Source organism: Heteronotia binoei, chromosome 2, assembly GCF_032191835.1.
Source record: "Heteronotia binoei isolate CCM8104 ecotype False Entrance Well chromosome 2, APGP_CSIRO_Hbin_v1, whole genome shotgun sequence".
NCBI lineage: Eukaryota > Metazoa > Chordata > Lepidosauria > Squamata > Gekkonidae > Heteronotia > Heteronotia binoei.
The window spans coordinates 1034962-1104387 of NC_083224.1; the positions used below are offsets into that span (position 1 = coordinate 1034962).

Here is a 69426-nt window from a genome sequence, read left to right on the forward strand (position 1 = left end):
GGGGAGGGGTCTTCTGCAGCCCAGCCAGCCCCGGCTCTTGGACTCCGGGGGCAAGAACGCCGTTCTCCCGGCCTGTTGGCAGCCCAAGCACCCAGCAGCAGAGCCCCTCCCGTCCGGGAAGGGAGCCGCCCACTTCCGCCCCCGGCACGTGACCCCATCGCAATCACGTGGTCCAACCGCGTTAAGACGCGGCTCTACGCGTTCTAAACCTTCCGCGGGCGCGCGACGAAGTAGTCCCACGGCCTCGTCGGCCTTTCCGCGGAGGCAGCCAGCATCCCGCCGCCCGGGATGGCACGCGACAACGTGAGCTCATTCGCGGGGGCGGAACAGAGCTGCCTCAGCAGCCTCCCGTCTCAAGCCGGGAGCCCCCTCTGGAGAAAGTAGTCCCGGCAGCAGCGGTGACGGCAGCGGCAGCGGGGTCCGCGCGGCAGAATCCCTCCGCCTCCTGAGGCAAGCGGAATGGCGGCTTCGCGGGTGCCGGACCGGAGGGAGCGCCGAGCGGGAGGGCGAGAGGCTGCCGCCGGGGAGGCGACTTGCGGTGAGGGGGACGCGGCGGGGCGGCGGAGGGCTCGCTCGCTTTCGTCCCTGCCCGCTGCGGCGCTCTGCCGGCTGGCGCTCGGCGCGTGGACTCTTGGCAAGATGGCGGCGCGGGCCGAGCGGGGGCTCAGGCAGTGCTGAGGGCAGCCCGCCTCGGCCAGGGCCCCGCGGGAGGGAGGGGGAGCCAGGGCTCGGCGCGCGCGAGCCTGGCTGGGCCAATGGGGGCAGGGGGCGCGCGGCGGGCTGCGCCAATAGGGAAGGGTCCTGCTTGGGGCCGGCGGCCAGGCTGCGGAGGCTCTGCCGCGGTGCATGGTGGGAGAATCCCTGCAGCCCGGCCGGCCACAGAGATGCTCTGGCAGGTCCTGCAGCAGAGATGGGCGGAGGGCTGCAGGGCACGCACCTGTCCGGCGAGGGGGGCTCACTCTGCCCGACACCCCCTCCCCCCAAAAAAGCAAAACATTTCCCCTCTGCTCTAGTCAAGCTGATTACAGCATGCACTGTTCCGTTTATGGGATGATATATTATGCATGGGGTAGAGAAGACGGTAAAGAGAGAAGTACTTTTCTCCCCTCCTTACAATTTGAGAACTTGTGGGCATTGCATGAAATTGCTGAGCAGTCGGGTTAGAACTGATAAAAGGAAGTACTTTTTCACCCAAAGGGTGATTAACATGTGGAATTCACTGCCACAGGAAGTGGTGGCAGCTACAAGCATAGGCAGCTTCAAGAGGGGATTGGATAAGCATGTGGCGCAGAGGTCCATCAGTGGCTATTAGCCACAGTGTATTGATGGAACTCTCTGGGGCAGTGATGCTCTGAATTCTTGGTGCTTGGCAGGGAGGCACAGTGGGAGGGCTTCTGGAGTCCTGGCCCCACTGATAGACCTCCTGATGGCATTTGTGTTTTTTGGCCACAGAGTGTTGGACTGGATGGGCCATTGGCCTGATACAACATGGCTTCTCCTACGTTCTTACGTCTGCATTCTTTGCAAGCATTCTTTACAACTCCCTACCCAACTTCTGACCTCCATAAAAGGTCTCCGAGATCTCTATTTCTGTTCCACTACTGTCTGATAATGTGAGCGTTGACTCTCCAGAGCTAATGCCCTGGCACTCACGTTGGTTTCTGAGGTGCTACTGGGCTTAAATAAAAGTGTTATCACTGTGGTTTATGCCTTCTTCTGCCTGCTGGATTCCAATCTAGTACCTTAGAGACCAACACAATTGGGGGGGGGGGGGAACCTTTTGAGAGTGAGCCCAGCCTTATTTATTTATTTTCGATAGGAATGAGAGGTTCCTTGAGAATGTTTTACAATTCAGTCTACACTTAATTTCCTGATTTAGGATGTGTTAGTACAGAAACTGGATGGTCTTGGAGTTCAGACATCACTGTTGTTAAAGTTTACATCAAAATGAATTGTAGGCAAGCCATCTGTCTTCACGCTGTAGAGCTGAGTTGAATTTTACCTGAGGCATGTAAAGAGACTTGTAATCAAATTATTGGTCCAGGGAAACCCCTAAAAATATAAGGTTGGAGGTACCTACAACGTTCAATGATTTTTAGTACTAAGCAGGGCTTTTTTTTTTGTAGAAAAGGCCCAGCAGGAACTAATTTGCATATAAGACCATACCCCTTGACACCAAGCCAGCCGGTACTGCATTCCTGCTCAAAAAAAGTCCTGGTACTAAATATCAGCCTTCAATGGGTGCATAAAGTAAAATGAATTACTTCAAAGTACTTAAAACATGAGCTTTCTTGTTCCATCAACCAGTGGGACAAATTGTTTGATTTTCCTGTCTGAATTAAAAGGCTGGAAATTGGGGTGTTCTTATTGGGAGGGACTTGATAGCACAATATTGTCTTTAGGAGTTTATTTTTTTCATTATCTTCTCATTTTTTATTAGTATGAAATTTCCTGGTCACATTCTGGCTTTCTTCAAGCACAAGAGCAAGAGTTGCAAGAATTGCAGCTGGCTGTTCCTGAAGTTTGGATAATATTGCTCAGGTTTGTTGAAAATGACAAAGTTTGTGGTACGGTGGGGAACTGGATGGCACTGATACACACCACACTGATACACAAAAGCATGTGGAATCCAGTACCTTATCCAGGCTCTTGTGAAGATGTGGCACAGACTGGTCTAATTTCTAGTCAATAAGTGTGTAACTTGGTTTAAAATTACATAGACATTCTTCTCAAGATTCTCTAGTAAAATGTGTTCTTCTTACCTCATCCCCCACACTTCTTGGCTTCCTCATTGTCTCCCTGCATGCAGTGCACAAAAGAGGCTGTTTCTCTTAGGAGGATACTTGCTGCAGGCTTTGTGGCTGGAAACCTGAGCTGTCTTCACTGTGGGTGAATTCCCAGGGCCAGGGGAAGGCGTGGGCATTGTCATCTGGTTTATGACTGATAGCCAAATGGATTCTCTTTGCATTAAAGTTGTAAAGTGGGCCTAATTGTTCTGGTGCATCATCTCCTCCTTGTTTCTCTTTGTTCTGATCTGGGCAGTGTCCAGATGCAGAGCTCAGGGTTGGGCTGAGGCCTCAATAACATTCTGGGCCTTTGGACAGGACAGTCCCCTCCCATGAGAATGGGCAGACGGTGGTCTCAAAATGCTGCTGGTGCTTAGGATGAGAACCAGACAGCTGCTCTCTGCTCTGTGTAGAGATGTAAAATTTCCAGAAATATTGAAGCTCAGAAAAAAAAACCCCGTTTTTTCCCGGGAAAAAATGGAAATTTTTGGAAAAATTGAAAAAAATGCTACGTTGGCCCTTCTTTTTTCTATTCCAGATTGAAAGTCATTCTGTTACTTTAGGAACATAAAATATGACTATGGACAATTTTGCTTGGCATGAAATTATCACAGCTGGCATATTAAAAAATATAGTGCATCCAAACAATTATTACAAACAGAATTTACTTTTTAAAATAGTATTTATTTGTAATTGTTACAAATGGAGCAACAATCTCCTGAATTGTTTACTAGTTCATGTGGAACAGACAAAAAAACCTCCACAAAACAATTTTTAAAAATCCAAAAGTAACAATTATTCACATTTCCTCTCCACAATATTAAATAAAAATTAAAAAAAACCTCTTTCCAATAAAAAGAATTGAAGAGGGGAAAACTGTATAGAAGGGAGTGTAGGACTAAGTTTCAATGACTGGGCATGGCCTAGGACTTGCTTGTCCTCAGTGCACAGAAATTAGAATAATCTGATACCATACATATTTTTTAGAAATGATTTGGAAAATATTTGAACACTTTGTCTTAAAATATTTTATTCATCATGTTAAAATAAAACATTCCATAATCAATTTTTTCCCTTTTTTCCAATTTTTTGGGAAAAAAAGATGATATTGGATTTATATCCCACCCTCCACTCCGAAGAGTCTCAGAGCAGCTCACAATCTCCTTTACCTTCCTCCCCACAACAGACACCCTGTGAGGTGGGTGGGGCTGGAGAGGGCTCTCACAGCAGCTGCCCTTTCAAGGACAACCTCTGCCAGAGCTATGGCTGACCCAAGGCCATGCTAGCAGGTGCAAGTGGAGGAGTGGAGAATCAAACTCGTTTCTCCCAGATAAGAGTCCGCACACTTAAACACTACGCCAAACTGGCTCTCCAGAAAAAAAGGCTTCAGGGAAAAAATGGGAAGAAACCCAGTTTTTTTCCGAATTTTTCTGGGGGGTTTTCAGGGCCTTCACATCTCTAGCTCTGTGTATCCCAAGTGGAGAAGGGACCCTTTTCCATGGGCAGCAGAACACTGCCTCTCCATTGTGGCTAGCTGCTGCTCCCTTGGTCGGGAGGGGGGTTGTGATATGTGCCATGCCTCAGCGGACGAGAACGCAGATTGTTTTTCTCCCTCCCCAGGTCTGGCCATGGAAGCTGAGAGCGAAGTGGAGAGCAGCAGCGATGCAGCCCCTCGGCCGGAGCGGCAGGAGGAGCCCTCTGAGAGCGGCCTTGGCATGGAGACCTCAGAGGCCGTGTCTGCAGACAGCAGCGATGCTGCCCTGCTGCCAATCACTCTCTCGGAAGCAGATGAGTCCGGAGTTGGCCAGAGCTCTGACAGCGGAGGCGTCTCTCTGGTATGGGCCCAGGGGCTTCCAGGCCAGTTTGAGGAGGAGAGCAGCTGCCCATTGCAGGTGGGCTGCGAGCAGAGATGGCAACCGGCTGGAAGGGCTAGAAGCCAGCACAAAGGAGTCTGCTGCTTTTTGCTCATTCAGAATTGTTGAGCAGGAATGTGACTGGTGCTCTCTGTCTCTGTCTGGCAGGCCGAGGTGTCTGAGAGCAGCAGCTCCAGCAGAGACGCCCTGCCTAGGGCCTACCTGCCCGACTCCTCCTCCCTCGCACAGTCCGCTCTGATCTCCAGCATCTCGGCTGCTGCAAGTCAGTCCCTCCTGATCTCGCAGTCCCCTCAAGGCCTCGTTCACTCCAGTGTGCTGGCGGAAGGCGCTGCCGTGGTGTCGGATTCCACGGCCTCCACCTCCTCTGACCTGGGCTCCACCATAGACAAGATCATAGAGTCCACCATTGGGCCAGACATCATCCAGAGTAAGCTGTGGAAGGGCAGGGCATGATGGGACATGAGAGCAGCAGCAGCTCTTCATCACAGTCCCTTCCCAAGGAGACTGTTTTCGGTTGCCTGGTGCTCTGAACCATTTGTTTCCTTCCCTGGGAAGAGAAGCTGATTCCTCTGTGTGTGTTCCTATCGCAGGGTGCATTGCTGTGACGAGTGAAGAGGATGGAGGGGCGCAAACAACTCAGTACCTCATCCTGCAGGGGCCAGATGATGGTATGCAAAGGGCGCTAGGCTTCCTGCTTCTCCTCCTCCTGGCCCCTTGCTCACATTCCTCCTCGCTTGGGTGAGAGCTCTAGGGCTCCTCAAAGAACATGAGAAGAGCCCTGCTGGGTCAGACCAGGGAGGGTCCATCTAGTCCAGCCTCCTGTCTCACACAGTGGCCAGCCAGTTCCTCTGGAGGGACAACAACAGGGCAGAGAGGCTGAGGGCTTCCCCTGAGAAGAACCACAAATGAGCCCTGCTGAATCAGACCAGGGAGGGTCCATCTAGTCCAGCCTCCTGTCTCACACAGTGGCCAACCAGTAACTCTGGAGGGCCAACAACAGGGCAGAGAGGCTGAGGGCTTCCCCTGAGAAGAACCACAAAGGAGCCCTGCTGAATCAGACCAGGGAGGGTCCATCTAGTCCAGCCTCCTGTCTCACACAGTGGCCAGCCAGTTCCTCTGGAGGGACAACAACAGGGCAGAGAGGCAGAGGCCTTTCCCTGAGAAGAACATCAGAAGAGCCATGCTGGATCAGACCAGGGAAGGTCCATCTAGTCCAGCCTTCTGCCTCACACAACAGCCAACCAGTTCCCCTGGAGGGCCAACAGCAGGGCAGAGAAGCTAAGGCCTTCAGAGGAACATCAGAAAAGCCCTGCTGGGTCAGACCAATGGTCCTTCCAGTCCAGCATCCTGTCTCACACAGAGGCCAGCCAGTTCCCCTGGAAGGCCAACAGCAGGGCATAGAGGCCAAGGCCTTCATAAGAACATCAGAAGAGCCCTTTTGGATCAGACCAGCGAGGGTCCATCACACAGGGGCCAACAACAGGGCAGAAAGGCTGAGGCCTTCATGAAAACATCAGAAGAGCCCTGCTGTGTCAGACCAGTGAGGATCCATCTAGTCCAGCCTCCTGTCTCACTCAGTGGCCAACCAGTTCCTCTGGAGGACCAACAACAGGGCAGAGAGGCCGAGGCCTTCCCTGATGTTGCTTCCTGGCTCTGGGATACAGGGGTTGACTGCCTCTGAATGTGGAGGTCCCTCACCCGGGAAGGGAGGGAGGGGGTGCTGCAGTATGGCTGTGTGGGGAGCTCTCGCCTGCTGCTCACCAGGATCCCCGCTTCTCTCTCCTTTCTTGCCAGGCGCACCTGTGATGTCTCACCTGGCCAGCTCGAGCTTGGCTCCTGGCTTGTCCGTGGAGTCTTTGGTGGACGGCCCCACCTCCACATGCGCAGAGCCCCCAGCCCCGTTGGAGCAGCCAGCCCCCTTGGTCCCATCCGGGGAGCCTGACTTGGAGGCCCTGGAGGAGCTGATGGAGGTGGTGGTGGTGCAGCAGTTCAAGTGCAAGATGTGCCGCTACAAGAGCAGCATCAAGCAGACCCTCCTCCACCACATGCGGGAGCGGCACTTCCAGCCGGGTGGGTAGGCGGTCTGGAGGGGGGATGGCAGGAGGACAGAGGCCTGTGCGAGAGGGACTGCTGGAGAGTGTCTGGGCCAAGCAAGCGCGTGTTCTGCACTCTGAGCATGCCAGGGGAAACATCTTTGTTGGCTCATGAGCATCTGTTAGCTAAGGGAGGGCAGGTGTCTGGCAGAACATGGATGCTCCTGCCTCTTCCTCTGGATGGCCAGTTCAGCTCTCCTCCATTCTGGTTTCTGAGATTTCACAGGGCAGTTCATAAGCCGCCTCCCCCAATTCACGGAGTGACAGGCTGGCTGAGCTGGCAAGGCAGCATCTGTCTAAGCAGCCAGCTGAAATTCTTGGGGCATGGCGTTGCTTGCTAGGTGGTGATTTCTGAGCTTGGGAGCTTACAAGAAGAAATGTGCAGCCTGCCAGTAACCCAGGGGGAGGCGTGGCACATTTTGTGCCCAGTATGTTGGCCAGTCCAAGTCAAGGGGCTGAAGGGTCAGTCATAGGTTGAAGAGTCGCCGATCCTTGGCAGAAGAAAGAGGGGTCTCCCTGCTGGACAACCGTCTGTAACCGTTGTATCCCCTCCTTCCTCCAGCTGCAGCCGCTGGCTTGAAAAGGGGGCGCCCGCGTAAGGGGGTTTCTGTTCAAAAGCCCCCTGCAATAGCGAAGCCAGAGGAGGAAGAAGAAGAGGACGATATTGTGGATGCTGGTGCTCTGGATGACCCAGAAGGTACTGTGCTTTCCTGAGTGTAGAGCCTGTTCCCTTCTCTTGGCACTGCCCTGGGGCTGCGCAGCTGACGTTGCTCCTCCTGTTGCAGATGACAGTGACTACAACCCAGCTGAGGACGAGCCCCGTGGGCGGTTGCCCAAGCTCAACCACCCTGTTCCCTCCTCCAGTGAAGAACGGCCACGCCGGCGTCCAGGAAGGCCCCGCAAGCTCCCCCGCCTGGAGTCTGTCCCTCAGCTAGAAGGTACACTGGGAAGGCGGGGGGGGGGGAGTCTCTAGACTAGGTTTGCCAATCCCCAGGTCCCAGCGGGGGCTCTTCAGCTTTCCCAGGCTCCTTCCCGCCCCCAGTCAGCTGGCCAGCAGGGGAAGCCCCACCCCCACAGCCCCCATGTGACTTTCCACCTCCGGAGGCTTCAGTCTCGGGTTGAAAGGCTTGCTCTTGGGATGGGGTGTCTGTGTTGCTTGGAAGAAGTTGGCAGCAACTCCTGAGCAGAGAGGCCAGTCCCTCCCTTCAGAGTCACCAGAAACGTCTGCTGAGCACTTTGTTATTCCCTATGTGGAGATCGATTCTCATAGGGTATAATGGGGAATTGATCTGGAGGTTTCGGGGGCTCTGGGGGAGCTGTTTTTGAGGTAGAGGCACCAAATTTTCAGTATAGTATCTAGTGCCTCTCCCCAAAGTACCCCCCAAGTTTCAAAACAATTGGACCAGGGGGTCCAATTCTATGAGCCCCAAAAGAAGGTGCCCCTATCCCTCATTAGTTCCTATGGAAAGAAGACATTTTAAAAGGTGTGCTGTCCCTTGGAGTTCAGTTCTGCTTGTCACACCCTTGTTCCTGGCTCCGCCCCCAGTGTCTCCTGGCTCCACCCCCAAAGGCCCCAGATATTTCTTGAACTGGACTTGGCAACCCTGCTCTCGACCCATTTGGTCTTTTAGTGGAAACTAAAAATATATATATTTGTTTATTCATTCAGAAGACTTCTTTTTTGCATTTCTATCTCAAAATAGTCAAGGCAGCTTACGAAATAAACAATGAAAATATTAATAGCGAAGGAGAACCGGCGGAAGAGAGAGAGCCTCGGTACAGGCACAAATAGCATGGTTTGTTTAATTAGTTCAGTTTTTAGATTGTCCACCTCTGTAAAATGGGGCTCAGGATTAGGTACATCAGGAGTCTTACATAATTAAAATTGTAACTTGAAATCATTAAGAAATATACAACAATAATTAACCAATAGATGGTGATAAACTGTTAAGAGTTTGTCACTGCCTCATGGGGGGGGGGCTGGCACGGGTAGCAAGAGCGCCAGCCCGGTGGAAAAAACAATGGCTGTCTTTAATCGAATGCTTGGAACATCTCTGCCTTATGACAGAGTAGAAGTCAAGTAGCCCCTTTAAGACCAGCAAAGTTTTATTCAGAATGTCAGCTTCCGTGTGCATGCAGACTTCTTCAGACGAGGGGATGGGGTACAGTGAACAGAAATACATACAGCTGGTAGGTTAAGAGTGTAAACTGATACAAAGTTAGGAACAAATGCCAAAATAGTGTAATAAATTGGAACACCATTTGGTCTAGATAGCATTTGCGGGGGAAACCAGTAAAAGGTAATAAAAGTTGCCTGTTAATTGCTCTTGCTGCTTCCAGATCTACTACTTCTCTAGCTCCTTGGGCATGACAGTTTCTGTGGACGGAGTGTGTTGATCATTCACTTTCCAAAAGCATGTCGTCGTGTGTTAAGGCTATTCGGATCTCCTTCAGTGTCTCGCAGCTCCTTCCCTCCACTGAGAAGTGTCTTTCTTTTGGGCAGGTGATGGGATGGATCCTGTGGTCTCCTCGCAGTGTGCCCCTCGGGGAGACCCGCAGGGTGCAGAGGCAGCCAGCTCCTCCGTTCCGGCCCCCGCTGCTGGAAGCCGTGTCGCAGAGCCAGCCGTCAGCCAGTCTGACTGCGAGAACAGAGACCCCACCTCTCACGAGGAAGTGGAGCAGGTTCCCCGCCGGCGAGGGCGGCCCTCCCACCGTTTCCTGGGCAAGAAGTTCTGCAAGTACCTCGGCCGCAGGTGAGACCACGGACGGGGTGGCCGGCTGGGCAGGGTCAGGCTGGCCAGCCTGTCCTGAGCCCCCTCCCCACCTGGGTTCTGCTGTTGCAGGTACTGCTACAAGTCTGCCAAGCCCCTGATGCGCCCCTTCCTCTGCCGGATCTGTGGCTCCCGCTTCCTCACGCACGAGGACCTCCACTTCCACGTCAACTCCCATGAGGCCGGCGATCCTCAGCTCTTCCGCTGCCTCCAGTGCAGCTACCGCTCCCGGCGCTGGTCGTCTCTGAAGGTGAGCTCCCACTCTCCCTCCTTCCCTCTTCTCCTTCTCAGCCTGCCAGAGTTTCTAGGCTTCAACTTGTGGGAGAAATTTTGCTATCTCTAGTTCATAAGCCCTTCTCATAGCCACGATTCCCAAACAAGATGGCGTTCCCATAGAACCACTACATGGGACCCAATAGCAGACTTCATAAACGAGTAGATAAACTTTATTGTACTACAAAATCTTCTCACAGGACAGTAGAATTGGACTATTAATAGGAAGGCAAAAACAGTTAGCAAACCAACCCACATTACACTTCCAGTTAGCTCCAGTACATCTTATTTCAGTTAGAACCAGTTTGGTGTAGTGGTTAAGTGTGTGGACTCTTATCTGGGAGAACCAGGTTTGATTCCCCACTCCTCCGCTTGCAGCTGCTGAGATGGCCTTGGGTCGGCCATAGCTCTCTTATCTGGGAGAACCGGGTTTGATTCCCCACTCCTCCGCTTGCACCTGCTGAGATGGCCTTGGGTCGGCCATAGCTCTCTTATCTGGGGGAACAAGGTTTGATTCCCCACTCCTCCACTTGCACCTGCTGAAATGGCCTTGGATTAGCCAGAGCTCTGGCAGAGGTTGTCCTTGAAAGGGCAGCTGCTGTGAGAGCCCTCTTAGCCCCACCCACCTCCCAGGGTGTCTGTTGGGGGGGGGGAGAAGATATAGGAGATTGTAAGTTGCTCTGAGTCTCTGATTCAGAGAGAAGGGCGGGCTATAAATTTGCGATTCTTCTTTTCCTTATACAAATAAAATCTGGTTAATACAATTAAAATACTTTCCAGTTACAGTAATTAGCAATTTTCAGTAGTTAGACTTATTCTAAATTTCTAAAAATGTACTTCTTATAATCTTATACCTATAATATCAAAATTTTCTAAGAGTCTAAAAGCTTAATATCCGCTAGAGATCTCTAGGACAGCTTAAGGCTTATGGCTGGCCTGATCAGAAATGCCTTTTGGCTTTCTGATACAGGCAGCAATTTGTGAGAACTTTGAGGGGGCTTTAATAACATTCAACCTGAGAACCTAAGTACTTATCACTAAATTCTTCTTTTTATTCTGGTCATCATGACCATTCCCATCAGCTGAACTTCTACAGCTGGGCTGGCTGCTCTCCATCATTTCCAAATCTGGAAATCTCAACCCAACTTCCGATAAGTTTCCTCTGAGGAACTTTCTCCTTCCATTTGCAATCCTCAGCTCCTTCTAACTTCTTAATCAGCAGAATCCTGTCCTGAAGGGGCTTTCTTTTACTGACCTAATCCTCAACTAAAATCTAGTAGCTTCTAAGGCATTAGGACTTCTAAATGTGCTAAACAGTATAAAAGCCATAAATTGTGAAATAAGTGAACCAGTTTTTTTTCCTGCCACACAATCCTTCTCTCCGCTCCCACCAGGAGCACATGTTCAACCACGTGGGCAGAAAGCCATACAAGTGCGAGGAGTGTGACTACACCAGCGTCTACAAGAAGGACGTCATCCGCCACTCCGCGGTGCACAGCCGGGACAAGTGAGTGTCTCCCTGGGGACGCTCGGGCCCTCTCCTTCCTCTGCCTCGCCGGTTGGCTGCAGGGGCCTTCACTGAACTGGGTGCTCCAGAAAGCCCTGTCTGTGTTCTATTCCTGTCCCGTTTGTCTCTAACTGGGACCCAAAGCAGACTTAGGCCTACATCGTTGCCCCCCTTGACATCGTAGCCTCACAGGGACGTCCCCCTGGTGGTGTCAGTTTGGCTGAGAGGTTGGGATGGGCCCCCCAGGATCCCCCGCTTCCATGACAGCAGGGATTGGAGCCTGGTTTCCCCAGACCCCCATTAGAGCCATGCCGACTGTCGGTGGTAGGAGTGGCTTAGGCTTCCCAATCCCCTGGTCCCAGCGGGGGTTCTTCCGCTTTCCCAGTCTCCTTCCTGCCCCCAGTCAGTTGCCCAACGGGGGGGAAGCCCCGCCCCCAAAGCCACCATGTGATTTTTTCCCCCCTCCGGAGCCTCCAGTCTCCGATTGGAAAGGCTTCCTCTTGGGATGGGGTGTCTGTGTTACTTGGAGGAAGTTGGCTGCAACTTGTGAGAAGAGATGTCAATCTCTCACTTCAGAGTCGCCAGGAAACGGTGGGGGGGGGGAGAGGGGAGGAACGTCTGCTGAGCACTTTATTATTCCCTGTGTGGAGATCGATTCTCATAGGGTGTAATGGGGAATTGATCTGGAGGTTTCGGGGGCTTTGGGGAAGCTGTTTTTGGAGGTAGAGGCACCAAATCATCAGTATAGTATCTAGTGCCTCTCCCCAAAGTACCCCCCAAGTTTCAAAACGATTGGACCAGGGGGTCCAATTCTATGAGCCCCAAAATAAGGTGCCCCTATCCTTCATTATTTCCTATGGAAGGAAGACATTTAAAAAGGTGTGCTGTCCCTTTAAATGTGATGGCCAGAACACCCTTGGAGTTCAGTTATGCTTGTCACACCCTTGTTCCAGCTCCGCCCCCAATGTCTCCTGGCTCCGCCCCCAAAGTCCCCAGATATTTCTTGAATTGGACTTGGCAACCCTAGAGTGACTTGTGCTGTGGCTTGCTGTCCTTTGGCTTGGTCACCTCCAGTGTTCCCTCTAAGCTGAGTTAGTGTGAGCTAGCTCACAGATTTTTAGCCTCCAGCTGACTGATTTTTGTCTTAGCTCAGGAAGGAGGACCTCAGAGCACACTAATTTTTGCAGTAGCTCCCAACTTTAATGCCAGGAGCTCACAAAGTAGAATTTTTGCTCACAAGACTCTGCAGCTTAGAGGGAACATTGGCCACTTCCCCACCAACTGACTGACCAGCTTCCTTCTCTTTCTTTCAGGAAGAAGCGAGCCGACCCGGTGAGTGTCCCACTCTCAGCCTGCACCTTTGCCCTTGTGACAGCCTCCGAAGTTTGCTGTGGGGAGCAGGGAACCTGTAGCAGCCTGCCGATCGACCTGTCACAGCCAGCCCTGCGGGGAGGACAGAGGTCTGGCCAGACACGAAGCCAGCTCCCTGCTCCTCACGGGCAGCCTCCTCCTCCTCTTTGGCGTAGTGGTGAAGTGTGCGGACTCTTATCTGGGGGAACCGGCTTTGATTCCCCACTCCTCCACTTGCACTTGCTGGAATGGCCTTGGGTCAGCCAGAGCTCTGGCAGAGGTTGTCCTTGAAAGGGCAGCTGCTGTGAGAGCCCTCTCAGTCTCAACCACCTCACAGGGTGTCTATTGTGGGGGAGGAAGGGAAAGGAGATTGTAGGCCGCTCTGAGACTCTGTCCTTGAAAGGGCAGCTGCTGTGAGAGCTCTCTCAGCCCCACCCACTACACAGGGTGTCTATTGTGGGGGAGGAAGGGAAAGGAGATTGTAGGCCGCTCTGAGACTCTGTCCTTGAAAGGGCAGCTGCTGTGAGAGCTCTCTCAGCCCCACCCACTACACAGGGTGTCTGTTGTGGGGGAGGAAGGGAAAGGAGATTGTAGGCCGCTCTGAGACTCTGTCCTTGAAAGGGCAGCTGCTGTGAGAGCTCTCTCAGCCCCACCCACCTCACAGGGTGTCTGCTGTGGGGGAGGAAGGGAAAGGAGATTGTAGGCTGCTCTGAGACTCTGTCCTTGAAAGGGCAGCTGCTGTGAGCTCTCTCTCAGCCCCACCCACTACACAGGGTGCCTGTTGTGGGGGAGGAAGGGAAAGGAGATTGTAGGCCGCTCTGAGACTCTGTCCTTGAAAGGGCAGCTGCTGTGAGAGCTCTCTCAGCCCCACCCACTACACAGGGTGTCTGTTGTGGGGGAGGAAGGGAAAGGAGATTGTAGGCCGCTCTGAGACTCTGTCCTTGAAAGGGCAGCTGCTGCGAGAGCTCTCTCAGCCCCACCCACTACACAGGGTGTCTGTTGTGGGGGAGGAAGGGAAAGGAGATTGTAGGCCGCTCTGAGACTCTGTCCTTGAAAGGGCAGCAGCTGTGAGAGCTCTCTCAGCCCCACCCACTACACAGGGTGTCTGTTGTGGGGGGGGGGGAAGGAAAAGGAGATTGTAGGCCGCTCTGAGACTCTGTCCTTGAAAGGGCAGCTGCTGTGAGAGCTCTCTCAGCCCCACTCACCTCACAGGGTGTCTGTTGTGGGGGAGGAAGGGAAAGGAGATCGTGAGCCGCTCTGAGACTCTTCAGAGTGGAGGGCGGGATATATATCCAATATCATCTTCTTCTCCTGTCGTTGCAGCCCCCCAAGCGGAACTCCTTCCCTTGCCCCGTCTGCAGCCGTGTCTACCCCATGCAGAAGCGCCTCACCCAGCACATGAAGACCCACAGTGCTGAAAAGCCCCACATGTGTGACAAGGTGCGGGGGGGGGGGGGGGCAAAGGGCAGCCGGTCGTTGCAGTGGAAGGCAGAGTGGTGGCCCAGCATGACACGAGGGGGGGGCCTCTGTTCTCTTGCAGTGCGGGAAGTCCTTCAAGAAACGCTACACCTTCAAGATGCACCTCTTGACCCACATTCAGGCCATCGCCAACCGCCGGTAGGGCACAGAATTGGCAGGAGGAGCGGGGAGGGGCAGGACTTACAGGGTTGCCAACTCTGGGTTGGGAAGCTCCTGGAGATTTGGGATGTGGGGTTCGGGGAGGGGAGGGGAGAGACCCCAGGAGTGTATAATGGCAAAGAATGTGCTCTCCCAAGCAGCCGTTTTCTCCAGGGGAACCGATCTCTGCAGCTGAGAGATCAGTCGTAATTCCTGGGGGTCTCCAGAAAAGAGTCGCACGGGGTGTGGAACTGGAGAACGAGCGTAGGCACTGTGCACCACTGACCCCTGTGATAGAATTAGTCCTTAACAAACCAATACAAAAAAATATAGAAATATTGTCCGAAATTTTTGTCCCAAAATATTATATTATTTATGAAATGGTAAGTCACAACCTCAAGGGGATGAAAATTCTCCAAAATCACAGATTGGTTCCCAAAAGGGAAAAAAAGCTGACAGGCAAAACCGGTCTGTTTTCCCCTGTTCCGCTGTAAGCTTTATCTAAGCCATTTCTTATTCACTTTTCACATCAACTTCCACTCTCACAAAGCATATCATGGCAGTCCTTTCAAGAAGGGATGGGACGGTGGCTCAGTGGTAGAGCATCTGCTTGGGAAGCAGAAGGTCCCAGGTTCAATCCCTGGCATCTCCAAAAAAGGGTCCAGGCAAATAGGTGTGAGAAACCTCAGCTTGAGACCCTGGAGAGCCATGAATGGGGCTGTGGCTCAGTGGTAGAGCATCTGCTTGGGAGGCAGAAGGTCCCAGGTTCAATCCCCGGCATCTCCAAAAGAGGGTCCAGGCAAAGAGGCGTGAAAAACCTCAGCTTGAGACCCTGGAGAGCCGCTGCCAGTCTGAGCAGACAAGACTGACTTTGATGGACCCAGCAGGGTCTGATTCAGTAGAAGGCAGCTTCATATGTTCATATGTTCAAGTACTGCAGCGAAACAGGGAGAAATAGACTGGTTTTGCCTGTCATCTTTTTTTCCCTTTGGGAACTAATCTGTGATTTTGGAAAACGTTCATCCCCTTGAGGTGGTGAGTTACCACTTAATAATACCACATTTTGTCCAAAAATATTGTATTATTTTTGGACAATATTTCTATATTTTTTGTATTGGTTTGTTAAGGACTAATTCTGTCACCGGAGTCCGTGGTACACGGTGCCTCCGCTTGTTCTCCAGGTTCCCACCTGGAGGTTGGCAACTCTGCAGGAGCCCGCTGTGACTGCTGCCGCCTCCTCCTTTGGGGCAGGTTCAAGTGTGAGTTCTGTGACCACGTCTGCGAAGACAAGAAGCTGCTCCTCAACCACCAGCTCCTGCACATCAACGACAAGCCCTTCCGCTGCGGCCTCTGCGCCTACGCCACGGTGCGCGAGGACTTCCTGCTCTCCCACATGGCCGTCAAGCACACGGGTGAGGCTGGGGGCCACTGGAGGTCTCGGACCAGGGGCCGGTTTTTTAAGCTTGCCGGCACTTATTTGCATGTTTGAACAGCGGGCTGTAAGCAAACTGCAGAGGAGAGAGGTTGGAGTCCGGCTGGCCCTCAGCATTTCCCACTCCCTCCCTCCACCCACTAGTGTTGCCAAGTCCAGTTCAAGAAATATCTGGGGACTTTGGGGGTGGAGCCAGGAGACATTGGGGCGGAGCCAGGAACAACGGTGCGACAAGCATAGTTGAACTCCACAGGAGTTCTGGCCATCACTTTTAAAGGGACAGCACACCTTTTGAAATGCCTTCCTTCCATAGGAAAAAATGAACGATAGGGGCACCTTCCTTCCATAGGAAATAATGAAGGATAGGGGCACCTTCTTTGGGGGCTCATAGAATTGGACCCTCTGGTCCAATCGTTTTGAAACTTGGGGGGTACTTTGGGGAGAGGCACTAGATGCTATACTGAAAATTTGGTGCCTCTATCTCAAAAACCAGCTTCCCCAGAGCCCCTGAAACCTCTGCATCAATTCTCCATTATACCCTATGAGAATCACTCCGCATAGGGAATAATGAAGTGCCCAGCAGACATTTCCTTCCCTCTCTCCCCCCCGCCCACCCTGTTTCTGGCGACTCTGAAGCAATGATTAGCGTCTCATGAGTTGCTGCCAACTTCTTCAAAGTAACACAGACACTCCATCCCAAAAGGAAGCCTTTCAATCAGAGATTGAAGCCTCCGGAGGTGGAAAGGCACATGGCCCTCTGACTGGGGGTGGGAAGGAGCCTTGGAAAGCGGAAGAACCCCCGCTGGTATCTGGGGATTGTCAAACCTGTCACCCACTGAAGGCCTCGGCCTCATCCTGCCTGTAGGAGGCAAGCCCTTTGCCTGTGAGTTCTGCCACTTCACCACCAAGCACAAGAAGAACCTGCGCCTCCACGTCCAGTGTCGACATGCAGAGAACTTGGAGGAGTGGGTACAGAGGCACCCGGAGGAGCCCCCTTGCCGCCGCCGCCCCTTCTTCACTCTCCAGCAGATCGAGGAGCTGAAGCAGCAGCACCGACAGGGCCAGCCAGCCGCGCCCAGCCCACCAGTAAGCACCCGAATCCTTTCCCCCGTGCCCCTCCTCCCCACCACCTCCTCCTCCCGCCCCAAGCTGCTCTCAGCCCTCTGTCTCCAGCAGGCCACCTCTCAGCCAGCGGGAGCACCGCCTGACCTGGAGCCTCCCCTCCTCGCCCCGGAGCCGCTGGAGGGGGCCACCGTCATCTACGAGGCAGGTGGGTGCTGCCGCTGGAGGGGGAAGAGGGAGGTGCTGGGAAGCGCTGAGCCCCCCTGAGGCCAGCCCAGTCCCTGCGGGGCCATTTAGATTTGCTCCTGAGTCACCTTGGAGGCCCCCTCATACGCCATCGGTCACAGTAAGAACAAAAGCAACAAAAACCACCCAGGCAAAGTCGCCAACAGAAATTGAGGCACTAAAGAACATAAGAGAAACCATATTGGATCAGGCCAATGGCCCATCCAGTCCAACAGTCTGGGTCACACAGTGGCCAAAAAACCCAGGTGCCATCTGGAGGTCTGTCAGTGGGGCCAGGACATTGGAAGCCCTCCCACTGCCCCCCCAAGCACCAAGAAGACAGAGCATCACTGCCCCAGACAGAAGAACATAAGAGAAGCCATGTTGGATCAGGCCAGTGGCCCATCCAGTCCAACACTGTGTCACACAGTGGCCAAAAAACCCAGGTGCCATCAGGAGGTCCACCAGTGGAGCCGGGACACTAGAAGCCCTCCCACTGTTGCCCCCCCCCCCAACACAAGAATACAGAGCATCACTGCCCCAGACAGAGTTCCAACAATACACTGTGGCTAATAGCCACTGATGGACCTCTGCTCTATATGTTGATTCAATCCCCCCTTGAAGCTGTTTATGCTTGTAGCCGCCGACACCTCCTGTGGCAGTGAATTCCACGTGTTAATCACCCTTTGGGTGAAGAATTGCTTCCTTTTATCTGTTCTAACTCAACTGTTCAGCAATTTCATTGAGTGTCCACGAGTTCTTGTATTGTGAGAAAGGGAGAAAAGGACTACTTTCTCTACTTTCTCCATCCCATGCATAATCTTGTAAACCTCTATCATGTCATTAGGGTTTGTAGAATCTTTCGGGATCAAGTGCCGTGTTCTACTGGAGAAAGTTTTCCTTCCAGACGTTTTGTTCTCAGCTGCGGAGAACATCCTCAGTGGCGTTGCAGCCGGAGCAGGCGCTCAGACCTTCTTGGCTGCTGTGCATTGAGTGGGGCCAGGGCTGCTGGAGAGCTGCTATTTGTAGGCTGGAGGGGGTGTGATGAAAGGGCAATTGGTTTGTGGATGTGCCCATTGTTTGGTGGGGCTTCCTCTATCATGTCACCTCGCAGTTGACATTTCTCCAGGCTAAAGGAGCCCCAAGCGTTTTAACCTTTCTTCATAGGGAAAGTGTTCCAACCCTTTAATCATTCTAGTTGCCCTTTTCTGCACTTTTTCCAATGCTATAATATCTATAATATGGATGGCCTTTAAATGCCTGTTTGGGGTTTTTTTCTTCCTCCCTGAGTGGAGGGCTTTGGGGGATCAGGAAGTGATTCTCACCCTGGGGCAGCCCCGCAGCTCAGCAAACATTCCCTTGGGCAACCAGGTGGGTCTAGAAGTAGCTGAGCTTGGCTTGAAGCCTGCTTTGGGATGCCCTATTTCCTCCCCATGTCACTGGCTGTCACCTCATGTGGATTGAGTGGGGCTGGATGGCCCTGAACCTAGACAGAACTTTGGGCCCTCCAAACTATTTGAGGGGACAGCACCACCACCCCACCCCCATGACTCTGTGCAGTGTGGGGCATAGTTTTCCTTAAAAAAAAACAAAATTATAAATTTTTCTCCCGTGTGCAAAAGGCAAGAGAAAAAGCAAACAGAATACCGAGATAAAAGTTGTCATATACAAAATTAATAAGAAAGGGAAGATAGAATTTTACAGTAGTTAAACAGCCTATAAGTTAAATAGCATCAATAAAATCAAATGAAAATGTTAACCCCGCCCCCCCCCTCCAGCCGTTGCAATGCAGAGTTCTCGTGACTTCCACAGGACCGAGGGGGTGGGAGGCCAGGCGGGTGATGGGCTGTCTTGTTCCCATGCCAGGCGTAGAAGGCTCCGCCAAGCTGGCCACGCAGACTGCACTGGACCTCTTGCTGAACATGAGCAGCCAGAGAGACCTGCCTGGCAGCACCCTGGAGGTGAGTGAGACTGGCCGATGGTCTCTTCTGGCTCGGCTGGCAGCGTAGTCGCGCTTGGAGAACAGGTGGCCATTGTAAAAGTTGCCAGGAAAATCCCGTCAGACTGTCTGTCCCTCCCCATGCAGGCTGCTTGAAGCGAAGCGCTTCTTGGGCTGCCTTGATGTCTCAGGGCCCCCTCCCACCTGACCTCCGTGGGGAGAGGAAGGGCAGGGACTGTCCCCCTTGTGCCCTGAGGTCAGGTGCGCTTTCTCCCGGCAGGTCGCCCTGGTGAAGGCCTCCGAAGGCCAGGCCCCGCCGAAAGGGGGGGAGGTGCTGACTCTGCGTGTGGCGGAGCAGGGGGAGGCCCTGGCACAGGAGGCGTACGAGGAGACGGCCCTGGGCAGCGCGGAGCTCCAGCAGGTCACTATCCCCTTCAGCAGCACGACGGAATACAGCATCATCACCCCAAGCGGGGACGCCAGCAGCAGCGCCCTGTACAGGTGAGAGGGGCATGGCTGGACACCGTGCTGGGCTTTGGGAGGGCCACAGGGCACTGGGGCCAAAGGGAGACAGCTGGCCTCTCTCTCTCCTCTTGGGCAGAACCTCAGCCAAGCCCACTGGCCTTGTTTAACCCCCTCTTCGGGAGGGGGGGGCAGCATGTGTTCATCATGAGAGCCAGTTTGGTGTAGTGGTGAAGTGTGTGGACTCTTATCTGGGAGAACCGGGTTTGATTCCCCACTCCTCCACTTGGAGCTCCTGGAATGGTCTTGGGTCAGCCAGAGCTCTCTTATCTGGGAGAACCAGGTTTGATTCCCCACTCCTCCACTTGCAGCTGCTGGAATGCCCTTGGGTCAGCCAGAGCTCTCTTATCTGGGAGAACCGGGTTTGATTCCCCACTCCTCCTCTTGCAGCTGCTGGAATGGCCTTGGGTCAGCCAGAGCTCTCTTATCTGGGAGAACCGGGTTTGATTTCCCACTCCTCCACTTGCAGCTGCTGGAATGGCCTTGGGTCAGCCAGAGCTCTCTTATCTGGGAGAACCGGGTCTGATTCCCCCCTCCTCCACTTGCAGCTGCTGGAATGGCCTTGGGTCAGCCAGAGCTCTCTTATCTGGGAGAACCGGGTCTGATTCCCCCCTCCTCCACTTGCAGCTGCTGGAATGGCCTTGGGTCAGCCAGAGCTCTGGCAGAGGTTGTCCTTGAAAGGGCAGCTTCTGGGAGAGCTCTCTCAGCCCCACCCACCTCACAGGGTGTCTGTTGTGGGGGGCGGGGAAGGGAAAGGAGAGTGTAGGCCGCTCTGAGATTCTGTCCTTGAAAGGGCAGCTTCTGAGAGGGCTCCCTCAGCCCCACCCACCTCACAGGGTGTCTGTTGTGGGGGGGAAGGGAAAGGAGATCATGAGCCACTCTGCGATTCATAATATAAGGCAGGGTAGAAATCCAGTTTCTTCCTCTTCTCCCTCCTCCTCTCCCTCTTCCTGCTCCTTGGGAATCTTATAACTGCTTTGGGAGTCAGGCCGTGCTTGGCCTGATGCTCTGCTTGGCCTTGGGTGGTCTGATCACAGCCGCAGGAGAGGATGCCACACGAGCCCCAGGCCAGATCGGCAGCCGCTCCTCACCTCCTGCTCTTTCCTTCCTTCGTTTGCCTGGTGGGGAAGGGGGAAGCAGAACCCCTCCCCAGTGAGGGCCTTTGGAGCGGCACAGCCCTGGGCCAGTCGCCTGCAGGACTAAGCCAGAGCTCTCCCCTTGGCTTCTCTGTGCCCAACTTAGCTGCCCCTTCTCTTGAGCATCCGCTGAGCTGCCCTGTGAGAAGCAGAGAGCCAGGGGGTGGGGGGATTTGTAGCCCTGTCCCTGGACTGAGAGGAGCCCCTCCCTCACCTCATTCTTCCGCCTCTTCTTTGGCAGCGAGGAGAGTCCCGGCGAGGCTGTCCAGGCAGTGATCCGAGACACCCTGACGGACATCATGGCCCCCCCAGGGGGCATCCCCGCTGCTGCTGCAGAGGTGAGGGAGGGGGGGTTGACGGGGGTTGAGGAGGAAACGAGGCGGGGCTCAGGAACGCCCCTAACGAAGGCCTCTCTTGTCCCCAGCAGCTGAGCAGGGGAGAGCAGCAGCAGCAGGAGGTGGTGGCGGCTCCCGCTGGTGTCCGGTGGCCCCTGGTGCAGCGCTTGACGTGGCAGCCCCAGAAGGCCGTGGCACTGGCCCCCGAGACCCAGGAGGAGGCCTCCCCCAAGAAGCTGCCCCCCAAGAAGCTGCCGGGCAAGGCCTCCTCCTCCTCCTCCTCGGGCAAGAAGTTCTCCTGCAAGATCTGCGCAGCCACTTTCGCCGGCCGGGCCGAGATGGAGAGCCACAAGCGGGCTCACGTCGGCCCCAGCGCCCTTCAAGTGCCCCGACTGCCCCTTCACAGCCCCCGCGTGGCCAGATGTCCGGGTTGGTGCCGGGGTGGGCAAAGGGGGAGGAGGAAGAGGGGGGGGCTGCAGGGAGGTCAAGGCATCTCGTCTTCCTGGGAGGTCAGTAGGGAAGGCCTTTCCCCCACCCCCAGCCACTGGCTGTATGAGGCCCCTCTGCCACATGGCCCTGGGGGGCAGAAACACTCTTCTGTGAGACGTCCCGCAGGCACTGCCCTGGGCCAAACACTCCCCAGATCCCACCCCCAGGAGCCCAGTTCAGACGAAACGCTGTCTGCCTGACAAGCCCCCCCCCCCCCCCAAATCATATGGAAATCAGAAATGGGAGAGGGCTGTCCCCTTGCATTGTTTCCTGAGCGCATCACCTGGTGCTGCTCGAGAGTAGTGTAGTGGTTAAGTGCATGGTGCATGGTGTAGTGGTTAAGTGCACGGACTCTTATCTGGGAGAACCAGGTTTGATTCCGCACTCCTCCACTTGCAGCTGCTGGAATGGCCTTGGGTCAGCCAGAGCTCTCTTATCTGGGAGAACCAGGTTTGATTCCCCACTCCTCCACTTGCACCTGCTGAGATTGCCTTGGGTCAGCCAGAGCTCTCTCATCTGGGAGAACCGGGTTTGATTCCCCACTCCTCCACTTGCAGCTGCTGGAATGGCCTTGGGTCAGCCAGAGCTCTCTCATCTGGGAGAACCGGGTTTGATTCCCCACTCCTTCACTTGCACCTGCTGGAATGGCCTTGGGGCAGCCAGAGCTCTCTTATCTGGAAGAACCGGGTTTGATTCCCCACTCCTCCGCTTGCAGCTGCTGGAATGGCCTTGGGTCAGCCATAGCTCTCTTATCTGGGAGAACCGGGTTTGATTCCCCACTCCTACACTTGCAGCTGCTGGAATGGCCTTGGGTCAGCCAGAGCTCTCTTATCTGGGAGAACCGGGTTTGATTCCGCACTCCTCCACTTGCAGCTGCTGGAATGGCCTTGGGTCAGCCAGAGCTCTCTTATCTGGGAGAACCGGGTTTGATTCCGCACTCCTACACTTGCAGCTGCTGGGAATGGCCTTGGGTCAGCCAGAGCTCTCTTATCTGGGAGAACCAAGTTTGATTCCCCCCTCCTCCACTTGCAGCTGCTGGAATGGCCTTGGGTCAGCCAGAGCTCCCTTATCTGGGAGAACTGGGTTTGATTCCCCCCTCCCCCACTTGCAGCTGCTGGAATGGCCTTGGGGCAGCCAGAGCTCTCTTATCTGGGAGAACCGGGTTTGATTCCTCACTCCTCCACTTGCAGCTGCTGGAATGGCCTTGGGTCAGCCATAGCTCTCTTATCTGGGAGAACCGGGTTTGATTCCCCACTCCTCCACTTGCACCTGCTAGCATGGCCTTGGGTCAGCCATAGCCCTGGCAGAGGTTGTCCTTGAAAGGGCAGCTGCTGTGAGAGCCCTCTCAGCCCCACCCACCTCACAGGGTGTCTGCTGTGGGGGGAGAAGATATAGGAGATCGTGAGCTGCTCTGAGTGATTCAGGGAGAAGGGCGGGGGATAAATCTGCAATTCTTCTTCAATTCTTGTCTGGATCGTTTGGCCTGAGCCAGAGAGGGGGAAGGCAGCCCTGGCTGCTGCTGAGAGGCGAGGGCTCCCGGCTCCCTCCCTGTGCTCTGGTGCGGCACAAAGGCCATGGGCGGGGCTCCTAAGCTGAGGGGGCTTCCTTCCCCCCCCTGCAGAGACACATGGAGCAGCACGCCAGCCTCCGGCCCCACAAGTGCCCCCACTGCAGCTTCGCCTCCAAGAACAAGAAGGACCTGCGGAGGCACACCCTGACCCACACCAACGAGAAGCCCTTTTCGTGCCACGTCTGCGGGCAGAGGTGAGAGAGGCGGCGGCCAGGGAGCCCAGCCAGCCAGCCGGGGGGCGCCTCCTCCTCCTTCTCACCGTGTGCCTGCCCCCGGGTCTCTGCAGGTTCAACCGCAACGGCCACCTCAAGTTCCACGTGCAGCGGCTGCACAGCGCTGAAGGGAAGCCGACGGCAGAGCCCGCCCCCAGCCCCCCCCAGACTATCATCCTAAACAGCGACGAGGAGACCTTGGCCACCCTGCAGAGTGAGCCCCGGGGAGGGCGGGGCCGGCCAGAGCCCTTCTGGGCAGCTGCGGGGCAGGGAGGGCAGGCCGGGTGCCTCAGTGGGGGGGGGAGAGAGGTTTGTGCCCCTGCCAGCCTCACAACCCCTCTCTCCTGCTGCCCACAGCCGCTCTGCAGTCCAGCCAGGCCCTGCTGTCTCCGGAGAGGCTCCACCAGGCTCTGGGACAAGAGCACATCATCATGACCCAAGAGCAGAGCGGCCCCGACCAGGTAAGCAGCACCTGCAGCAGTCCCACACACACACACACCCACAGTGCCCTCATCCCGCCTGCCTGGAGCTTGGAAGGTGGGGGGAGGGCTGTGAGGCAGGGCCCCCCCAGCACTTCCTCTGGCTCTGAGCATGGCCAGGAAGGGGCCCCAGGAGGGGAGAGGCTGCAGGAGTGCCCAATCGCCCCGCTGGCCAGCTTTATGTCTCCGAGAATTCTAAAAGAAGTACAAGATGCGTCCCCCCACCCCGCTCCAGTAACTGGCATTTGGTGGTCTGCTGCCTGTGGATGTGGAGGGTCCACTGCGCCCTCCTGCAGATAGACCCCTGAAGCTGCCTTCTGCCCAGTCAGACCCCCTCGGTCCTTCCAAGTCGGTCTTGTCCGCTCGGTCTGGCAGCTGCTCTCCAGGGTCTGCCTGGCTGGAGAGGCTGCCGGGAACCGAGCCGGGGCCTTCTGCAGGCCAAGCAGAGGGATGCCTTCTGGCTGAGCCGCAGCCCCTCGCAGTTCAGCTGGCTCAGCGGCTCGTTGACCCCAGCTGGCCGAGTTGGTCTGAGCGTCTGGTTGCTAGAGGTGTCTTGCCTCTGGTTGCGGAGCTGGGCTCCCGAGGATGCTTCTCCTCCATTGATGGCAGCAGTGAGAAGAAGGAAGAAGATTTATATTCCGCCCTGAGTCTCAAGAGTGGCTCACAATCCCTTTTACCTCCCTCCACCTACACACACACAACAGACACCCTGTGAGGTGGATGGGGCTGAGAGGGCTCTCACAGCAGCTGCGCTTTCAAGGACAACCTCTGCCAGAGTTATGGCTGAGTTAGTGTGAGCCAGCTCACATTTGTTTTAGTCTCTGGCTCACACACTTTTAGCTCTTAGTTCAGGAAGGATGGCCCCAGAGGAAACTCATGGATGCAGGGGCTCACAACTTTAATGCCAGGAGCTCACAAAGTAGACCTTTTGCTCATGAGGCTCAACAGCTTAGAGGAGGCATTGGGGACCAGTAGCTGTTGCAGCATCTCGGAGCCGGGAGCCTCACTGGTTTCTTCCTGCTGTGGAGAACTACAGCTTGCCTCCTTCCCTAGTCCAGTGACGTCCACAAGGCCACATCAGTGTTTTCTCTGAGCTGCAGAGTCTTGCGAGCAAAAATTCTACTTTCTGAGCTGCTGGCATTAAAGTTGGGAGCTGCTGGCATTAAAGCTGAGAGCTTCTGCATCAATGATTGTGCTCTGGGGCCATTTTTCCTGAGCTAAGACAGAAAGGTGTGAGCTGGAGGCGAAAAACCTGTGAGCTGGCTCACACTCAGAGGGAACACTGGTCCACATGTCTGGGAGGAGGGCTGGGTCCGCTGTGGCCGAGTCCTGAAGCCCCGGCTTCCCTCGCAGGAGGAGGCCGCCTACATCCAGGAGATCATGACGACGACGGCCGACGGGCAGATGGTGCGGCACCTGGTGGCGGCAGAAAAGCAGGTGGGCAGCCTGCAGAGCATTGGGGGGGGGGGGGGGCAAGAGGTGTGGGCAGAACGACGACCCCCTTCTTCTTCCTCCTTCCCAGGTCCAGTACATCATCACTCAGGATGGCATTCAGCACCTGCTGCCCCACGAGTACGTTGTCCTGCCTGAGGGACATCATATCCAGGTGAGAGGGGCACACCTGGGTCAGGAGCCATGTTCTGTCCCCTGCCAAATGTCTTTATTGCTGCCGTGTTTCCTGTGGCTCAGTTGGGAGAGGGATGGTCGCATTCCTCTTTGTCTCATGTCCTTGAGACGGCCAGCGGGGGAGGCCTGTGAACCCTCTGCTGGGGCTCTTTGCCGCCTCCTCTTCTCACCAGCTGGGCCCAATGGGGAGGGCAGCCTCAGAGATAAGACCCTGTGATCCCCCGGGGGCCTGTGCAGGGCTGTATAAGTGGGGACCAGTGTTCCCTCTAAGCTGAGTTAGCATGAGCTAGCTCGCAGATATTTAGCCTCTAAAAGTACCCCTGTGTAAGCACCAGTCGTTTTTGACTCTGGGGTGAAGTTGCTTTCACGACGTTTTCACAGCAGACTTTTGACGGGGTGGTTTGCCATTGCCTTCCCCAGTCATCTACGCTTTCCCCCCAGCAAGCTGGGGACTCCTTTTACCGGCCTTGGAAGGAGGAAAGGCTGAGTCAACCTTGGGCCGGCTACCTGAGCCAGTTTCCACTGTGATCGAACTCGGGTTGTGAGCAGAGGGCTTGGACTGCAGTACTGCAGCTTTAGCACTCTGCGCCACAGGGCTCTTATTATTATTATTACATTGTAATATATAATGAAATAATTATGCAATTCATCCGCCATTGCTAACAGGCCACACTGATATGGAACATTTTCACGGCAGACTTTTTTTTACAGGGTAGTTTGCCATTGTCTTCCCCATAGTCATCTACACTTCCCCCCCCCAGCAAGCTGGGGACTCATTTTACTGACCTCGGAAGGATGGAAGGCTGAAAGGCTGAGTCAACCTGAAGCTGGTTACCTGAACCAGCTTCCACTGGGATCAAACTCAGGTTGTGAGCAGAGGGCTCCGACTGCAGTACTGCAGCTTTGCCACTCTGTGCCACAGAGCTGCTCTTTTAGCCTCTAGCTCACACTTTTAATTTTTTGTGATCTCCTGGCATTGAGGTTGTGAGCGACTGCAGAAATTATTGTGCTCTGGGCCATCCTTCCTGAGCAAAGACAAAAAGGCGTTAGCTTTTAGCCTCCGGCTCATACCTTTTTGTCTTCGCTCAGGAAGGATGGCCCCAGAGCACAATAATTTCTGCAGTCGCTCACAACCTCAATGCCAGGAGCTCACAAAGTAGAATTTTTGTTCCCAAGTCTTCCCAGCTTGGAGAGAACATTGGTGGAGAACCGTCTTTTCAGGTGTTCCTGTTAGAAGGTTTCGGGAGGGGGAGCAGCTTGTGCTGTTGGGCTATTTAGGGTTACTGTATTCTGTGTCTTTATTCCTAGCAATGCCTCTCTAAGGAGGAGGTTCTGCACTGGTCGCATTTCAATAAAGCTTCACCGCTATCCATGTAGTGGAAGTCTATCTGAGCGTTACTTGGCAAGCCTCATAGCCTGGCATGCACGCCTGCTAGGGCCTCTGGCTCCTGTGCCCTCACGCGCTCTCTCATGGCCCCCCTCTTGCCTTTCCAGGTGCAGGACGGGCAGATCACTCACATCCAGTACGAGCAAGGCGGCCCTTTTGTGCAGGAGCCCCAGGTATGGGGAGGGGGAGGGGGGACAAGAATGCACACCTTCTCTTCCCGTGGGGAGCTGGCAGAGGGGAAGAGTGCAGCAGAGCAGGCTGGCTGGCTGGCAAGCTGGAAGAGGTGTGTGTGGAGGGGAGGTTTCCAGGAAGGCTGCCTTTCTTCTTCCTCCCCCCCCCCCCCCCCCCCCAGATCCAATACGTCCCTGTGTCACCTGGGCAGCAGCAGCTCGTCACGCAGGCTCAGCTGGAGGCGGCCGCCCACTCTGCAGTGACAGGTGCGTGGAAACGGGCATGCAGATGGCAAAGGGCTGTCCGGTCACTTCTGATAGAGGGCCACTCGATGGGTGGATGAATGAATGAATGAATGAATGAATGAATGAATGAATGAATGAATGAATGAATGAATGAATGAATGAATGAACCAACCACCAAGACATCCTCTCTCTCACAGCCTTGCTCAGGTCTTGCAAACTGAGGGCTTTTGTGGATTCCTCGATGGGTCCAGCCCAGCCTTCCTCTTTCCCTTTCCCTCTAGACTTGGGCCACGGCAGCCGCCCTTCTTCTCTCAGGAAGCAGGCCGAGGGCTGCTCTTTCCTCCAGACTGTCTGAGGCCACCGTTCCTTGCCCCAGAGAGCGCTTGTTGGCCTTCTAGCCGTGCCTTCTGGGGGGTGGTCTCCTTTTGAGTGTCACTGCTGGAGATACCCTTATCCCTCTTCCCTTGCAACGGCTTGCTGTGCCTTCCCCTCCCAGTGCAGAGAAGGAGGCGCCCAGCCACTGCCCCTGCCCCTGCCCATTCAGCGGTGCCATTCACAACCACTGCAGTGTTTGGGCTTCCTGAAGGCCGCACTGTGCGCCCTGCAACCCCCGTCTGCAGAGGGAGCCTCTAAGCTCCTGGGGGATTCCCAGCAGTGGGTCAGGTGCCTTTCCTCCTCCTCCCCCCCCCTCAGGTCTCTCTCTCCTTTCTGTTTGCAGCAGTGGCAGATGCCGCAATGGCTCAGGCCACTCTGGCCACAGACGGGGCCACAGAACAGCTCCACCAGCTGCAGCCTGGCATCCATTACGACATCATCACGCTGGCAGACTAGGGAGGGCAAGATTTTCTCTTCCACGAAGCGCAGGGCGGGACAGCTGACCCTCTGGTTGTGAGCAGCGGGGCTGGCGGAGCTCCCGAATCGTGCCTTCTGCAATTCCCCGGCCCGGGCCGGCTGCTGTCCTCTGGGAGACAACCGCAGCATGAAATCGGCGGGGCAGCAGCGGCCGACCCGGCCTGGTGCTGGCTGGGCGGGGCCCACGGAGAGGCGCTAGACTGTAAGGGAGGGGGCAGCCGTGGTCCCCTCCTGGGCAGCAGGCTTGCTGGCTTTTTGGTTTCCAAATAAAGTCACGGAACTGTCTCTGTGGGCCTCCTCTCTCCCCCCTCCCCCTGCTTCCATGGGGGGGGGGGGGGGGGGCTCAGGTGACCTTGACTCCGGCTGCCCCTCCTGCACCGCTGGGCTTAGTCGGCTGGTGAACAGGCCAAATGCCGTGTAACGCGGCCTGCAGTACAACCACTGCCTCTCTGAGCCGATTGCCTGGCAGTGTTTACATGGGATTATAACAGCTAAGCTGGGAGTTTAACGGAGGCCCTTTGCATTATACTGATTATCTTCAAGGGGACACAAAGCTGGGGGGGGGGCGTTTGCGGCAAGAGTCCTCCTTCCTGCACTACCAGCTGCTTCACTGCAGCCTGAACACACCAAGGTGCCTGCAGCTGAACCAGACCCTTTTACCACCTGGGGGAGCCTTGTCTGCTCTGACCGGCTGCAGTTCTCCAGGGTCCCAGGCAGAAAAGGGTCTTCTGCATCCCCTCCTGACTGGTCCTTCTAACTGGAGATGCTGCTGGGGATTGGACCGGGGACCTTCTTCATGCTGAGCGGAGACTCCACCACTGAGCTGAGCCTGTAGGCTTCTCAGAGGCCTAAGGAGAGAGATTACTGGACTGGGCCTCTTCCCTTCCTGCGCTAAGAGTGCTCTGGATGTAGTTCCTTAAAGAGAGCCAGTTTGGTGTGGTGGTGAAGTGTGTGGACTCTTATCTGGGAGAACTGGGTTTGATTCCCGAATCCTCCACTTGCACCTGCTGGAACGGCCTTGGGTCAGCCAGATCTCTGGCAGAGGTTGTCCTCTCAGCCCCACCCACCTCACAGGGTGTCTGTTGTGGGGGAAGAAGATATAGGAGATTGTAAGCCGCTCTGTGTCTCTGTCCTTGAAAGGGCAGCTGCTGTGAGGGCCCTCTCAGCCCCACCCACCTCACAGGGTGGCTGTTGTGGAGGGAGAAGATATAGGAGATTGTAGGCTGCTCTGAGACACTGTCCTTGAAAGGGCAGCTTCTGGGAGAGCTCTCTCAGCCTCACCCACCTCACAGGGTGTCTGTTGTGGGAGAAGAAGATATAGGAGATTGTAAGTGGCTCTGAGTCTCTGTCCTTGAAAGGGCAGCTGCTGTGAGGGCCCTCTCAGCACCACCCACCTCACAGGGTGTCTGTTGTGGGGGGAGAAGATATAGGCGATTGTAGGCCGCTCTGAGCCAGGGAGAAGGGCGGGGTATAAATCTGCAATTCCTCCTCCTCCGTGGGGTTTTCATTTCCTTCTGCTGCCTGGGCTGCTCGAAGACCAGAAGGGTGTGCCATGCCTCTCCCTCCCCCTCCATCTCAGGCTGCCCCAGCTGTGCGCCATCCTGTTTCCAGCACCCCCCCCCCCCCCCGCCAGCATTAGGGCCGCCCAATCTGCAAAGGGAAGAGGGCTGGTAAAGATTAATGGAGCTATTATCTAATGAAGCGGCAGCACCAGCCCTTGGGTGGGCAGGGACAAGGTTATGCCGCCCGCTCTGGAGGGCACGGCGGTGGTGCCAAGCGCAAGGCCAGGAGATGGGGGCTGCCCGCAACAAGGGCGAGAGGCCCTCACGGTGCCAGCAATGGGGGAGGGGGAGGGATGCGGTGCTGGGCCCAGCAAGCTCCCCTTCAGACGAGGGGGGGGGCACTTCAAGCAGCAGCCGGGCACCTGGGGGCTGGGCCATCCTCGGAGTCCTGTTGGGGCCGGAGGCAAAGATCTCGGCCAGACGCCCCGCAGAGATGCTCAGTATGACGAAGAAAAAATGCTGCGCTAACTCAGAAATAGTGCGTCACGCCATATAATCAGTGCTTATAATTTTACAATAAGCACCCCCTTAATAGATACAAAACATCCAGAAGACTGTGTCGTATTCATTCCAATTGGCAATAGAACAGAAGTTCACAAAGGACCAAGCTATGCAACTCTTTGTAACAGCAGTAGTCCGCATAGCCATGACTCCACACCTAGTTTTCAGCAAGGTCCAACATATGAAGCTGCCTTCTACTGAATCAGACCCTCCTGGGTCCATCAGAGTCAGTCTTGTCTACTCAGACTGGCAGCGGCTCTCCAGGGTCTCCAGCTGAGGTTTTTCACGCCTACTTGCCTGGACCCTTTTAGTTGGAGATGCCGGGGACTGAACCTGGGACTTTCTGCTTCCCAAGCATATGCTCTACCATTGAGCCACCATCTCTCCCCATATATATAAACATCTGAAGCTGCCTTCTACTGAATCAGACGGACCCCCCCCCCCCCTTGGTCCATCAAAGTCGGTCTTGTCTCCTCAGACTGGCAGCGGCTCTCCAGGGTCTCCAGCTGAGGTTTTTCATGCCTATTTACCTGGACCCTTTGTAGTTGAAGATGCCGGGGATTGAACCTGAGACCTTCTGCTTACCCAGCAGATGCTCTACCACTGAGTCTCCATCCCTCCCCGTATATATAAACATCTGAAGCTGCCTTCTACTGAATCAGACCCCCCTCGGTCCATCAAAGTCAGTCTTGTCCACTCAGACTGGCAGCGGCTCTCCAGGGTCTCCAGCTGAGGTTTTTCACCCCTACTTGCCTGGACCCTTTTTAGTTGGAGATGCCGGGGATTGAACCTGGGACCTTCTGCTTACCCAGCAGATGCTCTACCACTGAGTCTCCATCCCTCCCCGTATATATAAACATCTGAAGCTGCCTTCTACTGAATCAGACCCCCCTCGGTCCATCAAAGTCAGCCTTGTCCACTCAGACTGGCAGCAGCTCTCCAGGGTCTCCAGCTGAGGTTTTTCACACCTGCTTGCCTGGACCCTTTTTAGTTGGAGATGCCGGGGATTGAACCTGGGACCTTCTGCTGACCAAGCAGATGCTCTACCACTGAGCTACCATCCTCCAACAGGATCCAAAAGTCCAGTAAATCAAAATGAGACCCCAGTGTTGTAGATTCCCACTCCATAATGGAGGGCTCAGTTGCCAGTCGAAGAGTGCAGAAGATCTCTGTCCCCCACATGAAGGATGGAGGAGACCAGGCGTGATTTTGGAAGTCTAATATGTATATGTAGAGGAATATTTTCTATTGATGAAGTATCAAAACAAAATGAGAAAAGTAACACTGGGGTCTTGTTTGGATTTATTGAACTTCTGGATCCTATTGGACCTTGCAGAGTCTGTTGTTGTGGACTACTACTTTTACAGAGAGTTGTATATATTGGTCCTTTCTGCACTTTCCTTCTATTTCCAATTGGAATGGCTATTGAATGCAGCTGGGTGGATTGCACGGCAGGCCCTCACAAGAAGCGTGCTCTGTGCCACTCACCCAGAAGGCTGCTGGCCACAGGCCAGGTCTGGTCTCTGCCGGAGGTGATGGGACACTGGTAGGGCTGGCAAGAGCCACGTTGACTCTTGAAAGCTCCTCCCCCCCCCCAAAAAAATATATAATTCTTGTTGGTCTCTCAGGTGTGTCTGGACTCCAATCCAGATGTTGTCCAGCAGACCCACTGGAACCCCCTTGGGAGTCAATAGAATTCACAAGTGATGAGGACGGATGATGGGAGAACATAAGAGAAGCCATGTTGGATCAGGCCAATGGCCCATCCAGTCCAACACTTTGTGTCATGCAGTGGCCAAAAAGTCCAGGTGCCATAAGGAGGTACATCAGTGGGGCCAGGACACTAGAAGCCCTCCCACTGTGCTCCCCCCAAAAGCACCAAGAATACAGAGCCTCACCCCAGACAGAGAGTTCCAATAATACCCACATTCTGTTCAGACAAATAGGCCAAGGATAAACAGAAGAATTTACTGCTACTCAGATTTAAGTGAAAATTAACTGGTGCTGGCGCAAAGTTATGAACAGCCAATCAAAATTTCTAAGAAATGAGTTCCACAGAGCCATTGGAGACTAGTAAGAGTCCAGTCGGGCACCTTTAAGATCCACAAAGCGTAATTCTTGGTCTACGCTTCCGTGCATGTGCACAAAAGGTCACACCTTGAATAAAATTTCAAGGTGTTTGTCTGGACTCCAATTTGTTCTGCTGCTTCAGACCAACTCAGCAGCCACCCACCCGGATCTGTAGTGAGCAAGGAAATCCAGGTCTCTGTTGAAGCCAGAATGACACATCGTGTTCAATTTCTGAATGAGTTCCAAATCAGTATTTCCTTTGCGGATTTTCTGAGCCTGACTGCCCCTTGCCGTTTCTAACCATCTGTCTTGTTCTCTTGTATTCGGCACTATGGGATTCGAGGTGCTCTGCAGCGTCACTTCCCAACCCTGCAGCTGATGGACTGGGTGCAATGGAGGCAGTTGTCCCCCACCACCCCCACCGCCTTAGCAGGCAGGCATGATGGGAGACCCTCCATTCTGCCTGGCTGCAGCCTCTGGTCTTGCAGACCCTAAGCAGTGGCTGGCATGGTTTGCCCAACTCCCCCCACCTCCTGCCCTGAATGTGAGAGTCTCTCCCCATGTAGGTTGAGAAGCTTGGAAGGAAAGCACCCACCCCGTGCTGTGGCTGTCCTTGAGGGCAGGGGTCCCCAACCCCTGGGCCGTGGACCAATACCGGTCTGTGGCCTGATAGCAACTGGGCCGTGAGTTGTACAATTATTTCATTATATATTATAATGTAGTAGTAATAAGAAGACACTGGATTTATATCCTGCCCTCCACTCCGAATCTCAGGGTCTCGGAGCGGCTCACAATCTCCTTGCCTAATATGCAAAAGGAGCGCCTGCTCGAATTCCACCCCTGCTCCGCAGTAACATTTAATGGAGATCAGTGGGTTGTGGCGGGTGGGTGGGTGGGGGAGTGCAGACGCACTAGGGTTCCGTTCTGGCATTGGGAAATGGAAGCCTGGATCCAGACTTTGGTTTGTAGACCCGGTTCCAGGACTTCCTCCCCCAGAACAGACACCCTGTGAGGTGGGTGGGGCTGAGAGAGCTCTCCCAGAAGCTGCCCTTTCGAGGAGAATTCTGTGAGAGCTATGGCTGACCCAAGGAATCAAACCCAGTTCTCCCTTATAAGAGTCTGCATACTTAACCACTACACCAAACGAAGAGAAATAAAGTGCACAATTGTACCATCCTGAAACCATCGCACCCTCAGCCTGGTCCATGGAAAAATTGTCTTCCACAAAACTGGTCCCTGGTGCCAAAAAGGTTGGGGACGGCTGTCTTAGGGGATGGAGTTGAGTACAACCAAGAAAGGGGAAGGGGCAAAAGCACAACCCTGCATGAAAAAGTAACCAAGAAGGCTGCATCAAAGAAAAAAGTAAAATATAACTGGGCACCAATACTTCCTCTGAGTTTGGAGCCTTATGAGCAAAACTTCGACTTTATGAGTTACTGGCATTAAAGTTATGAGCTATTGCATAAGTTTGTTCTGGGGCCATTTTTCCTGAGCTAAGACAAAAATATATGAGCCGAAGTCTAAAAAGCTGTGAGCTAACTCACACTAACTCAGCTCAGAGGGAACACTGGTGGGCCCATAGTGCAAATGTACAAAATGTAATGATACAATTGTGAGTGCTAAAATATTTAGTATCGGAATATTTAAGCATATGAGTATCTAATCCCAGATGTCCATTCATACAAATACAGGTTAAAAGGTACATAAGGCCTCCAAATGCAAAAGCCAGTACCATGTGCGTTTTGGCAATAAGCCTTCCTCAGGCGCAGAATTCGAACTGAGCACTTCATTCATTAAGGAAACAAAAGGAAAGGGCCCCTGTGCAAGCCCCAGTCCTTTCCGACTCTGGGGCGACGTTGCTTTCGCAACGTTTTCACGGCAGACTTTTTACAGGGTGGTTTGCCATTGCCTTCCCCAGTCATCTATGCTTTCCCCCCAGCAAGCTGGGGACTCATTTGACTGACCTCAGAATGATGGAAGGCTGAGTCAACCTCAAGCCGGCTACCTGAAAACCCAGCTTCCGCCGGGGATCAAACTCAGGTCGTGAGCAGAGCTTAGGCCTGCAGTACTGCAGCTTTAACACTCTGCACCACGGGGCATTAATTAAATATTTTAATTAATTTTTAAATAATTAAAGGTATACATAAAACTGATCACGCACAGAGTCTGCCTGACTCACGCAGAGAGGTTCACCTGTGGAGTCCGCGGTTTCAAATAATCTTGAGATCCAACAATGTAAAATGTTCCCTTGGGCCCTGGAACTTCTTCTTCGGTCCAACCTGCAAGGCTCCAAGCTCCCAGGGGGGGCTCAGTTCTCAGAAAAGAATCCGGGGCGGTGAGGAAGCACCCAGGTTGCCCCCCAGAGCTGGAACTTCGCCCGCCTGCCCAAAGCAAGGGGGTTGGGGGAGGCCCGCTCTTCACCCTCTGAGCGCCCAGGGGTGGGCTGGTCTCAGTGCTGGTCTCTTGGCCTGGGGCCAGGGCAGAGAGGTGGCAGCGCCAGCTGTGGCATCGGGGGCAGGCCCTTGAATGTAAGCTGTGCGGGCGCTAATGCCCCCTAAGCAGCTGTCAATCAGCCCCAGGCCCTATAAAAGCTCCCCTCCGCGCAAGACAGCCCGCCAAGTTGGCAGCATGGCAGCAGGACCTCCACGGGGGGCGCCCGCTGGCCACGGGGACTTGGAGGACCTCTGGAGGGCTCTGGGGAGCCCCTGCCCCCCCCTGCCCCACTTCCCCTGGGCATACCCCGCCCTCCCCTGCTGCGGCATCCTGGCCCCGCCAGCGCTCACCCTCCTGCCCCAGCCGGTGAGTAAGGCCAGGTGAGGGAGCTGGTCCTTGGGGGGGGGGGGAGCCCCTTCTGGCCAGCGGGAGCTTGAAGGACCCGCAGAGCCGCTGAGCTCAGCCGCGGCGGGGCGGCGGGGGGGGGGCAGGAGCCTGCGGGGGAAGCGGCCGCTCCTCAAAGGCATCCGGAGGGCCTCTGGCACGGTGGCGAGGGGCAGCGGCGGGTTCTCTCTCCTGGAGGGTTCGGGCTGAGTCCCCCCCGCCGGCCACAGCGCGGGCTGGAGATGGGCTGTGGTGTGCGGCCAAAGGCAGCTCCAGCGGCAGGACTGGAGGGGGCCCGGTCTGGACAAGCGTCCCTGCGTCCAGTGGCAGGGAGTCGCGAGCCGCCGGGGGAGCCGCAGCCTTGTCCTCCCGCCTCCACCCCCCAAGCCCGGCCGCTTTGCACGAGGGAGGTCTGTCCCCTTCCCCAGGGGGCGGCCTGGGAGGCAGGATCGGGACCCCCAGAGGCAAGGAGCGCAGCTGGCCCTGCTGCCCCAGCTCCCTTCCCACGAGGGGCCCGAGGCCACCGCCTGCTGAGCCGAGCCCGGGGGGCCGCTGGGCCTTCCCGTTCCTCCCTGACGCCCGCCTGCCCTGGCCTGGCCTTGGCGACCCCCGACGGGCGAGGGGCGGCTCGGCCTTCCGAAGGCGCTCCCTGCGCCCTCCCTGCCCCCCGGGGGTTGTGCGGCTAAGTGCAGGAGGGGGAGCGCTGTCGGGTCTCGGCTGGAGGCTGGAGCCGCCCCCGCTCCCCCCAGGACGACGGCAGAGCCGCGGCGGGGCTCCAGCACTGAAGGGGAGGGCGGCAGAAAGGACCTGCAGCCGCGGCCAGGCGGGGCGGGCGTGGGGAGGGGAGGGGGCTGCGAGAGACTCCAAGAGCGGCGGCGTCGGAGGCAGCTGGAGGGGAGGGGGGGCAGGCCGAGGGTCCTCGCGCAACTGCTGCGCTGCTTCTGCCGCACCAGCTTGGCATCCAGCCGCTCCAACCCAGCTGGTACCCCGCCATCCCGGGCTGGACTAACAATTAGGCCGAGTAGGCATTGGCCTAGGGGCCTCCGGGTCTCCCCACGGCTTGCTGCCCTCCCCGCCTACACGAGCAGCCTTTGCCCGACGTGCCTGGTGCGGCTGCTGCCGGTGGAGTCGCCAAGTTTGCCTCTCTCGGCCTCTCCCGCGCGCGCGACCTTGTCCCAGGGGCTTCCCAGAAGGGGCCTGCAGTGGGGGGCACTCTGACTCCACAGGCGGTGGGGGGCACTCTGACTCTGAGATAATTTGCAAGGGGCTTCGGGGCCCCACAGGATTTAATCCGGCCCTGGCACCGTCGCCCTCCGCCACTCACACGCAGCCGCCGGCGCCCCGTCGGGAGAGATTTCCAGTAGCTGGGGCCAGGGGACCGACCAGGTCAAGAAGAGGCCGTCGGGGGTCGCCTGGGGGCTCCGAAACAACCGCAACCGCACGGGGGGCGGGGTGGAGGGAGGGCAAGCCGCGCATGTCCCGCCTGCCTCGGAGGGGCACGGAGGGAGGGGGCCGGATCCCTCGGGGGCAACCGGGCTAGGCAAGCGACGGGGCGCTCCCTCTGCTTTGCAAGTGCCGGCGGAGAAAGAGGCCGCGCGTCGGTGGAGCGCCCTGCCCCACAAGCGCCGGCCCGACGTGCTCCCCGCCCGCCTGGCTCAGGGCGGCTCTCTCTCTCCCCTTGCAGGTCCCGGGCGAGCTGCTCTCCTGGCCCCGTCTGGCCCCGCCGGCCGGCCCGCTGCTGCTGGTGGAGGAGGCGCCTGCGGCGTGGCGGGCGAAGGCGTCGTCGGCGTGCGGGTCCCGGGAGAGCACTGCGGCGCTGAAGGCCTGGCTGGGCCGGCACCGGCGGAACCCCTACCCCACCAAGGGCGAGAAGGTGCTGCTGGCGCTGGCCAGCCGCATGAGCCTCACCCAGGTCTCCACCTGGTTCGCCAACGCCCGGCGCCGCCTCAAGAAGGAGCAGCAGCAGCCCGGGCCCCTGGACGGCCGCCCCGCCGAGGAGGAAGAGGGCGAGGCGGCAGCGGAGGAGCCCCCCCGCCCCAAGGCCAAGATCTGGAGCCTGGCCGAGCTGGCCGCCCCCCGCTCCCCCCAGGACAGCCGCGGAGCCGCCGCGGGGCTCCAGCACTGAAGGGAAGGGAAGGGCGGGGCGGGGCGGAAAGGAGCTGGAGCCGCGGCCAGACGGGGCGGACGAGGGGGCTGCAAGGGACTCCAAGAGCGGCTCCTGCCCTTTGCCTTGCCAGCCTCCAACTGCTTTCCCCGCTGATCTCCAGCTGGCAGCCGGCAAGTGAGCGTCCTGAGGCCCCTGGTTGGCTGCTGCCTCGTGGCCGCTGCTTGAAGGCCCGGGGGGGGGAGTTGCGCCCCCTCCAGCCCCTCAGGAGGGCCGGCCTCTCCCCCCCTCCCCTCAGCCCCTGCCCCAGCCTGCACGCGGAGAGAGCTCCTGCGGGCCCAGCCTTTGCGGAGGGAAATGGTGCCTCACCCCACGGAGGCCCCCGCAGCCTCTTCCTGGGCTCCCCCGCCCCCGCCACACACACCGAGAGAGCCACTTTGGTGTGCTGGTGAAGTGCGCAGGCTCTGATCTTGGATCCCCCACTCCTCCACTTGCAGCTGCTGGGATGGCCCTGGGTCTCCTAGGAATTGTTCTTGAAGGGGCAGCTGCTGGGAGAGCTCTCTCAGCCCCACCCACCTCACAGGGTGCCTGTTGTGGCGGGAGAAGATATAGGAGATTGTGAGCCGCTCTGATTCAGAGAGGAGGGCGGGGAGATAAATCTGCAGTCTTCTTTCTGCCATCCCATGGGTGGACACAAGGACACATCACAGCTAGTCTGGCCCTAATCCTGGGCCATCTTGCAAGTTTTGTGTAGAGCCAGTTTGGTGGAGTGGTGAAGTGTGCTTTCTCTTATCTGGGAGAACCCAGTTGGATTCCCCACTCCTCCACTTGCAGCTGCTGGAATGGCCTTGGGTAAGCCAGAGCTCTCTTATCTGGAAGAACCGGGTTGGATTCCCCACTCCTCCACCTGCAGCTGCTGGAATGGCCTTGTGTCAGCCAGAGCTCTCTCATCTGGGAGAACCAGGTTTGATTCCCCACTCCTCCTCTTGAACCTGCTGGAATGGCCTTGGGTCAGCCAGAGCTCTCTTATCTGGGAGAACCGGGTTTGATTCCCCCCTCCTCCACTTGAACCTGCTGGAGTGGCCTTGGGTCAGCCGTAGCTCTCTTATCTGGAAGAACCGGGTTGGATTCCCCACTCCTCCACCTGCAGCTGCTGGAATGGCCTTGGGTCAGCCAGAGCTCTCTCATCTGGGAGAACCAGGTTTGATTCCCCACTCCTCCACTTGAACCTGCTGGAATGGCCTTGGGTCAGCCAGAGCTCTCTTATCTGGGAGAACCGGGTTTGATTCCCCCCTCCTCCACTTGAACCTGCTGGAGTGGCCTTGGGTCAGCCGTAGCTCTCTTTTCTGGGAGAACCGGGTTGGATTCCCCACTCCTCCACTTGCACCTGCTGGCATGGCCTTGGGTCAGCCAGAGCTCTTATCTGGGAGAACTGGGTTTGATTCCCCACTCCTCCACTTGCACCTGCTGGAATGGCCTTGGGTCAGCCAGAGCTCTTATCTGGGAGAACCGGGTTTGATTCCCCACTCCTCCACTTGCACCTGCTGGCATGGCCTTGGGTCAGCCAGAGCTCTTATCTGGGAGAACTGGGTTTGATTCCCCACTCCTCCACTTGCACCTGCTGGAATGGCCTTGGGTCAGCCAGAGCTCTCTCATCTGGGAGAACCCGGTTTGATTCTCCACTTCTCCACTTGCAGCTGCTGGAATGGCCTTGGGTCAGCCAGAGCTCTTATCTGGGAGAACCGGGTTTGATTCCCCCCTCCTCCACTTGCACCTGCTGGAATGGCCTTGGGTCAGCCAGAGCTCTCTCATCTGGGAGAGCCAGGTTTGATTCCCCACTCCTCCACTTGCACCTGCTGGAATGGCCTTGGGTCAGCCAGAGCTCTGGCAGAGGTTGTCCTTGAAAGGGCAGCTGCTGGGAGAGCCCTCTCAGCCCCACCCACCTCACAGGGTGTCTGTTGTGGGGGAGGAAGGAAAAGGAGATTGGGAGCCGCTCTGAGTGGAGGGCGGAATATAAATCCAATATCATCTTCTTCTTTCTGAGCCAGGCGGGTCAGTCTGCCCTTGCAGGCCAGGAGGAGGCAGGCTTGGGGGGCTGGGGGGTTGTTCTGGCAGCTGAGCAAGGGAGGAGGGGGGCATCTTGACTCGCAGAAGCTGATCCCAGGGGGGGGGGGGGTTCATTGGTCACTCTGCTGCACCTGGCCTTAGGGCCAACAGTGCCCCTCCAACCAAGCCCTGCCCTTTGCGTGGGACGGTGGGAGTGGGGGGCAGGGCCCCCTCCCTTCAGGCCAGGCTGTAACCAGGAGCCGGAGTCCTTCGGCAGCCACTGGTGGCTGGGCTGGTGGTGGAGGCCCCCTCCTGAGGTTTCTGGGGTGCCCCAGGAGGCACTTTACCCCCCCCCCCCCCAAAAAAAAAAGACAGCAAATGTCGGATCTTTCACTCCTGGCTTTCCGGCCTTACCCTTGGGGGATTATCTGGGCTTTCTGCTGCTGAGCTGTCAAAGAAGACTTGGAAATGACGCCCCTCCCCCCCAAAAAAATCTGCAGGCTCCTTTGCCGGTGGGGGGGGGCATCGCTGCTTCCTCACTCACCTCTGGAGCATCCCCTGGCGCTTCGTCCTCAGACGGTGTGTCCCTGCTGGGCCATCTGACCTCGCCCAGCCAATTCCTCAGCCAGGGTAGCTCCGGAGTCCTGCACTCCAAGCATAGGGGGTCCAGGAGCCTCTGGGGGACCCAGCTGGCCTCAAGCCCACCTGAGGGAGGCCTTCCTTTGGACCTGGCCTGCCTGGGGCAGGAGGGGGGGTGCGAGAGGGCTCCCACGTGTCTGGCATTCGGCAGACTTGCTCAGAAGAGCGGTTCGATGAAGCCAGCAAGGCTGTACTGGAACAACTCGTATCAGGAAGGTGTTTTAACGAAGGGGACAGAACTAGGCCCCTGGATACAGGAGGGGTGATCAGTTTGCTGTATGTATTCTTCTGCTCTCCCTGCATGGTCTCTGCTTATGGAATGCCACTTTCGGCATTGCTTAACACATCAGAGCATTGTAATCCAGGAGCTGTCTCGTCCTTGGGGTTGCATTGACCTGCCACTGTGACGTCTGCCTCGAGTCTCCCTGAGGAAGGGGGCTGGCTGGGGGTCAATACAATAGACCAAGAGGTGGCTTCCCCCCCCCCCCCCCCACTGGCTGGTGTTTGTGGGATGCTGGGAAAGAAGAGGCCCTGGGCACTCACTCGGGGCACCGTTGGCTGCTTGTTACCAGGATTCAGCAGGAGCTCACAGGAGCAGAGCTCCTAAACCTTATTGAGGGTCCCCCCTCTCCCCCCCACCTACCTTGTCCACTGAATAGTAGGTGCAGCTGCATAACAATCCCTGGATTAGGAGAGGGGGCAGCCAGCCAGCCACCAGGGGCTTCTCCACACCCCCAGCAGCCGTCATTAACCCATGGAGAAGCCCACACCACCCTTTCTCCACTTCTTAAGTGATTTTGGAAGAAGAAGAAGACGATATTGGATTTATATCCCGCCCTCCACTCCGAAGAGTCTCAGAGCGGCTCACAATCTCCTTTCCCTTCCTCCCCCACAACAGACACCCTGTGAGGTAGATGAAGATATTGGATTTATATCCCACCCTCCACTCCGAAGAGTCTCAGAGCGGCTCACAATCTCCTTTCCCTTCCTCCCCCACAACAGACACCCTGTGAGGTAGATGAAGATATTGCATTTATATCCCGCCCTCCACTCTGAAGAGTCTCAGAGCGGCTCACAATCTCCTTTACCTTCCTCCCCCACAACAGACACCCTGTGAGGTGGGTGGGGCTGGAGAGGGCTCTCACAGCAGCTGCCCTTTCAAGGACAACTTCTGCCAGAGCTGTGGCTGACCCAAGGCCATGCTAGCAGGTGCAAGTGGAGAAGTGGGGAATCAAACTCGGTTCTCCCAGATAAGAGTCCGCACACTTAACCACTACACCAAACTGGCTCTTTTGGGTGGCGGGTGGCTTGCTGGCCTGTTGACTGTGGGGGGGTGGAGCCGGCCAAGGAGAGCCTCAGGGGAGTGAGGCCTGCTGGGGATGGCTGGATCTCTAGCCAGCCGAAGCAGGCCTCACTCACCTGGGGTTCTCCTTTCTTGTGCCAGGTTGCTTTTGGGCAGCATATGCTAGTGAGTTGTGCTAATGAGCTCCATCACCTATTTGTCTTCAAATTGACCCCTGCTTGTTACCATAAGGCATTCCTTGGCACCGAAACCAGCTCTGGAGCTGAGATCTACTGCTGTGGGGTGCCCAGGACTCGGGGCCCTTTCAAAGATGGTCAACTTAAAATGAATGACACAATTTGCAGGCGGAGAGATTCAAAAGAGTTCTGCTTGGATTGGCCGGGGGGGGGGGCGTTGCTGTGCTTCGGGCAATCCAAGGCAGGCTGTTGTCAGTCCAGCTGGCTTGCGGGGTGTCGGCTGTTTGGGGGCCCCAAGACTTCTGCTTGTTTCTAGAGGCATGGCCAGACACAGCCATGGGGACTGGATGCATGAAAGGCTTGCTTAGGCTGCCCTCAGAAAGCAAAACTGCAAAGGAAAACTACCACGAGCAGCCCCCACCTGTAAAAGGCAAACTTCATTCGCTTCTGAAGTGTGGTTATTTATTATAACATCAACATGAAATAATACAGAACATAATAATAAGAAGAACTGAGCTGCCAAATTGCGTTGTTTACTTGTATTGGTTTTAATTGTTGTTTTGCTGTTTTTAAAATGCTGTTATCCTCCCTGAGTCCGTCTGGGAAAGGGCAGAATAGAAATTATCTAAAATAAAATAATAAATAAAAAATAGGAGTCCTTAGGACTGGAATTCTGTGTAAAAAAGACGATGTGTCGATCCATATAAAACGACCCCTGTGGCTCCAAATAAGATTTCTGCACTAAGCAAAACACTGAGGACGTTGCAGCAAAACCGCTGGCAGGTGCCTCCATCTGCTTCACTGAAGTCTATTGCTGTTTTCATATGTAGTTGTGAAGTGACTAACCTGTTAATTAATGTCATCGGTACCCCTGTGACCGTCTAGTGCTCAAGGACCTGTAAACTATGGAAACAACATAGCATAGAATCATAAGAGTCATAGAGAAGGAAGGGACCTCCAGGGTCATCTAGTCCAACCCCCTGCACAATGCAGGAAACTCACAAACCCCTCCCCCTAAATTCACAGGATCTTCATTGCTGTCAGATGGCCATCTAGCCTCTGCTGAAAAACCTCCAAGGAAGGAGAGCCCACCACCCCCTGAGGAAGCTTGTTCCATTGAGGAACCACTCTAACGATTAGGATGTTCTTCCTAATGTTAAGCAGGAAACTTTTGATTTAATTTCAACCCACTGGTTCTAGTCCTACCTTCCGGGGCCACATAAAACAATTCCACCCCATCCTTGAAGATGGTGATCCTATCACCTCTCAGCCGCCTCCTCTCCAGGCTAAACATCCCCAGCTCCTTCAGCCTTTCCTCATAGGACTTGGTCTCCAGACCCCTCACCATCTTCGTCACCCTCCTCTGGACCCGTTCTAGCTTGTCTGTATCCTTAAAATGCAGTGCCCAAAACTGAACACAAGACTCCAGGTGAGGTCTTACCAGAGCAAAGTGATACCATCGCATCCCGTGATCTGGACTTCTGTGGATACAGCCCAAGATTGCATTGGCCTTTTCTGCATTTAAATCGCAAGGCCTCCATTTTATTGGCTGTTCTTGTTACTTCCGTGTTGATGTTCCGTGTGCATTGATTCCTGTGCCTCCTGTTCTAATCCAGCTGACAGGGAGGAGCCAAAGGCATCCTGTGTGGGAAGGTGCTTGGAAGGCCCCCGGGGTAAAACCCAGCCCCTTCTGCATGCCCCGTGTTCTCCCCAGTCAGCCGAGGAAGGCGCTTGCTCTCTGGGGGCCGTGGCTGCATTTGGACTTGCTCTGGCAAGACCCTCCTGGTTGGCAGGATGGCTCCGTGGGACCTCCTCCTTCAGCACTGCCGGACCTCCAAGAGCCCTTTGCCTTGGCTGTGGCATCCCAGGCCTTGTGGCACTCGCAGGGCGAGGAGCTGAGAATCACCAGCACATCCTATATGCCCCTGACAGAACTGCATGAAGCCGAGAAGCTGCAACAGCCAGAATTCCAACGGAGGAGCCCCACACCAGAGGTCGCCAAGAGGCAGGTTTTTCATGAGCAAGTGAAGCTCTCCCAGGCTGCAGCCCTGGTTTTTCAGAGGCAGTGGAAGCTCTCCTCCCTGGCAACAGGAGAGCTCTCATGTCCCTGGCCAGCCTTTCCACTAACCCAGCAGACTTCTGTCTTGTCAGGGTTACCTTTCAGCTGGTATGTCACGTCACATTTTCACAGCAGACTTTTTACAGGGTGGTGTGCCATTGCATTCCGCAGTCTTCTACACTTTCCCCCCAGCAAGCTGGGGACTCATTTTACCAACTTCAGAAGGATGGTAACCTCAAGCCGGCTACCTGAACCAGCTTCCACAGGGATCGAACTCAGCTGGTGAGCAGAGAGCTCAGACGGTAGTACTGCAGCTTTACCACACTGTGCCACTTTGCCATTTCACTATTCATTCATTTGATTTCTATCCTTCCCCAGATAGAGAGTTCCAACAATACGCTGTGGCTAATAGCCCCTGATGGACCTCTGCTTCATATAAAAACATAAGAGAAGCCATGTTGGATCAGGCCAATGGCCCCTCCAGTCTAACACTCTGCGTCACACAATGGCCAAAAAACCCAGGTGCCATCAGGAGGTGCATCAGTGGGGCCAGGACACTAGAAGCCCTCCCACTGCACCCCCCAAGCACCAAAAATACAGAGCATCACTGCCCCAGACAGAGAGTTCCAACAATACACTGCAGCGAATAGCCCCTGGTGGACCTCTGCCTCATATAAGAACATAAGAGAAGCCCTGTTGGATCAGGCCAACGGCCCCTCCAGTCCAACACTCTGTGTCACATAAGAACATAAGAGAAGCCATGTTGTATCAGGCCAATGGCCCATCCAGTCCAACACTCTGTGTCACATAAGAACATAAGAGAAGCCATGTTGTATCAGACCAATGGCCCATCCAGTCCACCACTCTGTGTCACATAAGAGAAGCCCTGCTGGATCAGGCCAATGGCCCATCCAGTCCAACACTCTGTGTCACATAAGAGCATAAGAGAAGCCATGTTGTATCAGACCAGTGGCCCATCCAGTCCAACACTCTGTGTCACATAAGAGAAGCCCTGTTGGATCAGGCTAATGGCCCATCGAGTCCAACATTCTGTGTCACATAAGAATATAAGAGAAGCCATGTTGTATCAGGCCAGTGGCCCATCCATTCCAACACTCTGTGTCACATAAGAGAAGCCCTGTTGGATCAGGCCAATGGCCCATCCAGTCCAATACTCTGTGTCACATAAGAGAAGCCATGTTGTATCAGGCCAGTGGCCCATCCATTCCAACACTCTGTGTCACATAAGAGAAGCCCTGTTGGATCAGGCCAGTGGCCCATCCAGTCCAACACTCTGTGTCACATAAGAACATAAGAGAAGCCCTGTTGGATCAGGCTAATGGCCCATCGAGTCCAACATTCTGTGTCACATAAGAATATAAGAGAAGCCATGTTGTATCAGGCCAGTGGCCCATCCATTCCAACACTCTGTGTCACATAAGAGAAGCCCTGTTGGATCAGGCCAATGGCCCATCCAGTCCAATACTCTGTGTCACATAAGAGAAGCCATGTTGTATCAGGCCAGTGGCCCATCCATTCCAACACTCTGTGTCACATAAGAGAAGCCCTGTTGGATCAGGCCAGTGGCCCATCCAGTCCAACACTCTGTGTCACATAAGAACATAAGAGAAGCCCTGTTGGATCAGGCCAGTGGCCCATCCATTCCAACACTCTGTGTCACATAAAAACACAAGAGAAGCCCTGTTGGATCAGGCCAATGGCCCATCCAGTCCAACACTCTGTGTCACATAAGAACATAAGAGAAGCCCTGTTGGATCAGGCCAACGGCCCCTCCAGTCCAACACTCTGTGTCACATAAGAACATAAGAGAAGCCCTGTTGGATCAGGCCAACGGCCCCTCCAGTCCAACACTCTGTGTCACATAAGAACATAAGAGAAGCCATGTTGTATCAGGCCAATGGCCCATCCAGTCCAACACTCTGTGTCACATAAGAACATAAGAGAAGCCATGTTGTATCAGACCAATGGCCCATCCAGTCCAACACTCTGTGTCACATAAGAGAAGCCCTGTTGGATCAGGCTAATGGCCCATCGAGTCCAACACTCTGTGTCACATAAGAATATAAGAGAAGCCATGTTGTATCAGGCCAGTGGCCCATCCATTCCAACACTCTGTGTCACATAAGAGAAGCCCTGTTGGATCAGGCCAGTGGCCCCTCCAGTCCAACACTCTGTGTCACATAAGAACATAAGAGAAGCCCTGTTGGGTCAGGCCAGTGGCCCATCCATTCCAACACTCTGTGTCACATAAGAGAAGCCATGTTGTATCAGGCCAGTGGCCCATCCATTCCAACACTCTGTGTCACATAAGAGAAGGCCTGTTGGATCAGGCCAGTGGCCCATCCAGTCCAACACTTTGTGTCACATAAGAGAAGCCCTCTTGGATCAGGCCAATAGCCCATCCAGTCCAACACTCTGTGTCACATAAGAGAAGCCATGTTATATCAGGCCAATGGCCCATCCAGTCCAACACTCTGTGTTATACAGTGGCCAGAAAACCCAGGTGCCATCAGGAGGTCCATCAGTGGGGCCAGGACACTAGAACTCTCATCTAGCCCATCACGGAACATCAGCAGCATCCTTGAAATCAGGTGGAAAAGAAAGATAGGTGCAGAATCAGTGTGTACCAGAGGGGAATTCTTTTCAGGCCTGCCTGGCGGAATGAGCTCCCCTTGGAGATCTGAGCCCTGTGGGACCTACTCCGATTCCACAGGGCCTGCAAAACAGAGCTCTTTCGCCAGGCCTTCTGGGTGCAGTGGACGTCACCTGTTATTGGCCTCCCCCTTTTCATTCCATCGCAGTGCTGAAGGACGTGCTGGACCTGGACGATAGGCTATGCTCATGGGGGTGAATCCGTCATTTTTAGCTTTCAATGTCTAGTTCTGCAGTTTTGGGTTTCATATCATTTTAATCTGGTTTTTAACTGCTGATTGACTGCTTCTTTGATGTAACCTCCCCTGCGCCTGTTCTATGGGAAGGGCAGGCTATAATCGGAATAAAGTAAATAAATAAAACCATAGTTTTTTTTTTATCATATCTAGGGAGTAGGTCCAATATATCCCAGTGTTTGGATATGCTCTTACCGAGGCTGCCCGTGGTACTGAAAAGGTCTCGGCAGGGAACCCAGACATCATAGACCCATCGTATTGGACCTGTGTTTTCCTCTGCTGACCAGAGCCAGAATCTGATCAAATGCCACCTTCTTATAGATTTGTGTTTTTACTGCGGTGTGGTTTTAAAATTGATTTTTTGTTAGAATCGTAATGATGCAACCCGCCCTGAGCTTGCTGCAAGAAGGGAAGGAGAGAAATCAAGTAAATGAACATGAACATCTGAAGCTGCCTTATACTGAATCAGACCCTCGGTCCATCAAAGTCAGTATTGTCTTCTCAGACTGGCAGCGGCTCTCCAGGGTCTCAATCTGAGGGTTTTCACACCTATTTGCCTGGACCCTTTTTTTGGAGATGCCAGGGTTTGAACCTGGGACCTTCTGATTCCCAAGCAGATGCTCTACCACTGAGCCACCGTCCCTCCCCATAATAAATAAATACTGAAATGGCAAAGTGGCACAGTGTGGTAAAGCTGCAGTACTACGGTCCGAGCTCTCTGCTCGCCAGCTGCGTTCGATCCCTGTGGAAGCTGGATTCAGGTAGCCGGCCCATGGTTGACTCAGCCCTCCATCCTTCCGAGGTCGGTCAAATGAGTCCCCAGCTTGCTGGGGGGAAAGTGTAGAGGACTGGGGAAGGCAATGGCAAACCACCCTGTAAAAAGTGTGCCGTGAAAATGTCGTGAAAGCAACGTCACTCCAGAGTCGGAAACGACTGGCGCTTGCACAGGGGACGACCTTGACCTTTAAAGTGCAAACCTCTCTGCCAAGCTCAAGGAAGAGATCTGCTCTGATCTGACCTCAGGTTATGCTGGTTGTGACCTGTGTGTAGGATCTCCTCTAGTGGGCAGGTTTCATTTCAGAACTAGAACCTCTTTTTCAAAAGTCTTGTATTGTAGTGCTGTTCCCCCAAGGGCTTTTTTATAGCAGGAGCTCCTTTGCATATTAGGCCACACCCTTCTTATGTAGTCAATCCTCCAAGAGCTTACAGAAGGCCCTGTAAGAAGGGCCCTGTAAGAAGAAGAAAAAGAAGATGACATTGGATTTATATTCCGCCCTCCACTCAGAGCGGTTTGCAATCTCCTTTCCCTTCCTCCCCAACAAACATCCTGTGAGGTGGGTGGGGCTGAGAGGGCTCTCACAGCAGCTGCCGTTTCAAGGACAACCTCTGCCAGAGCTATGGCGGACCCAAGGCCATTCCAGCAGGTGCAAGTGGAGGAGTGGGGAATCAAACCTGGTTCTCCCAGATAAGCGTCCGTGCACTTAACCACTACACCAAACTGGCTCTTGAAGGATTCCAAAACAAGGGCCTTGGAGGATCATAAAAAGCCCCGATTCCTCCTCATTCATAGAATCCTAGAGCTGGAAGGGACCTCTAGGGTCATCTAGTCCAACCCCCTGCACAATGCAGGAAACTATCGGTTTCACCACACACCGGCTTCCTCTTTTACAGCTTGTTATGGCAAACTGTCCTCAAAGATGGGTGTTTTTGTGGGTGGGTCAATTTGAGAGTTCAGCCCCCAGGAGCATCTCTTGCTAAAAGGACCAGGTCATTGGTGAAGTGAGAGATCTTTTTCTGCCTGAGGCTCTGGGGAGTGGCTGCCCAGTGGGGTCACCTGCACTGACTTTGATGGACCAAAGGTCTGAGGCAGCGTTAGACTGCTTTGTGTGTTCTTCATACCATCAATTACAAAATACACACTGATGTTTTCACCTCCTTTGTGGGCCTAGAATCATAGAGTTGGAAGGGACCTCCAGGGTTATCTAGTCCAGCCCCCTGCACAATGCAGGGAACTCACAGACACTTCCCCCTAACTTCACAGGACCTTCATTGCTGTCAGATGGCCATCTAGCCTCTGTTTAAGAACCTCCAAGGAAGGAGAGCACACCACCTTCCAAGGAGGAAGCCTGTTCCACTGAGGAATCGCCCTAACAGTCAGAAAGTTCTTCCTAATGTTGAACTGGAAACTCTTTTGATTTAATTTCAACCCATTGGTTCTGGTCCTGCCTTCTGGGGCCACAGAAAACAATTCCACACCCTCCTCTATAGCAAGGGTGGCCAACGGTAGCTCTCCAGTTGTTTTTTGCCTGCAACTCCCATCAGCTCCAGCCATGCTGGCTGGGGCTGATGGGAGTTGTAGGTAAAAAACATCTGAAGATCTACCGTTGGCCTCACCTGCTCTCTAGGACAGCCCTTCAAGTGCTTGAAGATGGTGATCCTGTCACCTCTCAGCCGCCTCCTCTCCAGGCTAAACACGCCCAGCTCCTTCAACTTTTATTTTTATTTATTACATTTGTATCCCTCCCCTCCCCTGATGGACTCAGGGCGGCTTCATAGGACTTGGTCTCCAGACCCCTCACCAGTCCCAGTCCCGATCAAGGTTCTGAGATCTGACCTGGCCCATCCGTGTCAGGGCCAGAATATCATGTAGCTCCCCCGAATACCTTTTCACATGCTCCGTTCACTCCAAAATTGCACTCTCTGCTTGGAAAGAGCCAGTGTGGTGGTGGTGGTTAAGAGCGGCAGACTAATCTGGAGAGCTGGGTTTGATTCCTCCCCTCTACAAGAAGCCAGCCTGGGCCAGTCCCAGTTTTCTCAGAGCTCTCTCAGCCCCACCTAGCTCACAAGGTGCCTGTTGCGGGGAGAGGAAGGAAAAGGTGATTGTAAACCGCTTTGAGATCCCTTAAGGTAGACAAAAGCGGGGTGCAAAAAAAATTCTACTCTTCTTCACTCTTTGCAGTTTTAGTTTCTGAAAAAATAAATCTTTTCAGTTATATTTCTGATAACGCTGATCAAGCGGCTCGTGAAACATGTCGGCATCTTTGCGTGGGATATCATAAAATGCATTCCCCCAGCCCCGCCCCCTCTGACCCTCTCCCTCTCATTCATTGCCTGCGCTCTCTCTGCAGCCCCACTATTGCCAGTCCACCGGGGCAGGGACATGATGTGCTTCTGGGAAGCATCGGGCAGCCTCTTCCTTGTGTTCCAGGGGCTTGGCCAGAGAGCCTGCCTGCCTTGCAGGATTCCGCCAAGAATACAAGCTGCATCCGACCTACGGGCTGAGGGCAGAGGTGAGGCAGGTGCTCCCAGGTGAGGTTGAAGGTGAGGAGGTCTTTCTTTGGAGAAACGCAGAGGCTCCATCTAGTTCTTTGGATAGCTTGGAGCTGGTGCTGAATCCATCCCAAGGGTGGAAGCTTTGGGATGATCCCGTCAAAGAACAGTTGAGTGTTTGTGGTTTTGCCCTTGTGAATTGAACCGGGGGTGGGGGGGGGGGAGAGAAATGTGGCACACAGGGAGCCCACCAGCTCTCAATTGCAAGTTGTCAGTAACAAACCTCCATACTGATAGATCCAAGCGGGCAACAAAGCAGGAGTCAAGTTCACCTTTAAGACCAACAAACTTTTATTTAGAGCGTCAGCTTTGAACATCTGAAGCTGCCTTATACTGAATCAGACCCTCGGTCCATCAAAGTCAGTATTGTCTTCTCAGACTGGCAGCGGCTCTCCAGGGTCTCAAGCTGAGGTTTTTCACACCTATTTGCCTGGACCTTTTTTGGAGATGCCGGGGATTGAACCTGGGACCTTCTGCTTCCCAAGCAGATGCTCTGCCACTGAGCCACCGTCCCTCCCCTGCTCTCCAGGCTCTCAAGCTGAGGTTTTTCACACCTATTTGCCTGGACCCTTTTTTGGAGATGCCAGGGATTGAACCTGGGACCTTCTGCTTCCCAAGCAGATGCTCTACCACTGAGCCACCGTCCCTCCCCTTTTGTGTGCTCTTAAGCCACTCCATCAGAGGAGGAATCCGGCATAGTGAGCAAAGCCCTACAGAGCTGAGCAGAGCCATCCAGAGCTGGTAGGCAGTGGCCCAGAATGCAACACGGTACAGATTTAAGAACCAATGACAGTGAAGCAAAATTATCTGGGAGGCAGTGGCCCAGAATGCAACGTGGTACAGATGCTCGTGCTACTCAGATCAAAGGTTTGCTCAATTTGCTAATTTCACTATTCTGCCATTGCACCATTTTACATTCTCAACCACTGCCTAATTTTGCTTCACTGTCATTGGTTCTTAAATCTGTACCGTGTTGCATTCTGGGCCACTGCCTACCAGCTCTGGGTGGCTCTGCTCAGCTCTGTAGGGCTTTGCTCACTGTGCCGGATTCCTCCTCTGAGGAAGTGTGCTTAGAGAGCGCATGAAAGCTGACGTCCTAAATAAAAACGGGTTGGTCTTAAAGGCGCCACTTGACTCCTGCTTTGTTCCAAAACCTCCCTAGTGCTGGCCGCGGGGAAGGCAGGGCTGCGGCACAGTTGCTCCAAATCCCTTCTTCTTCTTCTTCGCAGGCCAGGCCCCTTTTCCCGCTGGAGGCCCCCGCGCCCTCCTCTGCTGCTGCAAGCCCGCCGGAGAGGCCGCTGCCGCCGCTGGGAGCTGCTCCGGGGAGGCGGTGGCGGGCCAGGGCGCAGCCGGCGGCCAGCAGGAGGGTGGCGGGCACGAGGCTGCCCAGGGCGAGGCCCAGGGCGAGGCGCCGCAGCAGCAGGAGGTAGATGCCCAGGGGCAGGGAGCTGAAGTAGAGCAGGGCCAGCAGGCGGCGGGGCAGGGCGCGCCACGAGGCGGCCAGGGGGGCCGGGCTGGGGGGCCGGTAGAGGCGCACGACGTCGCGGAGGCCCAGGCCCGGGGGCGCGGCCAGCTCCTGGGGCACCTCGAGCAGGGTGAGCACCAGGCAGGCGGAGGAGCCGGGCAGGGGGCGCTGCAGGAGGCCCGGGCACAGCAGCACCTCCGGGGCGGAGGGGGCTTCCTCGTCGCCGTCGGGGGGCAGCAGCGGCAGCAGGAGGCTCTCCCGGCGGCAGAAGGGGCAGCGGAGGCGGCGGTTCCCCCCGGGCGAGTGGCCCCCCGAAGCCTCCTCGGCGGCCAGCCGGCGCAGGCAGCCCGCGCACACCCGGTGCTGGCACGAGAGCAGCTGCGGACGCCGGCCCGCCCCGTCGAAGGCCTCGTAGCAGATCCGGCACTCCCGCGGCGGCGGCGGCGACGACATGGTGGGGGGGGGGGGGGGGCGGCGGGAGTTGGAGGCCCGGCCTTGCCCTGCCGGGGGGAGAAGGGAAGAGAGCTGAGGCTCCACGCCGCCCGCCCCCTCGGCGCTCCCCCCCCCACACGGGACACGGAGGGGGGCGGAATCCCCCCCAGGGCGCACCTGCCCCCCTCCTTCTGCAGCACCTGCTGCGCTCCCCCCCCCCCGCGGCGAGGCCAGCCCCACAGGGAGGGAGGCAGGGAAGGTTGGGGGGGGGGGGAGGCACGCGTCTCTTCAGCAGCAAAGCATGCAATGCAAAAACCCGCCGCCCACCTGCTCGCTCGCTCGGCGTCTCTCCGCTGGCCCGCAGGGATGGATGGATGGATGGCTGGAAGGGGGGGGGGGCAGCGCTGCCGGGGGCTTCAGCTGACGTCACGGCGCCCGAGGGAAGCCCAGTTGCTGGGGGGGGGAGAAAGCCCTGCGCGGCCCCGCGGCCCCCCCCGCATCGCTGGGGGGGGGGCGGGGAGGCGCTCAGCGGCGGAGCCCCCCTCGGGGCCAAGCAGGGTGCCGCCCCAGCTCCCCACACCTGGCCGCGGCTAGGCCGCCTTCGCAACAGGATGCCCCGCTTGCCTTGCTTCGGATGCCACAGGTCTCTGGGCCGCTTGCCGCGCACGGGGGGGGGGGGGCGGGGAGCAGAGGGTGAGTCAAGGAGCCAGGGGCGGGGGAGACACTGCGGCCCCCGAGCAGAGCTCTGATGCTGCAGGGAGACGCCAACCCAGCAAAGGAAGCTGGACCAAGGGTGGGCCCGGAGGCTCCCTGGGGAGTGGGTGTCTGGCAGGACTGCCACTGTCATTTCGAAAGCCTTGCCCCAGCATCTGGCAGAGCCCCGGGATGAAGGAGAGACGGGTTAGAGGCCACCCTTCCCTCGGGAGTCTCAGAGCCCCGTGCTTCTCCTTTCCCTTCCTCTCCCCACAGCAGACACCCTGTGAGAGGCCCACGGTCACCCACCCTGCTGCCTGCCTGTGGAAGACGAGGGGGGAATCAAACTGGAGAGCCAGTTTGGTGTAGTGGTTGTGTGCGGACTCTTATTTGGGAGAACCGGGTTTGATTCCCCACTCCTCCACTTGCACCTGCTGGAATGGCCTTGGGTCAGCCATAGCCCTGGCAGAGGTTGTCCTTGAAAGGGCAGCTGCTGTGAGAGCCCTCTCAGCCCCACCCGCCTCACAGGGTGTCTGTTGTGGGGGAGGAAGGGAAAGGAGATTGTGAGCCGCTCAGAGACTCTTCGGAGTGGAGGGCGGGATATAAATCCAATATCATCTTCTTCATCATCATCTTCAGACAACACCAAACTGGGTCTCCCACCTGCATCAAAAGACTTTGGTCCCCTCACCCACTCTCAGCTTACCTTGGAGGCCTGTTGTGAGAATAAAACGTCAGTTGCTCCTTCACCCCGCAGTCGACGTTTCTCCAAGCTAGAGTCCCAAGCGTTTCAACCTTTCTTCATAGGGAAAGTGCTCCAAGCCCTTTAATCATTCTAGTTGCCCTTTTCTGGACTTTCTCCAATGCTATAATATCCTTTTTGAGGTGCGGCGACCAGAACGCACACAGTACTCCAAATGAGACCGCACCATCGATTTATACAGGGGCATTATGATACTGGGTGATTTGTTTTCAGTTCCCTTCCTAATAATTCCCAGCATGGCATTGGCCTTTTTTATTGCAAACGCACACTGTCTTGACATTTTCAGTGAGTTATCTACCACAACCCCAAGATCTCTCTCTTGGTCAGTCTCTGCCAGTTCACACCCCATCAACTTGTATTTGCAGCTGGGATTCTTGGCCCCAATGTGCATTACTTTGCACTTAGCCACATTGAACCGCATCTGCCACGTTGACGCCCATTCACCCAGCCTCAACAGATCCCTTTGGAGTTCCTCACAATCCTCTCTGGTTCTCACCACCCTGAACAATTTAGTGTCATCTGCAAACTTGGCCACTTCACTGCTCACTCCCAACTCTAAATCATTTATGAACAAGTTAAAGAGCATGGGACCCAGTACCGAGCCCTGCGGCACCCCACTGCTTACCGTCCTCCACTGCGAAGACTGCCCATTTATACTCACTCTCTGCTTCCTATTACTCAGCCAGTTTTTGATCCACAAGAGGACCTGTGCTTTTACTCCATGGCTCTCAAGCTTACTAAGGAGCCTTTGATGAGGAACTTTATCAGAAGCTTTCTGGAAGTCAAGGTAAACAACATCTATCGGGTCTCCTTTGTCCACATGTTTGTTCACCCCCTCAAAGAAATGTAACAGGTTAGTGAGGCAAGATCTTCCCCTAAAGAACCCATGCTGAGTCTTCCTCAATAACCCGTGTCCATCAATGTGCCTACTCATTCTGTCCTTGATAATGGTTTCTACCAACTTTCCCGGTATTGAAGTCAGACTGACTGGCCTGTAATTTCCCGGATCTCCTCTGGAACCCTTTTTAAAGATGGGGGTGACATTTGCTACCTTCCAGTCCTCAGGAACGGAGGCAGATTTCAATGAAAGATTACAGATTTTTGTCAAAAGATCCACAAGTTCAACTTTGAGTTCTTTCAGAACTCTCGGATGTATGCCATCTGGACCCGGTGACTTATTAGTTTTTAATCTGTCTATCAGCTGTAGGACCTCCTCTTTTGTCACCTCAATCTGACTCAGGCCTTTCAACACCCCTTCCCAAATTAGTGGTTCTGGGGTGGGCAAAAAGTTCTCATCTTCCACAGTGAAGACGGAGGCAAAAAATGCATTCAGCTTCTCAGCCATTTCCCTATCCTCTCTCAGTAATCCTTTTACCCCATGGTCATCCAAGGGCCCCACTGCCTCCCTGGCTGGTTTCTTACTTCTAATATATTTGAAGAAATTTTTATTGTTGGTCTTTATGTTTTTTGCAATATGCTCCTCATAGTCCCTTTTTGCCTGCCTGATCAGTCTTGCATTTGATTTGCCACAGGCTGTGTTTTCTTTTACTAATCTCACTTAGACTGGTTTTCCACCGCTTAAAATCCTTCTTACCTTTTACAGCTTCCATTACTTTGTTTGTTAACCATGCAGGCCTTTTCTTATGCCTGTTTGTGCCTTTCCTAACTTGTGGTATGTATTTTATCTGAGCTTCTAGGATTATAGTTTTAAATAGTCTCCAAGCTTCCCCAAGGGTTTTGACCGTATTTACCTTTCCTTTCAGTTTCCTCCTCACATGCCTCCTCATCTCAGAGAATTTACCCTTTTAAAGTAAAACGTGGTTGTGGCGGTCTTTTGGGGCAACTCCCTATTTATACAAACGGTGAAATCAATAACGTTATGGTCACTGCTCCCAAGCGGTGCGATCACTTTTACATCTCTCACCAAGTCTTGGGCATTACTTAGGACCAAATCCAGGATCGCCCCACCCCTGGTAGGTTCTGAGACCATTTGCTCCATAGCACAGTCATTGAGAGCATAAAGAAACTCAATCTCTTTCTCTCTACCAGAACACATATTGACCCAATCAATCTGCGGGTAGTTAAAGTCACCTATTACGACACAGTTTTTACGTTTAGCCGCTATCTTTAAGCCTTCCATCATATTATAATCGTCCTCTCTTTTGATTTGGTGGGTGATAACAAACTCCCATAGTTAAATTTCCTTTTGGGCCCTCTATTTCAACCCAAAGCATTTCTAAAAGGGAATCTAATTCTCTAACCTCAGTCTTACTGGATTGTATATCCTCTCTGACATACAGAGCCACCCCACCTCCAACCCTTCCCTCCCTATCCTTCTGATATAACTTATATCCAGGAATCACCGTGTCCCACTGATTGTCCTAATTCCACCAAGTTTCTGAAATTCCCACAATGTCTATGTTTTCTCCCAACACTAAATATTCCAATTCACCAATTTTACTTCAAACACTTCTAGCATTTGCATACAGACACCTATAATTTCCCAGGCAAGCTAGGTCCGCCACCTTCCTCCTGCCGCCTCGAGACTCTGGCAGACAGTCCATACTGCTTGTCACCATCACAGTGGACAACTCTGATCTGTTACCCGGTAGAAAAATAGCAGTCATCTACACTTTCCCCCCAGCAAGCTGGGGACTTATTTTACTGACCTCAGAAGGATGGAAGGCTGAGTCAACCTCGAGCCGGCTACCTGAAAACCCAGCTTCCGCTGGGGATCGAACTCAGGTCGTGAGCAGAGCTTAGGACTGCAGTACTGCAGCCTTTGCGCCACTCTGCCACACCGAGGAGCCACCAAAATCTCACTCCAGGACCGTCTGCTTGGCCAAACTCTGTATCCCGCTGTTCTTTTCCCGCAGCCACTCACCAGAAACCAGTGCAGTGCTCAAGTGGCCATTACTTAAGATTATACCCTTATTTTTTTGGGGGGGGGGGCACAGAAGAAACTCAAGGGAGGTGGGATATCACTTGAGAACAGCCTGCTGGGCTCAGACACAGAATCAAGCCCCTGAGTAGCCTCCCTTTATGAAGGTCAACACGGCTAGACACATGGAGTAATCTCTCACAGACCATCACAAGCTCCCGAGCAGGCTGGGAAAGAGAACTGCCCTCCTGGAGACACTTCCAGATTCCTCTGAAAGGGCTTCTTCACTCTTATGGAGTGAGGACAGGCAGGCCTGGTGCTTCTCACCCGCATCGCAGAGCCCTTCTAACAGGCCAAGGACGCTTTCAGAAGCCACTGGGGTTTTGCTGTATCCTCTCTGAAGCACTCACAGTGTGTGGGGGTGGAGGCATTCCAAAACAGCTTGCATAGCTCAGCTGTAACATAAGACATAAGAAGAGCCCTCTTGGATCACACCAGTGAGGGTCCACTTAGTTCAGCCTCCTGTCCCACACAGAGGCCACCCAGTTCCTCCAGAGGGCCAACAACAGGGCAGAGAGGTCGAGGCCTTCCCCTGAGAAGAACATCAGAAGAGCCCTGCTGGATCAGACCAGAGAAGGACCATCTAGTCCAGTCTTCTGTCTCACACAGTGGCCAGCCAGTTCCTCCAGAGGGCCAACAACAGGGCAGAGAGGCGGAGGCCTTCCCCTTAGAAGAACATCAGAAGAGCCCTGCTGGATCAGACCAGGGAGGGTCCATCTAGTCCATCATCCTGTCTCACACGAGGCCAACCAGTTCCTCTGGAGGGGCAACAACAGGGCAGAGAGGCCGAGGCCTTCCCCTGAGAAGAACATCAGAAGAACCCTGCTGGGTCAGACCAGTGACGGTCCATCTAGTCCAGCCTCCTGTTTCACACAGTGGCCAACCAGTTCCTCTGGAGGGCCAACAACAGAAGAATTACAGATTTATACCCCGCCCTTCTCTCTGAATCAGAGACTCAGAGTGGCTTACAATCGCCTATATATTCTCCCCCCACAACAGACACCCTTTGAGGTGGGTGCGGCTGAGAGGGCTCTCACAGCAGCTGCCCTTTCAAAGACCTCTGCCAGAGCTAATGGCTAACACAAGGCCATTCCAGCAGGTGCAAGTGAAGGAGTGGGGAATCAAACCAATTTCTTTCAGATAAGAGTCCACGTATTTAACCACTACACCAAACTGGCTCTCGACAGGGCAGAGGCCAAGGCTTCCCTCTGATAAGGACATCAGAAGAGCCCTCCTGGATCAGACCACTGAGGGTCCATCTAGTCCAGCATCCTGTCTCACAAAGTGGCCAACCAGTTCCGCTGGAGGGCCAACAACAGGGCATAGAGAGACTCCATAAGAACATCAGAAGAGCCCTGCTGGATCAGACCAGTGAGGGTCCATCTAGTCCAGCCTCCTGACTCACACAGTGGCCAACCAGTTCCTCTGGAGGGCCAACAAGAGGACAGAGAGGCTGAGGCCTTCCCCTCACCTCCTGGCACTGGGATCCAGATGCTGACTGCCTCTAAATATGGAGATTCCCCTCAGTCCTGATGCCTAGTAACCACTGATAAGACCTCTCCTCCATGAATCTGTTTAAATCCCCTTTGATGGCGGTCTCTGCCTGCAGCCATCACTACATCCTCTGGCAGCAAATTCTACATTTTAATCACTGCCTGCAAAGAAGAACTGTGTAGCCCGATCCTGTGGAGGGCATCCAACGGGTATGGTGGCCCAGGCCTTCCCAATGCTGCTTCCTGGCCCTGGGATCCAGAGGTCTGCTGCCTCTGAATGTTGAGGCTCCACTGAGTCCCCATATGATCCAGATCTTGAGAAATGATGCTATCGCTTTACTCTACTCTGCTAAGACCTCACCTGGAGTCTTGTGTTCAGTTCGGGGCACCACATTTTGATATAGACAAGCTGGAAGGGGTCCAGAGGAGGGCGACGAAGATGGTGAGGGGTCTGGAGACCAAGTCCTATGAGGAAAGGTTGAAGGAGCTGGGCATGTTTAGCCTGGAGAGGAGGCGGCTGAGAGGTGATAGGATCACCATCTTCAAGGACTTGATGGGCTGTCCTATAGAGGAGGGTGTGGAATTGTTTTCTGTGGCCCCGGAAGGTAGAAGCAGAACCAGTGGATTGGAACCTTGGGAGGTGGTGGGCTCTCCTTCCTTGGAGGTTTTTAAACAGAAGCTAGATGGCCACCTGACAGCAATGAGGATCCTGTGAATTTAGGGGGAGGTGTTTGTTAGTTTCCTGCTTTGTGCAGGGGGCTGGACTAGACGACCCTGGAGGTCCCTTCCAACTCTATGATTCTATTATTCTAAGTTCCCACAGGCTTCCTTGGGAGGTGGTGGGCTCTCCTTCCTTGAAGGTTTTTCAGCATAGGCTAGATGGCCATCTGACAGCAATGAAGATCCTGTGAATTTAGGGGGAGGTGTTTGGGAATTCCCTGCTTTGTGCAGGGGTTGGACTAGACGACCCTGGAGGTCCCTTCCAACTCTATGATTCTATTATTCTAAGTTTCCATAGGCTTCCTTGGGAGGTGGTGGGCTCTCCTTCCTTGGAGGTTTTTCAACAGAGGCTGGATGGCCATCTGACAGCAATGTCGATCCTGTGAATTTAGGGGAAGTGTTTGTGAGTTCCCTGCTTTGTACAGGGGGTTGGACTAGACGACCCTGGAGGTCCCTTCCAACTCTGTGGTTCTATGATCTCCCCTCCACAACGCTGTCTAACCCCCTTCTGAAGCTGCCCATGCCTTTGTCCATCACTCCACACGGGGGCAACAAATCCCACATTTTAATCACTCCCTGTGCAAAGAAGTACTTTTTAGAAACATCCCAAGCTGAAGGCTCCCTGAACTGTGGGCTGTGACCTGTGGCCAGTCGCAAGGGCAGGCAGTGAGGCTGAGGCCGAGGCGCAAAGAATACCTGGATCAGTTCCTGTTCAGGAGCCAGGTCTGCGCCCTGCAGGCACACTCCGCAAACAGGGACGGCCAGGATAAGTCTCCCGCCTCTTTCACGTGCTCACACGCGGGGAAAACCCCGATCCACGCAGGGCAGGGCCTTCATGGATGGGGCGGAGGCTCTACAGCGTTGCTGCCCCGACAGGGATTGGGAAAGGGAGAGAGGTCACTTGCAGGATAAAGACAGCACAACCGAAGTTAACTTAACTAAGAATGTATTGAAACCAGGGGTCATTTTGTAGGAAAATAGGTGGTGGAGCTCATCCAGGGATTGTGATGCAGCTACACCTACTACTCAATGGTCAAGGCAGGAAGGAGGAGGTGGAACTCCCAGAAAGGTTCAGCAGCTGTGCTCCTGTGAGCTCCCACTGAATCCGAGGCCTGACTGAAACAAAACCATACAAATATGTTCGACAGAAGACAAAATAGCAATAACAATTCCCCAGAAGCCTTTTGGAGTTTAGTGCCATTTTGAAATTTTACTGGGGACTTTCTGTCCCATGTGTCCATGGGGGATTCTATGCGCAATCTTTGGACGCACGGAAAAAGAATCTTGTGGGTTTTGCAGCTGTTTGCATTGACGCATCAGAAATACTTGGATATTTTATCTGAACTTTTGCCTTTCGTTGAGATATGTGGTTGGAGCCCCCTATGCTAGAAAAGAAACATAAGAACATAAGAGAAGCCCTGTTGGATCAGGCTATGGCCCCTCCAGTCCAACACTCTGTGTCACAGAAGAACATAAGAGAAGCCCTGTTGGATCAGGCCAGGGGCCCCTCCAGTCCAACACTCTGTGTCACATAAGAACATAAGAGAAGCCCTGTTGGATCAGGCCAGTGGCCCCTCCAGTCCAACACTGTGTCACATAAGAACATAAGAGAAGCCCTGTTGGATCAGGCCAGTGGCCCCTCCAGTCCAACACTCTGAGTCACATAAGAAAAGAAGAGAAGCCCTGTTGGATCAGGCCAGTGGCCCCTCCAGTCCAACACTCTGAGTCACATAAGAAAAGAAGAGAAGCCCTGTTGGATCAGGCCAGTGGCCCTTCCAGTCCAACACTCTGTATCACATAAGTTTGTCAAGCAAACTGGAGAGCCAGTTTGGTGTAGTGGTTAAGTGTGCGGACTCTTATCTGGGAGAACCGGGTTTGATTCCCCACTCCTCCACTTGCACCTGCTAGCATGGCCTTGGGTCAGCCATAGCTCTGGCAGAGGTTGTCCTTGAAAGGGCAGCTGCTGTGAGAGCCCTCTCCAGCCCCACCCACCTCACAGGGTGTCTGTTGTGGGGGAGGAAGGTAAAGGAGATTGTGAGCCACTCTGAGACTCTTTGGAGTGGAGGGTGGGATATAAATCCAATATCTTCTTCTTCTTCTTCTACATAAGAGAAGCTCTGTTGGATTAGGCCAGTGGCCCATCCAGTCCAACACTCTGTGTCACACATAAGAACATAAGAGAAGCCCTGTTGGATCAGGCCAATGCCCACCCAGTCCAACACCTTGTGTCAAATAAGAGAAGCCCTGTTGGATCAGGCCAGGGGCCCATCCAGTCCAACACTCTGTGTCCCACATAAGAACATAAGAAGCCCTGTTGGATCAGGCCAATGCCCATCCAGTCCAACACGTTGTGTCAAATAAGAACATAAGAGAAGCCCTGTTGGATCAGGCCAGGGGCCCATCCAGTCCAACACTCTGTGTCACATAAGAGAAGCCCTGTTGGATCTGGCCAGTGGCCCATCCAGTGCAACACTCTGTGTCACAGAAGAACATAAGAGAAGCCCTGTTGGATCTGGCCAATGGCCCATCCAGTCCAACACTCTGTGTCACATAAGAAAATAAGAGAAGCCCTGTTGGATCTGGCCACTGGCCCATCCAGTGCAACACTCTGTGTCACAGAAGAACATAAGAGAAGCCCTGTTGGATCTGGCCAATGGCCCATCCAGTCCAACACTCTGTGTCACATAAGAAAATAAGGGAAGCCCTGTTGGATCAGGCCAGTGGCTCCTCCAGCGCAACACTCTGTGTCACATAAGAACATAAGAGAAGCCCTGTTGGATCAGGCCAGTGGCCCCTCCACTCCAACACTCTGTGTCACATAAGAACATTAAATTTCGTTTGCCTTTTTTTATACCATTCTCTTTTTATGTCTTTTTCTTTCCTAACCAGATGGCCCCTTATTACCGCTTTAGCAGCATTCCATAATATATTAGTTGACACAGTACCTCTATTTAAGAGAGTTATCCCGTCAATTATAAAAGGGGATCAATACGGCTTTATTGAGGGTAGATCTATTGCTCATCCCATTAGAAATATCTTAAATGTACTGCACCATGGCCAACAAAAAAATAGCTCTGTTAAAGTTGGATGTTTACAAAGCCTTTGATACTCTCTCACATGAATTCTTGTGGCAAATATTAAAGAAGATAGGTTTAGAGGAACGGTTCTTACAGGCCATATAGGAAATATACAAAGGTGGTAAGGCAAAAGTAAGAGTCAACACTGATCATTCACAAGCGTTTCCAATTCAAGGGGGGGTAAGACAAGGCTGTCCACTATCTCCGCTCATATTTATAATAGCTATAGAACAACTAGCAGAGCGAATTAGGAACGCGGGGAGAATAGAGGGGTATAAGTCAGGTAACGAAGAAATGAAAATTAATTTATTCGCGGATGATATCATAGTAATTATGTCAAACCCCAAAGACGGAGTTAAAGAGATTAAGATAATTTTAGATGATTTTGAAAAGTGTTCAGGGCTAGGAGTGGGTCCATCTTGAAATCAGAAATTGTATACCTTAATGTTAATAGAGAGGAAAAACGGGAAATAAATAGGATTACGAATATAGGAATGGGGGCCAAGAGGCTTAAATACCTAGGGATAGTCCTGCAAAAAAATATGGACAAAATGATAAAGGAGAACTATCGTAAAATATGGAAGAAAATAGAGAGAGATATGAATAAATGGAATCATAAAATACTAGGGATATCAACTAGAATAAGATCCCTTAAAATGTTCTTGATACCAAAGTTAATGTATTTATTCCAAACGTTGCCCTTAGGTTTGAGGAAAAATCAAATTGAACAATGGAATAAAGCAATTTAAAGTGTGGATTTTTAATAATAAAAACTGTAGGTTTCATAAGAGAATTCTATATAACCTTAAATCAGAATTAGGTTGGTGAATCCCAGATTTAAGTAAATATGAGGCCTTCCAACTAAGAGCGTTACTAGAACTGAGTGAGGAAAAGGTACAGAAGTGGATTAATTTTGAGAATGCAATTAACAGTGGTATTGGAAGATTTGGTATTTTTTCCACAGTGTCGACAAAAGATCTAAAATTAGCCATAGGGCCCAGAAGAGCATCACTAGAAACCTGGATGAAATGGTACCCACAGTGGCTAGGAAAGGTTTCAAGATGGACCCCCCTAGAAGCTATTGTTAAGGAGGCGCAAGGTATAAAATGGTGGGAAAGCCTAAAAAACAAAGGCTATTATAGAGTGGGCGATATGTTTAGGGGTGGTAAACTAAAACCTTTACAGGAAATTACAGAAGATTTAGGTAATCAATACTGGTTAAACATAGCAGGCTTACATAAGATAGTTAAGAAGATCAGTGAAAAGGGAGAGCTTTGGTTAGACGCTCCAATGGAAGAAATATATAAAGTAATGGCCAAACAAAGGAAGGGTCTAGTGGGGTTACTATACAGAAAAATGATTTCAAATAAAGATAAAATAATAGTATATTTACAAAAGATTTGGAGTCATGAAGGTCAGTTAACAGAGAGGTTGGCTGGGAAAATCTTGGAAGGACTAGAAGGGATTAAAGTAATCAAATTTAAAGAACTGGAATATAAATTTCTCACAAAATGGTATAAGGCACCCGCACAAATAGCCAATATATTCCCAGGAATGAGTTCCAAGTGCTGGCACTGCAAACAATCTAAGGGTTGGTTTGCACATATGTGGTGGGAGTGTGAAGAGGTTAAGCCCTTCTGGGGGGAAATTATTGAATTTATTAGAAAAGAATGCAATGTACCATTAACCATTGGCTTTAACATGATGTTGTTAAGTACAATAGGAAATCCGGCACTAAGTAGACCCACTCAAAACCTTGTCAAGGCAATGATACTAGCGGGGAAGGCGGTCATCACTTTGGGGTGGAAAGATAAAAGTAAATGGTCAATAGAAATCTGGCACAACTATTTGTTTGATTACATACAGTCTGACATCGTGGCAACAATCAACAAGGATTCCACGTGGGAAGATAAAGTCAAGGAAATCGAGACCAGATGGAACCCTTATTTAGAGTGGATCTCAGGAGAAACAAGGAAGGGCATTCAGTGGAAGATCAAGACTTTGTGCCCTTGGCTGAGGGGGAAAGACTAAGAGAAGACGGGGAGGGTTGGGGGGGGGAGGGTTATTTGTAATTTCAACATCCATATGCTGTAATGGTCAATTTTACAAGAATTAATAAAACATAAAAATATTTATTAAAAAAAGGAGAGAAGCCCTGTTGGATCAGGCCAGTGGCCCCTCCAGTCCAACACTCTGTGTCACATAAGAACATAAGAGAAGCCCTGTTGGATCAGGCCAGTGGCCCCTCCAGTCCAACACTCTGTGTCACATAAGAACATAAGAGAAGCCATGTTGGATCAGGACAGTGGCCCCTCCAGTCCAACACTCCCTGTCACATAAGCACATAAGAGAAGCTCTGTTGGATCAGGCCAGTGGCCCCTCCAGTCCAACACTCTGTGTCACATAAGAACAGAACAGAAGCCCTGTTGGATCAGGCCAATGGCCCCTCCAGTCCAACACTCTGTGTCACATAAGAGAAGCCCTGTTGGATCACCAGTCCAACACTCTGTCACATAAGAACATAAGAGAAGCCCTGTTGGATCAGGCCAGTGGCCCATCCAGTCCAACACTCTGTGTCTCATAAGCACATAAAAGAAGCCCTGCTGGATCAGGCCAGTGGCCCCTCCAGTCCAACACTCCCTGTCACATAAGCACATAAGAGAAGCCCTGTTGGATCAGGCCAGTGGCCCCTCCAGTCCAACGCTCTGTGTCTCATAAGAACATAAGAGAAGCCCTGTTGGATCAGGCCAGTGGCCCCTCCAGTCCAACACTCTGTGTCACATAAGAACAGAACAGAAGCCCTGTTGGATCAGGCCAATGGCCCCTCCAGTCCAACACTCTGTGTCACATAAGAGAAGCCCTGTTGGATCACCAGTCCAACACTCTGTCACATAAGAACATAAGAGAAGCCCTGTTGGATCAGGCCAGTGGCCCATCCAGTCCAACACTCTGTGTCTCATAAGCACATAAAAGAAGCCCTGCTGGATCAGGCCAGTGGCCCCTCCAGTCCAACACTCCCTGTCACATAAGCACATAAGAGAAGCCCTGTTGGATCAGGCCAGTGGCCCCTCCAGTCCAACGCTCTGTGTCTCATAAGAACATAAGAGAAGCCCTGTTGGATCAGGCCAGTGGCCCCTCCAGTCCAACACTCCCTGTCACATAAGCACATAAGAGAAGCCCTGTTGGATCAGGCCAGTGGCCCCTCCAGTCCAACACTCCCTGTCACATAAGAACATTTTTATTTATTTATTTATTTATTACTTCCCATTTATATCCCGCCCTCTCCGCAAGCGGACTCAGGGCAGCTTACAACATCATAAAAACAATCAATTCAATAAAACATATAAAACCATAATTTACTTATCAATTTTAAAACTATTAGCGCTGTCTTAGTCCAATCTAGGCGGTATTGACTTCTGACTATGATCGCCAGCATTCTGTAGGATGTCCGGTGGCAGCCCATTTTCAATCAACCACAAAAGCCTGTTTAAACAGTTCAGTCTTACAGGCCCTGCGGAACGCCGACAAATCCTGCAGGGCCCTTATAGCTTCTGGGAGGGTGTTCCAAAGTTCTGGTGCTGCCACCGAAAAAGCCCTGGATCTCGTTATACATAGCCTGGCTTCTTTCGGGCCAGGGGCAGACAGCAGATTTTTTGTCCCTGATCGCAGTGCTCTCTGGGGGATATATGGGGAAAGGCGGTCCCGTAGATAGGCAGGTCCCTGACCATAAAGGGCTTTAAAGGTTAATACCAACACCTTGAAGCGAACTCGGAACACAACAGGCAACCAGTGCAGCTCTCTCAGCACTGGCTGAATGTGCTCCCGTCGTGGTAGCCCCATTAACAGCCGTGCCGCAGCGTTCTGCACTAGTTGTAGTCTCCGGGTTAGCGTCAGGGGTAGCCCCATGTAGAGAGCATTACAGTGATCTATTCTTGAGGTGACCGTAGCATGGATTACCGTCGCTAGGTCGCCGCGCTCCAGGTAAGGGGCCAGCTGCCGTGCTTGCCGGAGGTGGAAAAAGGCAGATCTAACGGTGGCTGCCACCTGAGCCTCCATTGTAAGGGAGGACTCAAGGAGCACGCCTAAGCTCTTGACCTTGGGGACCGGTATCAGTGGTACCCCGTCAAGGGCCGGCAGCTGGATCTCTCTCCCCGGACTGCCCCGACCCAGGTAGAGAACCTCCGTCTTCGTTGGATTCAATTTCAGCCGACTCAGTCTGAGCCAAGAGGCCACGGCTTGTAATGCCAGGTCTAGATTTTCCAGGGTACAGTCAGACTGGCCACCCATCAATAGGTAGAGCTGGGTGTCATCCGCATATTGATGGCAACCCAGTCCATACCTCCTGACAATCTGGGCAAGGGGGCGCATATAGATATTAAATAGCATCGGGGACAGGACCGCTCCCTGCGGCACCCCACAACTAAGAGAGTGCCTCTGGGATGCTTCCTCCCCAATCACCACCCTTTGTCCCCGATCTTGGAGAAAAGAGGTCAGGCACTGTAAGGCAGATCTCTGAATCCCCACATCGGCAAGGCGGCTAGTCAGTAGCTGATGGTCAACCCTATCAAAAGCGGCTGACAGGTCTAATAACAGCAGCACTGCAGAGCCGCCCTGATCCAGATGTCGCATAAGATCATCCATGAGGGCGACCAGAACTGTCTCCGTCCCGTGACCTGGCTGGAAGCCGGACTGGAATGGATCCAATGCGGAAGTGTCCTCCAGGAATCCCTGCAGCTGAATCGCCACCACCCGCTCTATGACCTTACCCAGAAAGGGAAGGTTTGACACCGGCCGATAGTTCGCCAATGTGGCCGGGTCTGCTGATGGTTTTTTTAAGAGGGGACGGACCACTGCCTCTTTAAGAGGCGTGGGAAAGATCCCTTCAGTCAGGGACCTGTTGATAATGTCCTGTAGTGGTTCACGTAGCCACGTTTGGCTAGCCTTTATAAGCCAAGACGGGCACGGATCTAACCTACAGGTCGTAGGGCGTACAGCTGCAAGGATCCTGTCGACTTCCTCCAGACTGAGTGGACTGAAGGAGTCCAGAATTGAACCAGAAGACGTGCTCGGTGCCCCAAGTTCATCTACTGTCTTAATTATGGCGGGTAGGTCGTGTCGGAGTGACGAGACCTTATCTGCGAAATAGCTCACAAAAGCCTCACAGCCTATTTCCAATTCTCTATTATTTTGTTTGCCCTGCGGCAATTCTGTTAATGACCGAATTATACTAAACAATTGTGCTGGGCGCGAGGTCGCAGATGCGATTCTGGATGCAAAGTGTTCCTTCTTTGCAGTCCGAATAGCCATCTAATAGGCCCTCATAAATGACCTATATGATGTTCTCGTAGCTTCGCCACGAGCGTGGCGCCATTGTCTCTCTAGTCATCATAATCGTCGTTTCATCGATCACAACTCTGGGGTATACCACAGAGCGGATCGTGATCGAGGATGAAGAGGACGTCTGGGAGCGATTTCGTCGATGGCCTCGGAGAGCCGGTTGTTCCAGGTCTCCACCAGTCCATCCAACGAGTCGCCGGTAGGCCAAGGGTCCTGCATAGCCATCTGAAGCCGCAGTGGGTCCATCTGACTACGCGGGCGAGCCAAAATCTGCTCACCGCCAAAACGGGGGAGGGGTGGCATGTCCACACGGGCCTTCAGGACCTGGTGGTCAGACCATGGCACTGCCTCGGCAGATATCTGACCCACTGCTACTCCCGCCGCAAAGATCAGGTCTAGTGTGTGCCCAGCCTGGTGCGTGGGTGCTGTTACATATTGGGAAAGTCCCAGTGCTGCCATGGAAAGCACTAGGTCCGTCGCACATAAGAGAAGCCCTCTGGGATCAGGCCAGTGGCCCCTCCAGTCCAACACTCTGCGTCACAGAAGAACATAAGAGAAGCCATGTTGGATCAGGCCAGTGGCCCCTCTAGTCCAACACTCTGTGTCACAGAAGAACATAAGAGAACCCCTGTTGGATCAGGCCAGTGGCCCCTCTAGTCCAACACTCTGTGTCACAGAAGAACATAAGAGAAGCCCTGTTGGATCAGGCCAGTGGCCCCTCCAGTCCAACACTCTGTGTCACAGAAGAACATAAGAGAAGCCCTGTTGGATCAGGCCAGTGGCCCCTCCAGTCCAACACTCTGTGTCACAGAAGAACATAAGAGAAGCCATGTTGGATCAGGCCAGTGGCCCCTCCAGTCCAACACTCTGTGTCACAGAAGAACATAAGAGAAGCCCTGTTGGATCAGGCCACTGGCCCCTCCAGTCAAACACTCTGTGTCACATAAGAACATAAGAGAAGCCCTGTGGGATCAGGCCAGTGGCCCCTCAAGTCCAACACTCTGTGTCACATAAGAGAAGACCTGTTGGATCAGGCCAGTGGCCCCTCCAGTCCAACACTTTGTGTCACAGAAGAACATAAGAGAAGCCCTGTTGGATCAGGCCACTGGCCCCTCCAGTCCAACACTCTGTGTCACATAAGAACATAAGAGTAGCCCTGTTGGATCAGGCCAGTGGCCCATCCAGTCCAACACTCTGTGTCACATAAGAACATAAGAGAACCCCTGTTGGATCAGGCCAGTGGCCCCTCTAGTCCAACACTCTGTGTCACAGAAGAACATAAGAGAACCCCTGTGGGATCAGGCCAGTGGCCCCTCTAGTCCAACACTCTGTGTCACATAAGAACATAAGAGAAGCCCTGTGGGATCAGGCCAATGGCCCCTCCAGTCCAACACTCTGAGTCACATAAGAGCATAAGACAAGCCCTGTTGGATCAGGCCAATGGCCCATCCAGTCCAACACTCTGTGTCACATAAGAACATAAGAGAAGCCCTGTTGGATCAGGCCAGTGGCCGATCCAGTCCAACACTCTGTGTCACATAAGAACATAAGAGAAGCCCTGTTGGATCAGGCCAATGGCCGATCCAGTCCAACACTCTGTGTCACATAAGAACATAAGAGAAGCCCTGTTGGATCAGGCCAATGGCCCCTCCAGTCCAACACTCTGTGCCACACAGTGACTAAGAAACGCAAGGATTCGAAGCAGGACTAATCCAGTCGACCTCCTGTTCACTGGGACTCCTTTGACGGAACTGTGAATCTTTTGGGGAACTGCTACTGCCATTTAGTCTTCTGTTGAACATATTTGTGTGATTTTGTTTCAACATACTCTCAGTTCTTCGGCTGTGCTGTCTTTGCCCCCTCAGGGATGCCCGTTCTGACAGCCGGATCCGCCTCATACTGAAGCTGCCAATTAACTGCACCAAGGCCAGAGAAGCAACGTAATGCTGGTTTTTAATGTTCCTAAGAACTAGGAAATGAAATCAAAAATAGACTTTCCTTTGCTCTGTCGATAGAAGTAATAAAATGGTTAGTGCTGTTAAATTAAACCCTTTTTAAAAATAAAAAAACGACTCTCGGGGGCCTCTGAGACAGGCCGGAGGCTCCAGGCAGAAATCATGACAACTACAAAATGGCGGCCAAGGCCTCTGCACACACAGAACGGGAGCTCCTGCGCTCTTCTGCGGGGCGGCAGTCAGCGGCATCAGTGAGAACACACAACTGGTACACGCAACTGGGTGAGAAACGAGAGAAAGGCAACCGGGATGGCCTGCGTGGTGGAGTGGAGGCGTCACACTCACTGACACGTATGTACACTATAAACACCGCTGGGCCAGACCCTCTCGGGGCCCAGCGCATCCCGCCCCACCCCCCCTGTGGCCAGAGCAGTCCCCGAGTTCCTACTGCAGCGCTGGGCCGTGGCTTGCCCTCCCTCCACTTCCTCAGGCCTCGCTCCCCCCGCCAGGCCCCTTCCTCCAGCCACTGTCCACGTAGGCTGCCACGGAGGGTCCCTCTGGCGAGTAGGCAGGGGGCACAACATTCCCCGGGAGAGCCGGCCACGGGCTGCTCCGCCAGTCAAGCTGCTAATTGGGCGTCGACTCGCGGCTGGTGCTCTGCTCCCGCACTGTCTCTCGGTCGTTGTCTGCAGCGGAGGTGGAGGAGGAGGAGGAGGACGACGAGGCAGCCAGGGCCCGCCCCGTGTGCTTGTAGGCTGTGACCAGATCCTGCAGCCGCTCGGCGGTGGGCTCCCACTTGGCGAAGCCAGCGTCGTTTTGCAGGAAGATGACGGCCGTGTTGTGGACTGCCTTGTAGTACATCTCCTCCCTGTGGCAGAAGGTAGGGGCTCAAGAGCCACTCACCCCCAGAGGGTCTGTACACCACAGCTCTCCGGTGGGGGCGAGGGGGGCCAGGGAGCAGAGGTCAGACTGGACAGCTGTGGGCAAGACGGAGCAGGGCAGCAGGGAAGGGTGTGGCCCTCCGGCCAGCCAGTGGCCTCGGAAGAGGGCAAGGCGGTGCGGCTCCGGCACGGAGACCAAG

At 54.1% G+C, this 69426-nt stretch overlaps 3 protein-coding genes across 4 annotated transcripts in view; 1 reads left to right on the top strand and 2 right to left on the bottom strand.

Annotated features, from left to right (window-relative positions):
• Nucleotides 1-459: 459 nt before the first annotated feature.
• ZNF335 (zinc finger protein 335) lies at nt 460-28238 on the top strand. The gene is given in 30 exon segments (XM_060263813.1): nt 460-538; nt 4407-4621; nt 4808-5087; nt 5251-5328; nt 6455-6730; nt 7316-7450; nt 7539-7691; nt 9257-9506; nt 9597-9774; nt 11192-11304; nt 12618-12636; nt 13978-14094; nt 14195-14271; nt 15523-15683; nt 16569-16789; nt 16877-16973; nt 18857-18940; nt 19000-19034; nt 19210-19430; nt 20829-20949; nt 21042-21299; nt 21301-21351; nt 23033-23175; nt 23268-23407; nt 23551-23654; nt 25026-25109; nt 25195-25278; nt 26793-26858; nt 27038-27122; nt 27820-28238. Coding segments are annotated over 30 exon segments (4038 nt in total). The 3' UTR covers nt 27933-28238.
• A 19901-nt stretch (nt 28239-48139) lies between these two features.
• Nucleotides 48140-51387, bottom strand: LOC132567823 (E3 ubiquitin-protein ligase RNF182-like; the record flags this gene model as incomplete). The annotated part of the gene is made up of 2 exons (XM_060233506.1): nt 50831-51387; nt 48140-48161 (listed from the first exon to the last, which is right to left on the bottom strand). Coding segments are annotated over exons 1-2 (579 nt in total), but the record flags the coding sequence as incomplete, so codon positions are not given.
• Nucleotides 51388-68325: 16938 nt separating this feature from the next.
• The window catches only part of PCIF1 (phosphorylated CTD interacting factor 1), a 16010-nt gene continuing 14909 nt past the window's right edge, over nt 68326-69426 (bottom strand). For both annotated transcript variants that reach the window (XM_060263819.1, XM_060263827.1), the window contains exon 16: nt 68326-69213. In XM_060263819.1, coding sequence (XP_060119802.1) covers nt 68973-69213 — 241 coding nt within the window. In that variant the 3' untranslated portion in view covers nt 68326-68972. The remainder of the gene's footprint in view (nt 69214-69426) is intronic.